Genomic DNA, 72,089 nt, shown 5'->3' with positions numbered 1-72,089 from the left:
TTTCAGAAAAAAATGCTTTTTTGCCTGTCGCATTACTAAGTTTAAGTACAAATTTAGTCATTTATAAAGATATATAGATATATACTTTGTTTCTAAGGGGGAGGGTGACAACACGAATTGCCGCACAAGGTGACTCCCGACCTAGCGACGCCACTGACGTAGAGCATACGATTACTACTACAACGACTTCTATTTCAGTTGACACTGCCGATAGATTTGTGCATGTAAGAGTTCCATCACGGGCAGATACTTCCAACCTTACAGATTACGACGACACAACATGTGTTGAAAATGTTATAGCCATTTTTTTCGATATGACACAACAATTTAGCTGGCTTAGACTTAAAATGTTGACTCCAGGTAATTCATAATTTTTTTTACAAATTGATACTTAAGTGTTTAAATGTTAATAGCGGCAAGCATTTGAATTCATGAAACGTGTTTTCAATCTTTACATTAACTGCAAAAACAATGTATGCAAAAGTTCATAATAAAGGTACGATATGGTCGCGTCACAGAACGTATAAAAGCTAATTCACAAGGTTTCAAGTTCGATCCCCAGACATAATTGACTCTATAGCTAGCTACAGAGGGTTCTATTTAAATACAATAAAAATTAATTAATTAATCCCGTAAATTTCTCTCATAATACTAACACTGATTTGAGGTAGGCCTGTATGGTTGTTTTGAAATTTGCACTTATTTTTTGTTGATAATTAGGTATTTTGTTTATTCGCGACATCAGGCACTAATGTACCAAACAGTAATAAAAAAAATCTGTAGTTCGGGTCATTTTACTTTATTTAGTGACACGCGTTTCTCTTAATATCCACGCTCAAACAATAGAATATCACAAACTAAACTTATGGACATGCAAAAAGATGTAGACTCACTTGTTAAATTCACAAAAATGTGCATAACAACTTTTCCCTTTTATATTATTATAGTGATTATACTACACCTACATTGTCATGTAGACAGGCACCATATCGTCTACACCACATTTTAGAAAGTGTCTTAGAAACTCAACTGTTTTGAGAATTTAAAAAAATTAATAGCGTTTCGATTATTTTTTTTGTCAACAGTTATGTCAACTATGACATCATATTTAATGTTATATACATCGGAAACAACGACCGCTTGTTCGAATCTACAGACTTTTGTGATTGACAGCAGAACACGTGACCTTTTTTGCCCAATGAAAACATTTCCCGAGCGTGTTGGCATCATCTTCACCTCAGCCACAACAGTTTGCAGTCTGCAAGTGAGTGCAGGTGGGTTGACATTTCTTTTTACACGAGTACAAGTAATGATAATCTTTTTTTATGACGTAGAAAATTGAATTTTAGACCTCCCCAAAAATAAATATCCACTTTGAACATACCCCAATTACGGCTGGTTTCTTAACGCACTATTAAACAACAGACTTCATACATGTTAAAAGACTATGCAGTATTTAAATATTATATTTTTTTTGCTATTGATTTAAACAAAGTGCAAATTACAGGACGAAATCTGGCACTAAAGCAAAAAGTTTCGATGTCGAGCTACTTCTACGACGACCACCGGTTTAAGAGTACTAATGTGGTAGATGGAGATACGAATTCTGACTGTGATAAACACGGCTGTGCTTTCACAAGTCTCGACGACCAGGCTCCTACATTAAACATTACTTTCTCAACTACGGCTTTTATTTACTTATATGAATTCTACTCGGGATATTATCATAATGGAAGTCGTATGTATCTAATTTTCTTCAATTACGTCATACATTTTAAAAATTCATAAATATATATATATATATATATATATATATATATATATATATATATATATATATATATATATATATATATATATATATATATATATATATTACAGTGTCGGCTCTATCCCCTCTCCGGAGAATTTAATCCGCCCCCCCCCCCACCCGGTTAAGCGATTGAGCTTAGGTGTGCTTAGTAAGTCTTGCACTCTTATTTCCGACTCGAGTCTGGAGAACGTCTCTTTGTCCAGCCAACTCTGATGTGTACAGGACTAAAGAGAGGGGAACAAATGCGGTTGGGCATATTGCTGACCACACTATCATATTGTTTGCCGATGTCGTTGAAATAGATGAACTCTACTGTACCTGCCAAACGTTTCCTGTGAGAGGAGATGATGATGAATTTACTGATTTAATAATAATGTTATACTTTTCTTAATGTATCTTTTTTTTTTTTTCAAATGTCCTGTTTCTTATAATTTGAATCTACTTAATCCTAATTCATGAACGGAAATGTTTAAATATTTTATTTCAGTTAAGTATGAGCAGAATTGTTTGAACTACGAGGAATTTAGCGCCACTGGAACTTATGTAACTGGATTTAATGGAAGTTTAATTAGAAGCACTGTTTCTTTGCCGACCAACACGCCAACAGTTGTCCTGAGTGTGACTGTCGGATCTAAAAATTGTGGAATGTATTTAATACTTGGAGAAGTTGAATTGTACGGAGGTCAGTGTTTTAGGTTTTTGCAATATTAAAATATGCATTCGGTGTTCTTTCGTTACAACATGGTAAGCTGAATGGAAAGTTGTTTTATTGGGTTTAAAAACAAATAAATTTAGGCTAAGGTTTAGATTAATATTTAACTTAAGGTTTGGTTCTAAGTTAAAGTTAAAGTTAAAGTTAAAGTTAAAGTTAAAGTTAAAGTTAAAGTTAAAGTTAAAGTTAAAGTTAAAGTTAAAGTTAAAGTTAAAGTTAAAGTTAAAGTTAAAGTTAAAGTTAAAGTTAAAGTTAAAGTTAAAGTTAAAGTTAAAGTTAAAGTTAAAGTTAAAGTTAAAGTTAAAGTTAAAGTTAAAGTTAAAGTTAAAGTTAAAGTTAAAGTTAAAGTTAAAGTTAAAGTTAAAGTTAAAGTTAAAGTTAAAGTTAAAGTTAAAGTTAAAGTTAAAGTTAAAGTTAAAGTTAAAGTTAAAGTTAAAGTTAAAGTTAAAGTTAAAGTTAAAGTTAAAGTTAAAGTTAAAGTTAAAGTTAAAGTTAAAGTTAAAGTTAAAGTTAAAGTTAAAGTTAAAGTTAAAGTTAAAGTTAAAGTTAAAGTTAAAGTTAAAGTTAAAGTTAAAGTTAAAGTTAAAGTTAAAGTTAAAGTTAAAGTTAAAGTTAAAGTTAAAGTTAAAGTTAAAGTTAAAGTTAAAGTTAAAGTTAAAGTTAAAGTTAAAGTTAAAGTTAAAGTTAAAGTTAAAGTTAAAGTTAAAGTTAAAGTTAAAGTTAAAGTTAAAGTTAAAGTTAAAGTTAAAGTTAAAGTTAAAGTTAAAGTTAAAGTTAAAGTTAAAGTTAAAGTTAAAGTTAAAGTTAAAGTTAAAGTTAAAGTTAAAGTTAAAGTTAAAGTTAAAGTTAAAGTTAAAGTTAAAGTTAAAGTTAAAGTTAAAGTTAAAGTTAAAGTTAAAGTTAAAGTTAAAGTTAAAGTTAAAGTTAAAGTTAAAGTTAAAGTTAAAGTTAAGGTTAAGGTTAAGGTTAAGGTTAAGGTTAAGGTTAAGGTTAAGGTTAAGGTTAAGGTTAAGGTTAAGGTTAAGGTTAAGGTTAAGGTTAAGGTTAAGGTTAAGGTTAAGGTTAAGGTTAAGGTTAAGGTTAAGGTTAAGGTTAAGGTTAAGGTTAAGGTTCAGGTTCAGGTTCAGGTTCAGGTTCAGGTTCAGGTTCAGGTTCAGGTTCAGGTTCAGGTTCAGGTTCAGGTTCAGGTTCAGGTTCAGGTTCAGGTTCAGGTTCAGGTTCAGGTTCAGGTTCAGGTTCAGGTTCAGGTTCAGGTTCAGGTTCAGGTTTAGGTTCAGGTTTAGGTTTAGGTTTAGGTTTAGGTTTAGGTTTAGGTTTAGGTTTAGGTTTAGGTTTAGGTTTAGGATTAGGTTTAGGTTTAGGTTTAGGTTTAGGTTTAGGTTTAGGTTTAGGTTTAGGTTTAGGTTTAATTTTAGGTTTAGGTTTAGGTTTAGGTTTAGGTTTAGGTTTAGGTTTAGGTTTAGGTTTAGGTTTAGGTTTAGGTTTAGGTTTAGGTTTAGGTTTAGGTTTAGGTTTAGGTTTAGGTTTAGGTTTAGGTTTCGGTTAAGGTTTAGGTTTAGGTTATGGTTTAGGTTTATCCAATACAATATTATTAATTCAGGTTCAGGTTCAGGTTCAGGTTCAGGTTCAGGTTCAGGTTCAGGTTCAGGTTCAGGTTCAGGTTCAGGTTCAGGTTCAGGTTCAGGTTCAGGTTCAGGTTCAGGTTCAGGTTCAGGTTCAGGTTCAGGTTCAGGTTCAGGTTCAGGTTCAGGTTCAGGTTCAGGTTCAGGTTCAGGTTCAGGTTCAGGTTCAGGTTCAGGTTCAGGTTCAGGTTTAGGTTCAGGTTCAGGTTCAGGTTCAGGTTCAGGTTCAGGTTCAGGATCAGGTTCAGGTTCATGTTCAGGTTAAGGTTAAGGTTTAGGTTTAGGTTTAGGTTTAGGTTTAGGTTTAGGTTTAGGTTTAGGTTTAGGTTTAGGTTTAGGTTTAGGTTTAGGTTTAGGTTTAGGTTTAGGTTTAGGTTTAGGTTTAGGTTTAGGTTTAGGTTTAGGTTTAGGTTTAGGTTTAGGTTTAGGTTTAGGTTTAGGTTTAGGTTTAGGTTTAGGTTTAGGTTTAGGTTTAGGTTTAGGTTTAGGTTATGGTTTAGGTTTATCCAATACAATATTATTAATTACCTAAGCCTACCGGTACCAAATTTGATTGTATTCTTTATAAACGTTTTATAATTTATTACCACTTGGATACTCTTTGTATTTTAAAATCTTGAAGCAACGCCTAGAAAAAAAGCCGAAATGTTTTTGGTATGGGTAGTAATTATTTTTCGAATTACTTGTTATATTCAAAAATGTATATGTATCCCTGATTAACTTTATTTCAAATTTAGGTGGGAAAGACCGACAGTTCGACAGACTACGTATAAGACTGGGCGTAATAGTTGCTCACTAAATTGAATCTAGCGGCCTGCCGACAGGTTGCAATTAGGCACCCTGGGCTATCCAGTTAGCGCCATGGTGCCTACGTTAGTTTTAACAAGCACCCTACAATATTGCCAATGCGACATTCGCTGATTAAACCGAGCCAAGGGCACGTACGCGGCGCCCCTGCGGTAATGTAATCGGGGGCTCGCGAGAGCGCCCCTCTAACTCCCTGACAATTGGGCCAAGAAATATGACCCAAGAAATATAGCGCAGGTTTTTTTTTTACATTTAAGTTATTGAGTTTTAGAAAACAAGATCACACGTCTTAAAATATAGAATTGGTAACGCTGTGATTAAACATTCCAAAAATATATCGTTAGACTTTTTTCTAGCCACGGGCAACGTGCGGTGACGGGCACGCCAGTTTAATTATAAAGTGTTACAATTTTGTATTTTGCGTACATGTATGAAGTGAGTACGCCTATTTCTGAAACATTGCCAAAGCAAGGAATCGAGTGGTCATCCTTTGCTTTTCCTAAAATAAGTTACACATCAGTTTAGTGCGACGGACTCGAAACCTAATAACCGATATAGAGACTTTCTGGTTAGCAATCGTGCTGTCTACTATCCGAGAATGCAATCTCTTTCGACATTGATAAAGTTTTATTTTATTTTTAGAATCAGACTGTCCAGCTGGAACCTACGGCCTCGGCTGCCAGAAGACCTGTAACTGTGCCGTCAAGGAAGAAACGTGTTTTGTTAGCACAGGGGGTTGTCCGTCTGGTTGTCCGGATGGCTTTCAAGGTGAAGGTTGCAACTCCGGTAAGTTATTGACACTCTCACAAACACACACACACACACACATATATATATATATATATATATATATATATATATATATATAATATGCGGTTGAGGTTTTATTTTTATATTAATTGCGCATTACAAAACAATAAGTATGGACAACTTTGTTTTTTTAGAAAATTTAGTTGATCCACAGAGGACGTATCAGACTAGTTGATTGTATCCAGGATTTTATAGCAGACAGTTAAAATGTTGCTAATAAATAGAATAAAGTAGTTCAACTTACATGTGTCAAGGTTCAAATTTCACATACTTCTAAGAGTTAATGATGCCCTATATAATTTCAAAATTTATGGCGAAAAATTGAAATTTTCAAAGGACAAAAAGAAAGTTAAAACGCATTTATTGTCCATTAAAATTTACAAATTTTCATTCAGTTTCTTTAGAAAAAATAACTTGATTCAGTTTCTTTAGAAAAAATAACTTGAATTCAATGTTTATACTGCACATAGTAAAGACACCGCCAGATGTGACGGTATCAAAACTTGGATCCCCATTGTTCCCGTACACAAGACAAACTTCCGTTTAAGTTTATCATCACGAAGCAACTCTGTGTTAATATTGAAACGAGAAATTTACACACATATGTCAACCGTATTCATGTTCTTTCGTGCTTGAATAAGCTAATTTAAGACCTACTTGATTTCAGCATGCGACCATGGTTTCTATGGGAAACATTGTCTACTGAGATGTAGCAGCCACTGTGTGGATCAGATGTGTGATCACGTGACAGGAAACTGTTTCAAGTGTATCCCAGGTTACTATAGAGATGTTTGTAATCTGAAGTGTAGCCCCAACCAGTGGCGTAACGAGGGGGGGTAGTGGGGCAGGGGCGGACCGCCCCAAATGACGCCATTTAGGGGGGTGACACTAATGCAAGAAATAGCAAAACTTACAGAGAAAAATGATAATTCCACTTAATTAAGTGATTAATTCGAGTTCTAAAAAGTCTTTTAAGAGCAAATTTGACAAATCCCAACAAGGGTGGACGAGGGTGAGGGGTGATGCAAATCGAAAGTTTGAGGGAGGGGGTGCAAATAGAAAATTGAAAGTTTGTCAATAGAACATGTGACCGCAATGGTATTTGCTTGGATAGTTGTTTGACTGGTGAGTGATAGTTTTAATTGGATATTCCCTCTGAGTGAAATCCAAGAAACCGAAGTAATAACAATACAATAATCTATAATGTTTCAAAAGAAAGATATGCCATACATATCTGCGTATTAACTTATAGTTATAGTTTTATGTGGATATTCTCTTTGAATGGAATGCAAGAAACCGATGTAATAACAATACAATAATCTATAATGTTTCAAGGGAAAGATATGCCATACATATCTGCTTATTAAGTTATTACGTCACCAACGTTTAATAAATGTTTGTTACAATCCATTTCATCCCAGTTCTTATTTTAGTAGAAATTATTAAAATGTTTTTTATTTTACAGCAAAAACGGATTTTGTGAAGTTAGTTGGATGTGGAGTCGGCGCGGCCATCTTTAGCTGCGTGACCAGTGTCATCTTGACCTGCATGGTGAAATGTCAATATTTTAGAAATTGACGTCAAAACACACCAACCAATCATGTATACGAAATGTATACTTTTAGTGTTTCTTTTAAAAATCAATTATACAACTAGCCATTGGTACCCATTACATGGACCATGCAAAGGATCTTTATCTCTTGAAAAGTATTTACACAAAGTCAGTAATTCATTTAACTGTAAAGCCAGCTAAGAAAAAGTTATTATTGGCAAATTAGGAAATGCAAAAAACATTTTATTTATCAGGAAAAAACACTGAATAACTACAGTAAATTTGTAATCTATTTAAAAGTTTGCGTCTACTACGGTCCACAAAATGTGTTTAGACGCTCCTAAAATTGTATTCTTACGTCATTATTTCTCATTTAATTAACTTCTTCATTACAATTTCTAAAATGTGTTATTACGCCATCAGTACTTGCGTCGTATTTGTTGTTTTTATTGCGTCATCGGCACGCGTGCAACGTTTAGCTTTAACTAACTTTCAATGGAAGTATTATATAGATGCATCTTTTCTAATAACTGAACCGCAGCTAAGCTTTCTCACAATTCTATGTGGAAAATAAAGCAACTTTATGATAAATTAACAAACTATCAAATGTAAAGTCGAAACCGATTTAGGGTTTGATAAAAAGTTTAGTTAAAAAAAAACAGAATCTACTTCATTTGTTTTCTTTTTTTAAACGTCAAACATTATGAAAATTGTGAAAATACTGCGTGACATGAAACACCCGATTCTCCCCTGTTACCACTATGGCGCTACGAGCGAAAGCGCTCTCATATCCGTGGATTGCTTCTTCTAATTATTTCACATTGGTATTTTTTATTCAACCTCTACTTTCTCGTATACAAAGTATAGAGGAAGTATTGCAATCGCGCGAAAAATCGATTCGGAAAAAACATAGTTTTGCAATGTTCTCCGTATGTCTGTGTCAGTGGCATAGCGAGGTCGGGTGTCACCCGGTGCGGCACTTAATGGTGTGACCCCCCCCCCAGAGGCGTAGCGACCCTTCGCGGGGACAAACTTTTAAATTTTTGATTTGCACCCCCCGCCCCTCAATCAAACTTTCGATTTGCACCACCACTCAAACTTTCGTTTTGCACCCCCTCAAACTTTTGATTTGCACCCTCCCACTCAAACTTTCTATTTGTACCCTCCCTTCAAGTTTTTCTCTATATACTTTGCTATTTTTTGCCTTGGTGTCACCCCTCTAAATGGTGTCACCCGGTGCGGTCCGCACCCCCGCCCCCCCTCGCTACGCCTCTGGTCTGTGTGTGCGTCTGTCTATGGACACCATAACTTGAGTACCACCGTAACAGCTAGTTTGATGAAATTTGATTTTATAATTATTAAATCGAATGTGTAGTTCTGTATCAACTTTTTAGCTATTTCCGGTAACCGCCAATGGACTTTTGGTTTTTCAAAAGCCTATAATGTTTCTGATACATAGACACAATTTTAGATTTACATTAGTAAATGTATAATTCTGTTTTCTGTCAAATTTTTAGTAATTTCTGGTTTCCGAAACTAAAAGAAACGCATTTGAATTTATAAAGTTCTAATATTCAGCACTTGTATACAATAATCGTTTGCTGTTCATTTGTCGCGCTATTTTTTTCTACGAGATTCTATTTTAAAAAGCTAAAGTATGTAAAAATTGGTTATAATGCATGCCTATATTCTTAGTTGCCATCGCCTGAAATGTTATGTAAGAATATTCGAGAGAGTTTCGGGGAAATCACTCCCGCTTTTTTACAGTATATTTTTTTGTGAATTACATTGTCCGGACGATAGCACTTACGACTGCTTATTCTATACTTGCTTAACAAATACTTTTTTGGTCAAACGCAATTGTGACACAACAAAGTAAAAGCTAAATGACTAGAAATGAATATTTTCTGACAAAATATCAAGTTATTTTTTTTTCTTTTGACTAAAACCAATATCTACACATCAACCTAATTCTTAACCTAAACCTAGAACCGGAAATGGATTTTTTTTTCTGGAACTAAAATTTAACCGGAAACGAAATTAAACCGAGAATTGAACTCTATCCGAAACCATCGTTTGAAATTGAAATTAAAATTAAAAATATAACAGAATTTTTACCAAAATAGGAAGCTGCATTTTTACATCATCCGAAACTTTAACTGGAAATAAAACCCTAACAATAACAATCACCTTATACCTAGCCCAAACTAGATATTTTACATTAACGGTATTTATCAATCTATAGTTCTAATATTAGACACATAATGAAGGCGTTTAATTTTGTGACTCTATTATTAATGGCTTTATTAGTATTGTGTATTATTTTCGACATTCGATTTTGAATTCTATTCTTTTTATCATACAATCCATGGCGACCTTTGTTTCGTGTATTTTGTGTAGTTTAAACTGTATATTATTAACTTTGTTTCATTATAATCTTTTTCCTATTCGTGTCATGTGACGTCATTCTCTTTTGACGTCATTCTCTTTTCCTGTGATAGTTATTTTTGTGACCTATATTTTCTCTAGTGTGTTCTTGTTAAAAAATACATACATTTTTCGGTTGCTTAATTAAAGACGTGCTTCTGAATTCGAAAATGCCTTTCGTTTTTTTAAATTTTCGTCTTTATTTAGCATTTAGTCTATACTAGACTACCCGTTATCTAGTTAGATAACTGTGGGTTTCGGGGGTCATCCATAAATGACATCACATCTGTCACTAATCATTACAAAATAACCAGACCCCACATTTAAAAGGCGTCACACCTCAGACGTTTTTGTCTTTTAAAAACACTGACTTCGTCTGAGCATGGTTCTGACAACATAATCTTTTCATATGCTGTGGTCACAAAAACACGTTATCTCTACTTCACCTGCCCAGTGTCCTCCCAACTCAGACATGTTTTTATCTGTGAAAACACATATTTTGGCTGAGCGTGGGTCTGACCACACTATCTCCTCATATGCTGTCGTCACCGTTGAACTTTACACATACCCAACACTTCTTCACCTGTACAGTGTTCCGCCAAGTCTCAGACAACATTTTCTATCTTTAAAAAAATAATTTCGACCGAGCATGGCTCTGACGACCCTATCCACGTTATATACTGAGGACGAATAAGCATGTGAACTCTACTTCACCTGCCCTGTATCCCGCTAAGTTCCAATAGGCAAAGCAACATTATCATTCACAACTAAAAAAAAAAATTAAAAAAAAAAACACTGACATGTCTAGACCTCATGCCAGCCGCATGGTAACCTAATGTGCTAACCTCTTAGCTATCTAGGCTCGTACTCATGAGAATTAATAACTTATATATTTTACTTCTAAGTGGCGTAAGAATCTACGCGAATTAGCCCTATAATTAGATCTAGAATTATTTCAAATTAAATTTTATCTTAAATTACCCAATTGCATAGATAAACAAAGATTTATATAAAATAACTAAGGCCTGAAATAGTGTAGTATATTATTATTCTAGTTCTAGATTCTAGATGTAGAATTTACGTTAAATATGGATCTAGATTAGATGTAGATTTTAGATCTAGAATTTAAGTCTAGTGACCTAGATTTAGATCTAGAATCTAGATTTAGATTATAGATCTAGATTAAAAAAATTTTCTTCTTCGACAGCTGATCTGTAGATCTAGAGAAATGTTTTGTAAAACTAATTGAAAAAGACAGTTGAAAATTGACATAGGCGTTGGAACGTAATAAATACTGCAAACGGACGTATTGTTAAATTTATAGCCGACAGAAAGTTAGCTTTAGAACGCTTTAAACGTCGGAATGGGAACACAATCTTCTTCGATAGAAGCCGCCATTGTTGATGTAAAAAGTAAACAAATCATGTGACGTCACTATTCAGTCAAAGTACAGCCACTGTTTGAAACTTTTAAAGTTAATGTGGTTAATCTACCAATGAATAAATCAATAAATTAATTAATGTCTTTAAATATATTTGTGGTTAACAGTCTGTATGGAAACAAAAATTGTTCTCTACCTACATACTATTTTACAGCTCTACACATATGGCAGATTCTCTCCAGTAGCAAATCAGACAAACAAATAAATATTCAAACATGTAAACAAAGTTGAGTTTTAGTACTATAAAGATGTTTAGTACAATCAGCTATTTTTTTTCAACAAAAGAACGCATCTTTTTAAGTTTTACACATATTACTAAAGCTACTGATTTACTAGAGAGAGTTACAGAGACAAGCAGAGTTATTTCGAGAAGTGCGTGCACAGACTTTTTTATATTAGGTTGAGCGAAGGTATACCTTATAATAACTGTAAACTGCAAACATACAAACTCCCTAAAGTGTCGAGACTAGGATTCACGTTAGAGCTCAACATATAGGCCTTACGCCAGGGATAAAAACACTCTATCAAAGTACTGACCAACCAGCCATTTTGTTTTACTTCACGATTAAACAGATATGAAACCTATTTATTTTAGCAAGATTTCTCTTAGATTCTAAGAAGGGTTTATGCTTTTATGTACTCATATACACAGTAGAGTTAAAGTACTGCAATCTGGCACAAAATTAAATGTAATTGTGACAGTTTTTACAGTTTTCCACCTCTCTACTTTGTACGGAATTAATTGTTGAGTTTTCACAACCTCTCGGAGCAACGGAAAAACTTAGTTTTTGCAAATCTTCCCTGTGTGTGTGTAAACATGATAACTTGTGTAAAGTTTCAGTTAGGTTAACATTTCATAAAACTTGAATAATATCAAAGTTGTATTTTTCTGGCAACTTTTCAGCGATTTACGATAACTAGAAGTTCTACTTACTCTATTTACGTTTTCTCAAAGCCAGTAACTTAAGTCCTATTTAATTAAGGTGAAAACAATTCTAAATACTGAATTACATGTAAAGATTTGCCTCAACTCTTGAACGATTTCCCATTCCCGAGAGTGGCACTATACTCTTGAGTACATTTTCAGCTGACTAAATCTCATTTATAGGTAAAAGATTTTATACTTGGTCGACTCTTAAATCTCAAGTGACCTCCAATATCCGGACTTTGTTTTTTACTATATTTCCAGTTTTTTTAAATACCTTTTATCCAAAAAATTACATTAAATATGTAAAATAGAACGGTCAGATTTTATAGCACTTTAATATTTCATTGCTGAGAGTCTGGTTTTACTCCTGTTGTTTACATCATCAGAGCTATCAGCTTTCCAAATCCAAGTTTATTTCGCATCAGCAAGCGATCGATCTAATTCAAGTACTTAAAACACGCGATTAGTAAGGTGTTTATAGTTTTCCTTTGAATTAAATTTAAATCACGCTGTAAAAATAAAAAAAAAACATTGCTATTATCACATTCTGGTTGATGTAGACATTAACCTTAATCAGTGGTAGATTGTAATTTAGCAAACGTTATAACTCACAATTATTCTTAACTTCCGTACTGCAAAATAATAATAAACGGAATATAGACAAATAAATATCGCGTATATGTACTAGTACTACATTTTACAAAGAGCAGTGACTTCATTGCTATGTTAAGGGAAGCGTCAGACACGCTTTCCATCAGTAAATATTAACATTCTAACTCACGTGTTAAAAACACTATTCATCCTATCTTCTATAATACATACAAAACCTAAGACAAATACAACGAGAAAATAACCATGTTAATTTTAACACTTAAACGTCAGGAGTAAAGTTTTATTTGTCTATATAACAAGCAGTATGGAATAACGTTGGATTAAGTATAACACTAAAATGTAGATCTAATCGCAACAAAATTAAAATCTGTATTAAACCATATTCTAAAGCTTTAATATAAAACTTAATTTTGATTTTGAAATCGTATGACATTTAAAAATATACCTGATCTTCTCTTACCAAATCCTTAGACTAGGATTGAATAAATTCACGATGAAAATTAGCTATAGGACTTTTAGTTTTTGGTGGGTTTGAGACTATACAGATGAAAATTAACATTTTAAAGGATACTTTTTCTGGAGGCAGTAGTCCGAAGATAGACATTAAAACCCGCAAATAAAGAGGGAATGCCCTGATAAAAACAACATGAAAACATCGTGAAGCTAGCGTTGGACTGGAACCCACATAGGCAAAGAAAAGTGAGTTGGTCTAGAAAATTATAAAGAATGAATGATGACAGCTACACAAGTGCTGTGGGGATTACATGGGTCCAATGAGAGCGAGAGAGAGAGAGAGTGAGCGAGAGAGAGAGAGAGAGAGAGAGAGAGAGAGCGAGAGAGAGAGATAAACAGAGAGACTGGCGAAGAAGCTTAGATTCAGTCCTTATAAGCTCTGTGACTCAACTTGATTTGGTCAAAGTAAGTTCACGTGTGTCCAATAAAACATCCACATCGACCTACAAATTCATATTTTTTAAAAATTCATAATTATCCAAGACAACGAATATTATCACTGTTTTAATTATGTATTACATTTTAATCAATAACAAAAATTATCGAGGAAAAAGAAATCATAAATAACAAGTTAATTCCCTTTGCACATGCACGAACAGCAGTATCACAAGTATTTTCTTTTAATAATATCACAATAATTTTTAAAACAATGTAACTTATAAACAATATATTACATACAATAGGAAAGGCAAGATTCCTTTTTCCCAAAAGGGCAAAGTTGTTTACCTTAAAGAGATATACTCAGTGTTTATTATCAACATAACAAAATAACTAAGTCATTTTCGAAAACAATATAACATATAGTTGTTGACATTTTCTTTAATGTTTATGAATTTAAACAATTATTTTTTGAATATTAAAAAAATAGCAGAGGATACATTAGCAACACAATTTTATAATTAATATAACTGTAAAATTGTTCTTATCATTGAGAGCATTGAGAGCATTATCTTGAGTCTGTTGTCAGACTGAAACTGAACACATATTTTTTTTATCTAGGCGAGTCATTTTACTGTTTTCGTCCTTTTACTGTTTTCGTCATTTTACTGCTTTCGTCATTTTACTGCTTTCGTCATTTTACTGTTTTCGTCATTTTACTGTTTTCGTCATTTTACTGTTTTCGTCATTTTACTGTTTTCGTCATTTTACTGTTTTCATCTTTTTACTGTTTTCGTCAATTTATTGTTTTCGTCATTTTACTGTTTTCATATCCTTTAAGGCACTTAAACAAAAATCAAAACGATTTGTGGACAAACAAATTTGAGGGCATGTTTTCCAACTTTGTGAGAAGATTCAACACATTTTCAAATCAATTTAAGGACATGTTTTCCTACTTTGTTTGAAGATTTAAGGATTTTCAAAACGATTTGAGGGTACGTTTTCCGACTTTGTGAGAAGATTTAACCATGTATCAAAGCGACATGAGGGCATGTTTTCCAACTGTGTTTGAAGATTTAACGGATTTTCAAAACGATTTGAGGACATGAGAGAAGGAGCTCACAGGCGCTGTTCTGCGAGAATGTCGGTGCTCTATCAACGCTTCCCACTCACGCTCGTTGTGATTGACAAGTTCGTCCTCCTTGACCTTTGTGGCAGGGTCACCTGGTTCCGAGTCGCCTTGAACTTCAGCTGGCACGCGCTGTTCAGTATCGTTGATTGGTCGGTAGACGAGATCTACGGGCGGCGCGCCCCAGTTCTGAGGCTCCCCCTGGGCGAAGAAGAGAAACACGATGCCCCCGAAGAAGAAGATACCGGAAGTGATGTAGAAAAAAATGATCCACTGGTGTTTGTTGTTCTGAAAGATAAAATTACTAGTTAAGTTTATTATGAATACAGAGAGAATACTAAAAGTAAAGTAGTAAACTTCCCTTTCGTACATGGGGGCTAGTGAATCTATCTGTGACCTCGGCATATGAAGGGATAGTGTGGTAAGCACTATGCCCAGACGCCTTTATTTTCCCTAACAGGAATTAGGTAGCCATTACACCTGAACTCGGATTCGAACTCGGAACTTTCCATTTAGCAGTCGTATGCTCTACTGTTCGACTACTCCGTTCCATTTAATACATATAACGCAAAAAATAATAACATCGTATTTTAAAATAATCGAGTGTTATATTTATGCATTACATTTGCCGTAGATCGTAGTACAAATAGTAAGGTGTCTACATTTTGCCATCTTCACATTGGTTTAAAAGTATCATTACAAAGAAAAGATAAAAAAATTTACTGTATCACTCTATTCAATAAAATTTTAACCATTTAGACATAAAATAGTTCGAAAATTGATTTTTGACTATTTGACAGTTGGCAATATTTCGTGAATTATTTTTTTTCAGAAGAAATAAATAAATACAAAACAGGACTATATTTATTATGAACAGGAACCTAAACTGTTTTAAAAACTATTTTACGTATAAAATATAACTCAATAAAGTTTGTATTTGAAACTAAGTGTATGAACATCATTGCTGACGTTCTAGATGAATTAATAGCAACAATAATGAATTTTATAACTTTTTCATGGGTTGGATATTTCAAGTAAAATAACTCCTATTTTCTTACCTGCCCATCGGTTAACGCCCCTAGTATAGCTGGCCCTATGAAACCAGTGGTTGTGCCAATCGTATTCGTCACACCAAAAAGTATACCTGATTTAAGGATTTAACGTTTTCGGATTAATTATTTCCAAATAGTTAATATAATAACTCAATACTTAATGGTATAAGGAATGCATTACAGTATAAATAAACTATGTAAAACAATATCAAAGTGTGGAATGGAAAAACATTTGATCAAAATGTATTTAGATAATAAAAAGAAGCTTTCCTTTTATTGATGTTGTATATTATAATGGTCTTTTGTAACTTAATTTAATTATGATTGATATATTCTAAGAACATGTAAGAGAGAAAGAGAGAATGTTGAAAAAATTGTCATTAACAAAAAACTGTAAATTTCTTTTTAATGGAATACATTTTAAAAATGTATACGATCTCTTCTTCGTTCTTGATTTTAGTGTTGAAAGGGATCCTCTCGAAGACAATTAAGTATACGTGTCAACTGGTTAAGCGCCATTGATTTATACTATGTATTTAGTAATTTTTGTAAATTAGATTACCTCGCTTCTTTCATAAACTCATTGCTTTTGTAAAAATATGTTTAAGATATATTTGCTGTAAAAAAGCAAAAATTAATTGTATGAGACCTCTTTAAAAAAAGGCACACTATTTTATAAAAAATGTAAATCATCCCTTTAATCCTTGTTTGGGTATTTGAGACAACAGTGGTGTGTCTAGTTCTAATTGTCAAATGGCGGCACCCACCCCTCTCCATGCACTATTTTATCAGACTTAGAAATAAAACTACTTTTCAGTGTCACTGTAGTTCAAGTATAATCAACAACTACAGTCATCGACCGAACCTGCGAAGGATGGGGCGATATCCAGCGAAAAAAAAAAACAATTGTATGAGAACTTTTTAATAAATACACACATTTTTATCAGACTTAGAAATAAATCAGTTTTTAGTACCACTACAGTTCAAGTATAATCAACTACTACAGTCATTGACCAAACCTGCGAAGGATGGTGCTATGTCCAGATGGTTGACGCTGTAGCCCGCCATCGTGAAGCCACTGAAACCAACAGCCAATGTGAGCAGGGCCACGATAACGTTACGGTCTGTGTCCACAAAACACACGCACAACATCAGGATAGCAGGGATAAACAGGCCTGGAATAGAGGCATAATAATATTGGGATAGTCTGGATAAACAGGCATAGGATAGACATATAACAATATTAGGATAGCAAAGATAAACAGGCCTAGAATAGACACACAACAATGTTAGGATAGCAAAGATAAACATGCCAAGGATAGACACACAACAATATTAGGATAGCAAGATAAACAGGCTTAGAATAGATACAGGTAAATGTTATATAGAGGGATAAACAGGCCTAGAGTAGACGCACGAGGATAGAAGGATAGCAAAGATAAAAAGATCCTGGACGAGACGCACAATAATATTTGGATAGCTGGGATAAACAGAAAAAGATCATACACACAGGAACATTATAGTCCCTTAAATTCTGAACAATCCATGTATCAACACTAACCAGCATTAAGCATTTCGTTTTAGTTTATTAATTTGGTGCTTTCGCTAGCTGATGATTAGATTTTTTAAATGTATTAGCACTACTTAATGTTTAACTTTTGGCTCTGGTTGAGGACCTATAACAATTCTTTATGATTACAGTGCATGACCACTTAACCTAAAATAGTTGCTTTTTAATAGCGCTGACACGGTTTTAAGTTTATTTTCAGTGCCGGTGTCCATATTTCTGCCCATGACCAGTTCCTTATCTATAGAATCGACCATTTTCTCACTTATAGAATGAAACAGTTGCTTACCTATAGTATTGATCAGTTTCTAGCTTATAGAATTGACCAGTTTCTTACTTATAGAATTGACCGTTTTCTTACCTATAGCATTGACCAGTTACTTATCTATAAAATTGACCATTTTCTTACCTATAGAGTTGACCAGTTACTTATCTATATAAGTGATCAATTACTTCTTTATAAAATTGACCAGTTACTTATCTATAAAATTGACCAGTTACTTATCTATAAAATTGACCAGTGACTTACCAATAAAATTGACCAGTTACTTATCTATAAAATTGACCAGTTACTTATCTATAAAATTGACCAGTTACTTATCTATAAAATTGACCAGTTACTTATCTATAAAATTGACCAGTGACGTACCTATAGAATTGACCAGTTACCTATAAAATTGACCAATGACTTACCTATAGAATTGACCAGTGACTTACCTATAGAACTGACCAGTGACTCACCTATAAAATTGACCAATGACTTACCTATAGAATTGACCAGTTACTTACCTATGATATTGACCAATGACTTACCTATAGAATTTACCAGCTTCCTTGTGTTTTTTGTGCTCAACATTCCACTTCCCCTCAGCCCGTCAGCCAGACAACCAGACAGAGGGTTGGTGAAGACAAGAATTAGGTAGGGCAGGGACGACAGGAACCCGTTCTGTACACAACAAAAAATGTGAACACGTGTACGTATGTGTGTACACATGCTTCAATAATAAATCTAAAGCTAATGAGATGTCACGAACCTTTTCTGTACATAACAGAAAAATGTTCACAAATGTTAAATTTTTTGTTGATGTTAATGCTTAAATCATGAATAAGGTAGGCTCATAAATTCACTACTAATTTCTCTAATATCTATATAAATAACTGCATACCTTATTGATTCTAATTTTAGAAGAAAACCCCTAACATATTATATAGAGAAATGTGAGATCAATATGTGCGTGGGCTTTATACGCTGTGTATCTGATGACAATGACACTGGACAATAATAATCACGACACGCAAACATACCATAAAGAACGTTGTGTACACGCTAAAACTCGTAAAGTTCATATTAAAACCCCAGTGTGTGCAGTATTGTAAACTTTGACATTTAGATTAGTAGACATACATAATAAATATAAGAAGAATTAGTACAATAAATTGTGCGTACATGTCTGAGATTAAATTATAAAAAAGGATTAGTATAATCCATTACACGTACCTGTAAGAAACTAAACTAAGAAATATTAATACATAGTTGCGCGTACCTGTCTGAGATTTAATTAGTAAAATAAATTGCACGTAAATGTTTGAAATTTATCGAGTAAAATAAATTGTACGTACCTGTCAGATATTTAATTAGTAAAATAAATTGTACGTACCTGTCTGATATTTAATTAGTAAAATAAATTGTACGTACCTGTCTGATATTTAATTAGTAAAATAAATTGTACGTACTTGTCTGATATTTAATTAGTAAAATAAATTGCACTTACCTGTCTGAGATTAAATTTGAGAATGTGGTGCAGATAGCTGGGGAGGCAGGTGGTCAAGGCGAAACAACCCCAGTCGTTGGCGAAGTGAGCCGCCACAATGGCCAGCAGGGCAGGTGACCGGAGGACTTTCAACCAGGGAGGGCGGACGTTTACCTGGGCGAGGGGAGTGTTACAAAGTATACATCAGACATTTGGTGAGGGCGGACGTTTACCCTGGCGAGTGAAGTTTTACAAAATATACATTAGACATTAGGTGAGGGCGGACGTTCACCTTGGCGTAGGTAGTATTCAAAAGCAGGGCGACGGCAGAGGCGTAGTGACCCATTCTGGCGCCCGAGGCGAACTATTAATTTTGACCCCTTTCTTCCAGTTCTATAAATACTTATTCATGTGTGTGAGAAAGCAAGAGGTGATGGAAAGGTGTGGCGCTTCTTACGGCTTACTTTCGCGTAACATTTTCTATTTCGGTGCCACTAAAATCGGTATAGAAAACAGTTAAATCATTGTGAAAAGCCTTCTAGTAGTTTATTTTCGTAACTTTATGGTCGGTGCCCGGTGCGGCCGCTCCACCCACCTTCCCCTAGCTACGCCACTGGGAGAGGGCGTACGTTTACCTGGACGAGGGAAGTAATAAAAAGTATGGATACGTCATTTGGTGAGGTCGTATGTCTACTTAGGTTTAATAAACAAATATAAGTGTCATTTTGTGATAGTGTACGTCAGTGAGGGATTTGGTCTAACAATATATACATAAGTCATTGGAGGGAGGGAGGGTGTACGTCGTATCTGCGGGTAATTACAAGTTATAGATCAGTCCTTTAGTAAAGGCAAACTTTGCACGCTCTGACTATTAACCATAGATAACGTGGGTATATTAAGACGCTAGACTTAAATATCACATGTTTCATGATTTATATTTGTGAACGTTTCAGAAAACACTAGTTCTTTTTTAGAGTATTTTGAATGTGTAACTTTAAACACACATGGTCATAGTTACGGTTTGTGATGAAAACACATGGTCATAGTAAAATAGTTACCAATTGCGCTGAAGAGAGGCGACTTTTCTCTATATATTCTTTCTCCTCCTTTGATATCCTGGGGTGTGTCTCAGGTCTGTCGTGTATCAGACATATCCAGTTCAAGGACCAGAGCACACCAGCGCCACCTAGAGAGTTAAAACACATAAGAATATTGCTCAGTTGAAACACGTGAGAATATTATTAGAACATGGAACTATCATTAGAGTTAAAACACATGAGAATATTGCTCAGTTGAAACACTTGAGAATATTATTAGAACATGGAACTATCATTAGAGTTAAAACACATGAGAATATTGCTGCAGTTTAAACACACTTGAAAATATCGCCACAGTTGAAACACATGAGAATATTATTGTTACAGGTAAAACATGGAACTATACCTAGAGTTAAAAAACATGAGAATATTGCTACAGTTCAAACACACATAGAACTATCGCTAAAATTAAAAGACACATGAACATATCTGTAAAGTTGTCTGATATAAAAATGTTAGTAGATAAAAATTACAGGGGTTTCCAAACGTTATCTACAAGTATAAATAGCCCCCAAAAAATTGAATAAAATTGAATTGCATAATGTTAATCAGTATCTTCAAATATGTAGCGTTTGTTTTAAATATATGTTTGTAAATATACTCAGTAACAAATATTACAATCTAATTTTCTTCTCTGTTTTATTTTTTGTTTTGTATACACTTTTTAAAGTAGCTTATCTTAATAAAAAATGCTAAATGTATTGTTTAACTAAGACACGGAGTACTGTTATTTAAAAGCAATTTAAATAACTATAAAGAAAAGCGTGGGTCACTTCCTAAATATTAGTAAAGGTATCCATTACATATTATAGAGACCCACGCTTTTCTTTACAGTTATTTAAATAGTGTATTGGTATAAATTAAAGAAAGTAAATTATTTTTCCTTTATTAGTAAAACGGTTTTTATGCAATTTTTTGCTTCGTTTATACTTTTTAAAGAAGCTTATCTTAATAAAAGACTCTAAATGTATTTTTTTTAAATCTAAGACACGGAGCAATTATGTAATTACGAATTGAAATTTAGAAAGTTCCTACCGAAGACGTAGAAGACAAGCGGCCAGCCGCCAAGTATGTCGCCGTCTGCCATGTAACCTGTGGCCCATGTCGCTATCACAGTACCCACCTGACAACCTGGAAAGTTGTTGGTCACATTTTAACTCCAGAGAAATTACAACAGGTAGCAGAATGTAGGAATTTAGAGGAATAAACGCATTAACTAAATTGGAAAGGACCATGATAACACACGTAAGTACTAAAGATGTGCTTTAAATGGATAACTAGACCTCAATTTTTGTTGGAAATAAAATAATATGATTTGTACAGTGGAAACAAATAACAGAAATACGAATTCACGAAATATTTTTTGGAAGATAAGATAAATGTTCAATTTTTAAACTCATCACAATATGAGAAATAAACAGAAAATATTCTATTTAATTTAAAGGTATGCCTTTTAATAATACAATTCAACATATCACTTCTAGGCTGATGAACTGACATATCGGACGCATTGAAAGACAACGGTTCAGCGAAAATATGACCTTTAACGGCCAAGTGTTTGTGAACAGTGTGAGGGAGGCGCAGGGTCTATTGGAAGAATGTTCAAATAACATTATCAAATAATTTCATATAAAAACACTTTACACTGTCCTTTAGGGTTTACTTAATACATGATGTTTCATTAAAACATATAAAATCACAGTGACATGACTACATAGTTTTCAATGTTCTCATACATAGGAAGTACGTCGCTGTCAACAATTGCTTATTTTATAGACAAGTTATGCTGATTATTTACACACATTTGAATCATTTACCTGCATATGTAAAGGTCATCAGCAAACTTTTTTCTCTCTCTGGAGCCCACCTTGACCACATCGTGTGCATGCATGGTTGAGCCAATCCCTGGGACGTTTAAAAATAGCCACTAAAACATTGTACCTGTCTTCCTCATACAGTAAGTAACAATCTTTGTCTTAGCTAAAGATGTCTCAATACCATGTATCGCAAGATGTTTCTTTTTCCTAATACTACTGGTGGAACAGTGTGGTCGGATGACAGCGTATGACTACTACACCCCCCTACCAAACTAAATCAAATGTATATAGATAAAATGTCCTTCTGCCAGTCTCCACACACACCCCTTCCCCTTATAATTAGTCCGAATTGAAAGTTTTAAGTGCATTCCTCATGAGTTTACCTAGTACTGACCGATACCTAAATCACGTTACATAACGTAAAGCTGGGTGGGCACAGTGCTGCCCACACCATCCTTTCAGGTGAATTCGGCATCATCTGCCCATGGACCGACAAGTTCAAAAAGATCCCTATTACAATACTACTAACATGAAAAGCATTGCGGGAAGAAGAACAAAAGAACCGCTAAAGCGTTGTCAAATAACTCATGATTAAAGCATCATAACAATAGAAGAAGAAAAAGCTCACTAAAGCGTTGTCAAATTACTCATGATTAAAGCATCATAAAAAAAACCACTAAAGCGTTGTCAAATAACTCATGATTAAAGCATCATAATTATTTTTAAAAAAACCCAACTAAAGCGTTGTCAAATTACTCACGATTAAAGCATCTTAATGATAAAAAAAACCCCACTAAAGCTTTGTCAAATAACTCACGATTAAAGCATCACAATGATAGAAACAAAAACCCACTAAAGCGTTGTCAAATAACTCATGATTAAAGCATCATAATTATAAAAAAAAACTACTAAAGCGTTGTCAAATAACTCATGATTAAAGCATCATAATTATTTTAAAAAAAACCCAACTAAAGCGTTGTCAAATTACTCACGATTAAAGCATCTTAATGATAAAAAAAAACCCACTAAAGCTTTGTCAAATAACTCACGATTAAAGCATCACAATGATAGAAACAAAAACCCACTAAAGCGTTGTCAAATAACTCATGATTAAAGCATCATAATTATAAAAAAAACTACTAAAGCGTTGTCAAATAACTCATGATTAAAGCATCATAATAATAGGAAAAAAATCCCACTAAAGCGTTGTCAAATAACTCATGATTAAAGCATCATAATAATAGGGGAAAAAAAACCACTAAAGCGTTGTCAAATTACTCATGATTAAAGCATCATAATAATAGGGAAAAAAGCCCACTAAAGCGTTGTCAAATTACTCATGATTAAAGCATCATAATAATAGGGAGAAAAACCCACTAAAGGGTTGTCAAATAACTCATGATTAAAGCATCATAATAATAGGGAAAAAAACCCACTAAAGCGTTGTCAAATTACTCATGATTAAAGCATCATAATAATAGGAAAAAACCCACTAAAGCGTTGTCAAATAACTCATGATTAAAGCATCATAATAATAGGAAAAAAACCACTAAAGCGTTGTCAAATTACTCATGATTAACGCATCATAATGATAAAAAAAAAACACTAAAGCGTTGTCAAATTACTCATGATTAAAGCATCATAATAAAAAAAAACACACCTGTGCAAATCCCTGCAAGACCCGACAGAGCAGCAGCAGGTAGAAGCTCCTGAAGGCGGCCACAGGTGTGACGAGAGCGAGCAGGGAGGTGACGAGGATCCCCACCCCCAGGATGTTCTTGGCCCCGAACTTTCCGGACAGGTACCCGCCCAGAATTTGGGTGCTGCAGTAGCCGTAGAAGAAGGCGCTCAGGACAATGTCCTGGTTCCTCTCTGACCAGTGGAACTTTCCAGACTGGAGGGAAGGACAAACGTTGACCAATACAAACGTGGTTTATGATTAGGGTTTGGTAACGCCAATTAGATAAATCAAATTAAACTTTTAAATCTCAAACTTTTTTGAAAGTAAAAAAAAAACAAAAAACAACTGAATACTAAAACAGAACTATTTGATAACCAGTTTTATGCTTTATATATTATATGGATACTGATACAATCTATAATATTGCAATCATGGTTGAACATCGTGAAACAAAATCAAACTGATTTTTAATGAAATTGTGTCACAATCCTGAATAGCACTATCCTAAGGGTATACAATCACATGGACACTACAGACTCACAAACCATTCATATCGTTTACTATTTCATATGGACACAATCGTTTTTTATTGACAAATCTAGATTTCACATTAGCACACAACATTACATGAAAACTGTCACAATCTTGAATAGGCACAACCCCATCAAAACACAACAATCTATGGAGCTATCTCTATCTTAAGACAATGTTAGATTGACACAGTCCCATCAAAACACTATAACCTCTCTCTCTATCTTAATATATACTCACAAAATCACAGCCCCCCCCCCCCCACACACACCGAACCAAGCACTCACGTAATTTGTCGACCCCCCCCCCCCACACTGAACCAAACACTCACGTCATTTGTCCTCCCCCCCCCCACACACTGAATCAAACACTCACGTCATTTGTCGACACTCCTACCCCCCCCTGAACCAAACACTCACGTCATTTGTCAATAAGTACTCCCCCCAATCAAACACTCACGTCATTTGTCAACACTCCTCCCCCCCTTGAACCAAACACCCACGTCATTTGTCGACACTCCCCCCCCCACTGAACCAAAAACTCACGTCATTTATCCTCCCCCCCCCCACTGAACCAAACACTCACGTCATTTGTCCTCCCCCCCCCCCACTGAACCAAACACTCACGTCATTTGTCCTCCCCCCACACTGAATCAAACACTCACGTCATTTGTCGACACTCCTACCCCCCCCCTGAACCAAACACGTCATTTGTCAATAAGTACTCCCCCCAATCAAACACTCACGTCATTTGTCAACACTCCTCCCCCCCATTGAACCAAACACTCACGTCATTTGTCCTCCCCCCTCCCACACTGAATCAAACACTCACGTCATTTGTCGACACTACTACCCCCCCCCCCCCTGAACCAAACACGTCATTTGTCGATAAGTACTCCCCCCAATCAAACACTCACGTCATTTGTCAACACTCCCCCCCCCCCCCTTGAACGAAACACTCACGTCATTTGTCGACACTCCCCCCTGAACCAAACACTCACGTCATTTGTCGACACTACCCCCCCACTGAACCAAACACTCACGTTATTTGTCGACTCCTCCCCCCCCCCCCACTGAACCAAACACTCACGTCATTTGTCGACACTCCCCCCCCCCCACTGAACTAAACACTCACGTCATTTGTCGACTTCCCCCTCCACCTTAAACCAAACACTCACGTCATTTGATGACATTCCCCCCCCCCCCCACTGATTTAAACACTCACGTCATTTGTCGACTTCCCCCTCCACCTTAAACCAAACACTCACGTCACTTGTCGACACTCTCCCCCCCCCCCTGAACTAAACACTCACGTCATTTGTCGACACTCCCCCCCTGAACCAAACACTCACGTCACTTGTCGACACTCCCCCCCCCCTTCCCCCCCCCCTTGAACCAAAGACTCACGTCATTTGTCGACACTCCTCCCCCCCCCCACTGAACCAAACACTCACGTCATTTGATGACACTCCCCCCCCCCCCCCCACTGATTTTAACACTCACGTCATTTGTCGACTTCCCCCTCCACCTTAAACCAAACACTCACGTCATTTGTCGACACGTTGACCAACGTTGCCGCTGTACTCGCCAGCCCATTCGACGACTTGGTCGAGCCGTTAGTGTTGTCCACCATAGCCAGCAGGGCTATGTTCAAATCCATCCGGAGTGTGAACATGTTGATAAACCCCAGGAAGGACCAAGCAGCCAGCACATAACGGGCAGGTATGTAGCATCTTGACAGGCTCTCTGAAACCATACGGTACGCAGCAGAAAGTGAATACACTACCATTTTTGTTCCTCAATTTTGCACGTTTTAAAAGCTATACGAGAACAAATAGTATGAACTGTATGCTGCAACTGAAATCACTTGATTGAAAAAACGATGTCTGTAAATGAGTTTAGAGATTACATTTTTAAAATTGCATTAATTTTGAAGAACCGGTGTGTAATGTAAATACTGTTTAATTGAATATACTGTCGGTGTATTGATTTTAATCAAAAATAGACAACATAAGATATGTTTTAAAATATCGATTTTTGTCAGCTGTACAGTTTAGTGCAATTTAACATTCAATTACACACCACTGAACCTGTAGACATTTTATACTTAAAGACACACACACACACGCGCACACGCGCACACGCGCACACACACACATATATATATATATATATATATATATATATATATATATATATATATATATATATATATATATATATATATATATATATATATATATATATATATTTATATGCATTTTCATAATTATATATGCCTACGTGTATGGATAGAGTAAAAGGGTTTTGGAATCCGACCTTGATAACATTTTGGATTTGCAGTCGAGGTCTCTACTGCTCTGTCACGCCATCCCATTTCTATTTTAAAGTTTCAATCATAAAAATCTGTTTTTCTTTTCTGATAGTAGTGCTTATGGTCTATTACAATGGTTTTTAATATATTTGGAGGTATCAAACCCCACCAGTTTCATGTGCGCATTTACGAAACATTCCTAATAATTCTATCCGATCTTGAATCATATGAGTCGGGTGTGTCTCTTGACCTCCGCCGAACCCTTGAGAGTTACTCACTAAACCCCTGGGGTTCAATCAAACCCAGGTTGAAAACAGCACTTTATTATCAGATTTACATTATTGAAAAATCGTCAGTTGTAAGAAAAGTACTGGTAGAATATGTGGTGTTTACCTTAAAATATGAGCAGATTATATTTTATTTCTTAAGAAAACATGTATAAACATACGTGGCTTGTGTATGAGAAGTTTCCTCTCCGTATGCGAGAGCCGTGTATGTGTGCACGATTCGACATATTCACAGCTATGTCCGGCACTGTCCAGAGACTCATCAAGGATGTTATGTAATCGATGCTTGGGAACCATGAGTCACACTTGCTGGTTCTGATGTAGAAAAGTATTTAAAATATCACTTTTTGTTTTCTTCCCGGTAAAGGTAACGTAAAGATAAAGGCATATTATAATAAACAGTATGTAAAGAGTGAAGTAGTAAGATATCAATGTCAATTTTGGGAATTTAAGCTGGTGAAAATAAGATTTTAAGCTGATTAAAAACTCAGGCGATTTTAATATATAAAAAATCTGGAAATATCTGTTATATTTCTACGCTTAAAAGTAATAAATACTGTAAATTTAAATATAAAAATAAAATATCTCGGTTTTTGCTAAAACTGACACGAAACCCTTTTTTTTAAATCACTCCAATTTAAGGTGCTTAAGTAAAGACACAGATACACGCTGTATTTCAAATTTCCACAAGAAAGGTACAATGATTAGCAATAGAGATTGTTCAAAAGTTGATATGCTTGAATTATTTTGATTACACGGCGCAACATAAAAATCGGGCATACAACTTTAAAATCACATTTCAAATAACGTATACCTGTAGTTGTGTAAGGCAAAAAAATCACTGAACACAATATTTAACAGCACACTATGATCATAGCACGATCAACAAATGACTAAACACAATCTTTAATGGCACATTGCGATCAAAGCATGACGAACAAATGACTAAACACAATCTTTAACGACACACTGCGATCAACAAATGACTAAACACAATCTTTAACGACACACTGCGATCAACAAATGACTAAACACAATCTTTAACGACACACTGCGATCAACAAATGACTAAACACACTCTTTAACGACACACTACGATCAAAGCACGATCACAGTGAAATATCCCAGTGATCCAAAGTGGACTTAGTTCTCGCCGCACCTGATAGACGAGGCATCCATTATGTCATGTATGTCACATGTCACATCACTGGGTCTAATCACATGACGTGAAGATTACAATCATTTTTCTTATACACATACACTGACACACAATTTGGAAACAATCGATTAATTAGTGCTAACTAATTAACTATTTAAATGTTTCAATTTACTTTTAAATTTGTGTTTTAAAATAATTAGGAGTAGCAAATCGACCACATCAATAGTTAGACTTTTACATTAACCAAAATGTAATGCTAAGGTTAAAATTAGGTTTAGGTTAAGAGTAAATTGAAAATTTGAATTAGGAGAAGAATTTGGGTAAAAGTTTGTAGTTATTGTTTAGAGATCGAGTTAGGTTCAGTAAAATATTTTAGACACTTAGATGCATCAAAATAGGCTACATTATTTTGCTACATGCCTCCACCCCCTTTCTCTGTTCGACATTTAATAGAAGGCCAAAACTTATGCGAAACACTATTTTCTTTTGAGTTCTTTTCATATTCAGACATCAATTCAATGGCTTACAATCATTTAGATAATACTGGTTTATGTAAATGACCTGTACCAATTATATATATAGACCTACGTTTTATACCATTTTTTTACATTTATACATGTTATGCATGTATATTTTCGTCGTCCTTTTCTTTAACTATTTAAAAACATGTATGTGCAGGTATTAGACGTGGATAGAGGAGGTACAACGTTTATCAGTCATTATAAAGTCTAGTAAAAGCACCTGTTAAATTTGATAGTGTATTACGTTCGTTGACCTCGGTTTTATCACACACTTTTATGAAACTGATATACGTTGTCAAAGCATAAAGATCCACTATTTTTTTGTTATGGGGGTATATATAAATCGACGAAGACTGACAAAATTAAAAATTGTATTGTATGTATTTATGCTTAGTTTTTCAACTATGACAAACGGATATTCTTTATTATTTTGTTTTGTTTTGTGAGGTCTTGATGTGGATATGAACAGCAATCAAGTCGTGGTGTGGATACCAGACTTCAGTCAAGTTGTGGTTAGGGAATTCTTCCGAGGTCATCAATAGTGTTTCATTGTAATGAAACAGATGATAATATGTACGTCTATGCTCAGGGAGATTTACATATAATACTCTCCCCCGCCCCACCCCACCCCCGCTCCACGACTTCTATGCCAACCAACATAGGATAAGTATATGAGCTTCGGTTAACCTTTGTCTTTAGGGTCATCCATAAATGATGTGACGCTTTTTTGACGATTTTTACCTCCCCTTTCCCCTCCGTCACACATCGTCAAAAAAGTCAGACCCCCCGCCCCCCTAAAATGACTTCACACCTCAGTTTACAACCCCCCACCCCTCAAAATTGCAGTTGACTTTTTCGTAAAATCCGATATTTTTCTAAAATCTTGTCTGAACTTTGTCAACATAGAGTATTTTAATCAATTCCTATTACAATTAATTAAAACAGTTTCTAAAACGCGAAAGAACGGCAAAAATTCGTTTTCTAACATTTTTTTTTTTGCCAATGTGTGACGTCCAACCATCGGACCCCCCCCCCCCCCTCACCCTCATCACACACCGTCACAAAATTACGGACCCCCAATCCCCCCTACGAGTGTGACGACATTTATGGACGACCCCTTTGATAAACGATGATCATCTCACTTAGTATTTTACTTACAATGACGTCATGAACTAATTATAACCAAGACCATTGATAACCACCCAAAGATAATTTAGGTGAAGTGATTTTATCTTCATAATTTTTTAAACTAGTTTACATACGTCCATAAAAACTAGGTTAGACAATATTTCAAAGATTAAAGATAATTAGGTTGATTAAAAATAAATTCAGCATTTTTAAATGTTTAGTATCAGTTTGCATGGTCTAACACTATTCTATACTGAGTTCTATAAATCAAATACTTGAATAGTGTATTATAGTAGTATATACACACTTAGAAAGAAAACTAATTATATGTAAAACAGTAAAAACAAAGTAAAGGGAAATAACTATGAAATATCATCGAGCAACCTAAAACACTAGTCGTCACCACTTGACCTATTATCAAGCAACTATTATCGCGGGCAGTAGTGCAGCTATGACTGGCCAAGATTACATTGTGTTATAACTACATACGTGATGGTCTAAAACACCATACAATCAACGGACGGGGGTGTGTTCATACGGGTTTCTGCTACCGAAATTATGGAAATATCCAGGGACGGCGTGACACTTCAGGCAAAATATTCAGTCACCTAGGGCGTTCTCCAAATGTGTAGTCGCCATTATTAATCAAAAAAATTATTTAAAAAAATAAATAATTAATACTTTCATTAAAATTTTGTTATTTAATTAATTTATGTGAAAAGATCTGTTTTAATAGGTTGTGCCAACGGGGGCTTAATAATCTGTCGCCCGACTTGGAAATCTTTCTAATGAGTCGTTGAGAATTTAATTATTTGATTATGTCTTGCTTTTTTTTTTTTGACGTGTTGTACATCTCATCTCTAGCCATCACCACAAGAAGTCAGACCTTAAAAGTAATATTTCTTTTTAATGTACTAACATATACACACATGTATAGCATGCACTCAGCTACAAGGGTAAAAGAGATAACTGCTAAATGTTGTTCTTTAATGTGTGTGTGTATCTTTATAAACATAATGTATTTGTATAGCAATATATATAATATATATATATATATATATATATATATATATATATATATATAATTTATATGATTATATATATATATATATATATATATATACATATACAAATTAATGTATATATATTTATATATATGGTAAAACAGATATAATATATATATATATATATAATATATATATATATATATATATATAATATATATATATATAATATATATATGTATATGTTAATGTGTATATAAATATAATGTATTTTGTATAGCATATATATATATATATAGAGAGAGAGAGAGAGAGAGAAAGAGAGAGACATATTATATTTGTATACATATATATATATATATATATACATACATATATATATATATATATATATATATATATATATATATATATATATATATATATATATATAAATATAAATATATATATTTTTTTTTTTTAATTCATTTATTTATTTTTTTATATATTGATACATATTTGACTATGAGCGTGTTCTGCAAACGTCCCGTTTTGATATAAGAAATGAAATGGTCCCTTATGCTAGAAGAATTCACTTAATACACCGTAAACAAATCATCCATCTTAGTTTTGTTAATCATATAAACTATAGGCGCTTGTTATTGAGTGAATCAATTAAAAAATCGATTTCCCTAACCCAAAACGTGTGGGAGGGTATTCACTGTTATCCAATTGACATTTACATTTTATGAGCGTTTAATCTGTTTGTAACTGACATTTTAATATATTGTGATTCAATACAATTATTGATTTAAAAAACATTTCTCCTAAATTTTTATATTACTTTTTTAAATGGATTGACAATTTGTTTAGATGTTAAAGAAAACATGAAATCAAAATAACAAGATGTGAAAATAAAACTCTGCAGAAATCAACTCTCAATGGTTTAAAAAATAATATAGAGATGCGTTGGTTATTTTCTCTCATTTAGACATGTAGATATATCAAATCATCCAACGTAGCAATGATAAGCCGTAACCATTGTTTCTTCCAGACATTTTTATCCGGGAAGGGGGGGGGGGGGGGCACTTGAAATTTTCGGGGGGGGGGGGCGTTAGACTTTCTTCGGGGGGGGGGCGGACACTGTTAAAAGTATATATTTTCTATATAAATTATATAAATTTCATTTCGTTCGGGGGGGGGGGGGGGGGTAAAATTTTTCCCGGGGGGGGGGGGGGGGGCCTTGAAAGAAACTCTGGCCGTAACGTTTAGTCAAACACCGCAAGGCTGGGCAGGGGGACAGCACCGTGTAACACCCGCCTATGTTTGACACTTAAGCTCAAGATTACTGGGGTGGCGAAAATATGTACTGGTCCGTTGATTTTGTATGTTGGTACATTTTAATTTTTAAATTTTAAAACTGCCAGACAATAAGCAATTAAATTACATGAATAATTGTTGAATTTTTTATGATAACACCCACAATTTTAGTTCTCGAACAACTATTGTTAATTTAGACAAGCAGTTGTACCTTTTGTTCTACATTTGTATTTTTTCACCGTAATTTGTAGATATGTGTATATTTACACACGGGATTGTAATTAATTTTTTAAATTAAATTAATTAAATTAATATAATATTTTTTTCTACTTCGCCCGAGAGGTTCCAGATAGAAACATTGCATTTAAACAGCAGCTGTACATTGAAGTCTATCATTAGAAACTTATTTTTCAAATGCTATTTACACATTAAACACTATTTCATCATTTAAATTACAATGTTTAGAACTGAAGAGTTAGGCTACATCTAGAGAATTCTGTTATGTTCACGTATTTCATATTTAGTCAAACAATCAGAGCAGTTGTACCTGCTTTATTACACTCTATCATAGACTGTATTCTATAGATTGTAGTCTATAAACTTTAATATAGTTAGATCACAGATGATTCTATGTATTATATTTTATATTTAGTCAAATAATCAGAGTAGTTGTACTTGCTTTATTACACTATATCGTAGACTGTAGACTATATAACTGTAGTCTATAGACTGTAGTCTATGGACCTATAGTCTATAGACATGTAGTCTATAATCTGTAGCCTATAGGCTGTAGTCTCTAAACTTCACTACAGTTAGTTCACAGACGAATGCAGTGGCGTAGCCAGAATTGTCTCAAGGGGGGGGGGGGGGGGGGGCTCCAATGTTTACCAGGGTACAAACTTTCGATTTGCACCCCCCCTCATACTTTTTATATATATACCCCCATAACCCACCCCCCCCCCCCCTGCCTACGCCACTGGACGAATCTATGCATTATAGTTATTACATCTAGAGAAATTTGTTTTGTTCACGTATTCCGTATTCAGTCAAACAGTTGTACCTGCTTTATTACACTCTATCATACACTCTAGTCTATAAACTAGTCTATAACCTGTAGTCTATAAACTAGTCTATAACCTGTAGTCTATAGACTAGTCTATAACCTGTAGTCTATAAACTAGTCTATAACCTGTAGTCTATAAACTAGTCTATAACCTGTAGTCTATAAACTAGTCTATAACCTGTAGTCTATAGACTAGTCTATAACCTGTAGTCTATAAACTAGTCTATAACCTGTAGTCTATAAACTAGTCTATAACCTGTAGTCTATAAACTAGTCTATAACCTGTAGTCTATAAACTAGTCTATAACCTGTAGTCTATAAACTAGTCTATAACCTGTAGTCTATAAACTAGTCTATAACCTGTAGTCTATAAACTAGTCTATAACCTGTAGTCTATAAACTAGTCTATAACCTGTAGTCTATAAACTAGTCTATAAACTGTAGTCTATAAACTAGTCTATAACCTTCACTACAGTAGATAACAAAGAGTTCTCTGCATTACACATTATTGCCCAACAAAGCCACATTAACAATAAGCTGGTTTTATCGATCTGTCATCCTAACACATGGTTTTAGAGGCCAATGTCAAGGGTGACATTTTAAACCATATGGTTTTGGTTTAGTTTTCAGCTTAAGGTTAGGGTAGTAAAGTTTCTCTATAGACCTAACGATCAAGATGCAATAGAGTTCATTTATTTCTTGACCTCGGCATTTGAACGGATATAGTGGTCAGCACAATTCCCAAATGTATCGTTAGGGTTAGTGATAAAGTAAAATTTGTAAGTGCATTGTTTAGGACTTGGGGTATGTGTGTAGCATCACGTAGAAACACATACAAATAAATGGGTAGCTATGTTTGAGGTAACGGTTATTGTAAATGTATGGGTAGTTGTATTTTTGATAATGATGTTTTTTTTTAAATTTAAGATTTTTTTGTTATAAGTGTTATAAGGGATAAGGTAAATATTAGTCATAATAAAACGATGTGTTAGGTCAAATAGCAAAAGATTCTAGGCAAGAAGATACCATTTCGATAGACATACAAAACGAAAGAAAATTTGCAAAAATTTCAGTTCCAAAAAGAAATCCCAGACTTACACGTGTTGGTTAAATCCATAGTGTTAAATGACATGGCCTAGGATGACCGGCACATGAAGAGAGTTACACACAAGATTTCCCCATTCATTGAATACTACACGCTCAACCCATCATTGAGTATGACAAAATTATGCGGAGACAACACATACCAATCAAAACACGGCCTATGACCACTGAGTTATCTCAAGTAGTGGTTCTTAATCTGTACGAATTGTCGCATTTTAAATGGCGCTATGCTGTGATAAGTAAAATTGTGTACTAAAGTATAACTTCGTATGCCAGTCTATTATTTTATAATTATAAGGAATCATGCATATATATATATATATATATATATATATATATATATATATATATATATATATATATATATATATATATATATATATATATATATATATATATATATATATATATATATATATTATATAGCACGAACGGGTGTCAGTTTTTAAATTGATCTCTACCACTATTATAAGTGATGGTATAGGTCATTAGTGTTTCTTCCAGACTTCTTTACTCCGATGGGGGTGAGGGGGAGGGGGGGGGGCACATGATATTTTCGATGGGCGGACTACATTTTCCGGGGGGCGAACACTTGTAAAAGTGTATGTTTTCTATATGAATTCCTTTTCTTTTGGGGAGGGGGCGGGCGTAGAATTTCTTCGTCCCCTCCCCCAATAGATGCATGAAAGAAACTATGTAGGTCACGGTTGTATACTGCTATGTTCGATATTCCTTATTCTTTATTTAGCAAGCTGATTGATATTTCATGGATGGATTAATAACACGCTCACATTTTCTATGCTTATACACACAAAAAAATACTGAAGTAATTGTGAATGCAGCTGCTATAAAATATTTGTATATATAATTAAGTGATACCCATAATTAACTTCTCTAATACCTTACTCTTGTAATACTAGACTCTGACATAATTGGTCATGGGGGAGAGCGAAGGTGGGTAGTTGGGAGGCGTAGCGAAGGGGCTCGGGGGGCGGTACATATGTCCCCGGGCGCCGACCTTAGGGGGCGCCAAAATGGGTTGTGGGTGGGGGGGGGGGTCCAAATTGAAAGTTTGATGGGGGGTGCAAATTAAAGTTTGTCCCCGGACGCCGGGAAGGATCGCTACGCCTCTGGGGGGGGGGGGTAGTTGGGAGGCTAGTTTAGCAGTATAGAAATCGTATAATTACTTATCGTGAGGGCTGGTTTGTGTGTGTGTGTGTGTGTGAGAGAGAGAGAGAGTCTAAATAATTTTAATATAGCATGGGATATAATGCGAAAACCCAAAACATAAGTTAGAGTTAGTGTTCATTTGTAAGGGTAACGACCACTACATCTAGGATTTTCTATCGTTTCTTTAAAACCATATGTGAACATGTATCTCACAGTAAGCTTCATGCTAAGCCTAACCTCTCCAATCTGAAACTGAAAGCGTTTTTCTAAAGCTTAATCAGTAACATTCAATCAGTAACTTACCATCTGTAAATCACAACAAGATGTTAAACCCGCTGTTTGACTATATCTACTATCAGCAGACAAAACAATATACCCCCCACCTCCCACCCCACCCCCCACTCACACTGTCACACACACCCCAACCCGAATACAAGTAGGTTAACTTTTCGAACTTACCATAAAAAAGTTTTTTTTTAAATGAAAACCGAACAGTTAAAATATTAAATTAGGATATACGAGCCGACCCTCGGCGTATCATACGCCGCTATTGAGTTGTTTTATTTTCTACTTTTCAGTAATTCATAATTTGTGAATTCGACATTACCAATGCTGCCACTGAAAATATTTGCTATAAAACACTAACCCCCCCCCCCCTTTCCCCTAACCTCGACCCTACACCCCCCCCCCCCCCTCCGTGAAAGCAGCCTCCTCTTAGTTACCTCCTGTAAGTTTAACATCGTTTCAAACTAAATTATCTGCCCCTAATAGCCGTCACTAAACCCGGCTCTACGATTTGTAAACATTTAACGTGACCACAACTCACCAGACCATGTGGGGGTGGGGTGGGGGTGGTAGTGATAGTGATAGAGAGAAAGAGAGGGGACTGTAAGGAGGCGCTTGCAGCTTGTTTTCTAACGTCTCCCAGAAGAGAATTATATATATAGATAATACAGAATGCAATATATGCTATGTTTAATAACGTTACTTTGCTTAGGTTTAATCTAATTACCTCCACCACGTAGCCAATCCTCACGAAATATACATCCCCCCCCCCCCCCCCAACCACTTCTGAATAAAATTAATCACCTAATACATAAACAAAACTCAATTACTAAAAAAAATATGGGAACTACCTGCAACATATTTAGAACCCCTGATATCAACAAGTATTTTGCAACAGATGAAGTTTGCTAGTAACTTGTAATCCAAACCCGCGTTGTTTTTTATATAATCGTTAGATCTATTGTGTTTTTCTCTTCAATGAACATTTCCGCCATATGTTCGTTTATTTCTTTATCAGGTGTAATCGATTTTTCATGACATTAACTATCAAACAATGCCATAACTCTGATTGATCTATGATTATAGTTGATGACGGAGTGTGTACATTCAAGACAAAGTTGCTATGTAGTGTGTAGTTTACCGGGACAGTTGCTATACACACTGGATAGCGTGTGAACACAACAACTGTTGAGAAGCGGCGCTGTGATAAACGACACACCGCCCACTACTGTGAACGTCACGTGATCCGCTACTGACGTCACGTACACAGCTGCGCCGAGAGTCTATTATTTAAAAAAAAATTCCATTTGACGATGTGCAAAGGGAGATAACAATGAAATTAATACAGATGTTTATTATTTACAAGCTTTTATTTAGTTCGCAACGTCTATTTGCTTGTTGGTTTGTGTTGTTTGTTTCTGGGTTTGTGGCTAATCTTTTAACTCAATTTTGACCCACTTCAAATTAGCGATTTCGTTCAAACTTTCCAGATACGTTCCACTTCGTTGACAATACAAGTATGTCTATTTTTAATTTAATTAGATTTTAATTAGTCATTAACAATTAATTAATTAGTTTCGAAACTAATGGGGGATAGCAAAATTAAATCACTCGATAGATTACTAGATTCAATAAAAGAAGAGGAGACAACTAGCTAGACGCTATCAACGGATCGATTTGGTGAGTTGTGGTTCAATAGAATATTTACAAACTTAGCGCCAGTCTATCTAGTAGAGGCTATTATGGATAAGTAATAAATTTTTAAACGATTTGAAACAAAGGGGATGTAAAAAGATTTAGAACTGTCGATTGTAAAATATGGTCACGGACGGCTGCTTTCACGTGGCAGATAATCGTCTTTCAAATACAGCGAGCTACTGATGGTGTTTTAAAGCAAATATTTTTAGTCTCGTCGACTTCATAAATTAGGTTTCACTAAAAACTAAAAATAAAACAAATATAAAAACTTTCTAGTAGCAATTTCGTTCCGTTGACCATTGGCCAGCTTTAACATAATCTTGATGTTGTTGTCGTGTATGCCAATAGAAAATAACACCAACGAGACTTAACATAAAAAGCGAGACAACATTTTTAATGTTCACTTGAATGCTTTAAACAAATCTTTTTTAAAAGCATAGCCATGCATGTAGCCAAGTGTTAACATACAATTATTGATGAACAAACAAACAAACTTTAATTAATAATTGATAACTGTGGAAAGCGTGGACGCGTATATATTATATATATCTAGATAATAAAATGTTTAGGATGAACAAAACATGTATAATATCCTTGATGACAGCAACGGTTTAGTTTAACTGAAAATGACAATGTAAAAAGAAAATATTTGCTTTAGTTATAAAGAAAAATGAAGTGCAGAGGTTGAAAAATGTATTGGAAAGATTTCCAAAACAATCAAAACAGATTTTTTTTCACAATGAAATTGTCGCTTACTTCATGGTCGTTACCTAAGCTTTTAAATTTATTTTTTACTTGGTATATTTGTTTTGTTTTTTGCAGTCTATATCAGTTTCGCCGTATGAATGCAGTCCATGCAAATGAGTTAATAATTTTCTATTAAATTGTTCAAAAAAAAAATTCTTATCCACGATTGAAACTCTGTGACTTTGTTAACACCAAGATAGGCATTCATTTTTTCATAATTATTTAATACAATTAAGGACATGACATAGCAGTTTAACCATAAGACACATATCACAAAGCCTAACACGCATACCATACACACGCACACACTCAATCCTTTATTACGGTCAAATCCAACTATTTTGTTCATGAAAATGTTATATTATTTATATCTTCTTGTTGTACAGTAGATGTTTTAATAGTTCCAAAATTAATAATAAACATAACAAAATAATTCAAGGAGGGTAGAAACTGACCTCTACCATAGATACATTTATATGTATATTACATAATATATATAATATTATATATATATATATATATATATATATATATATATATATATATATATATATATATATATATATATATATATATAGCCATTGTACATAGGGTACGCATACAACTCCTATGTGAAATAATCCTTGAGTATGGATACTAGACTTCAGCTCAAATTTTCATAGACATCTTCAGGCATCTCATATATTTCGCCATCTCCTTCTCGTAACGCGTCTGGCACTGTAAGAAATATATTCTAAATATAGTTTACGTTAATCGGATTATTCTAGCTTTTACAAGTTACATGTTCAAGTTAAATAACAAACACAATTTAAACAAGGTCAAGATCGAGGAACACGGTTATAACGTACAGAAATAAAAATAATATTCTATTGAACTATTGAGGGAGAGCAAACCAACTAGGAGAGAAAACTCCAAATTCAAACAACTGCTGCCTTGTAGATTTTTCTTAGGTGATCAAAGGCTATAGTAGCATATCTAGAAAGAAAAGCAGGCTGGGGTCGGAGTCAAATGGCCATATATTACTTTTTATAATGGAGGAAACGAATAGCCTACAATACAGCAAAAAAAGTTTAAGTTAGTCCGGGTTGCCAAGGTATGTGGAACATTATCATGAGCATTTGAAAATACATAGAATAGCTTGAAAACATTTTATTTTGACATTTTTCCGCCTACTGCACATGGTTATTCAATGCAAACTGATACATAACATGACTGTCCAACTGCGTTTAACCTTACTAACAAGTTAGCACCCACTCCTATCATCTTGATGCAACAATTTTAATTATTTAAACAGATTAAGCAGATTAGACAAAACAAAGTTCTAAAGCCCGATCAAACAGAAAAGTACAATTTCTCCTTACATTTAAGGGGTCATCCATAAATGACGTTCCGCTTTTTTTGGACGATTTTCACCCCCCCCCCTCCGTCACACATAGTCACAAATAGCCAGACCCCCCCCCCCTAAAATGACGTCACACCTCGACCTACAACCCCCCCCCCTAAAAATTGCAGTTGAATTGTTTTTTTAAACATCGAAATTTTTCCAAAAATCTTGCCAGGACTCTGTCAAAATAGAGTATTTTAATCAAATCCTATTACAATTTATTAAAACAGTTTTCTAAAACGCGAAATAACGTCTAAAATTCGTTTTCTAAGATTGTTTTTTTATAATGCATTGGTGTGACGTCGCACCATTTGAACCCCCCCCCCCCATCCGTCATCACACACCGTCACAAAATTACGGCCCCCCTCCCACCTATGAGTATGTTGTCATTTATGGACGACCCATAACAGCCAATAAATAAAACAGAACAATATTAATTACTTTAAACGCACATTACTTACTACAACTTCAAATATATCCACACGCTTAATCCGCTTCACTATTTATTTATAATAAAATGTCTTTACGAAAAAGTTGCGCGTTTTTCACTTATCATGATTTCTAATTCTCTCATTTAAGTTCCAATCTAAACATATCAAAATCATATACAACATATTACCATGGTTATCAAAACAATGGAACTGTATTCTTATTGTAGGTACAATCTTACCCATGTTATACCTGCAGGCTTGTATTAACTTTTATCATGATTAAACGAATCAGTAGAAAGCTGTAGGTTTGCTGGAAATCTTTTTTTTTTTTTTAAATTTTTAATTTCTTGATAAAGCTACCTTTTTCATTCCTCACTACTCAAATAAACTTAAATTTTCGTAGATCCGTATTCAAATTGCTATCTTAAACCATCAATTGTAGCCAGTGATTGAGTTAATTTTAAATAAACAAGAAGTCAACTTTCATGTGTTAGCTCACCAACGACCTACCATTGTAAACAGGAACTGCTGGCTTTCCAAACTCTGGAGCATGAGAACAACGACATAGCCCCTTCCGCTTGCAGAAAACACAGACAGCGATGACTCCTGCCAGAGCAACACAACCCGACACACCTACCCCGATACCGATACCGATACCGATCATCATAGCATTATTACACGAGTCTGTAAAAATAGAGCATGATATCTGGGAAAACACGAGTAAACATAATTGTATGGGTTGTAAAACTTAAGGGGGCTGATTTATGAGAGGTCCGAGGAACAATTACCGATTATGTTAATCTATCTTTAGTGATGATTATATTTATATAGATAATTGAGTAAGTTGGTTTCATGGATTCAAACCTGTTTATAGCAGAAACATATTTGAGTCAAGAGAATCAAAATAAATAAAACGATGAAAATTATGCAAGAAAAATAAACGGAGAAAAAAATAGCTAGGAGTGAAGAAACATTTGACTTAAATTGATTAAATTAGAAAAGATGCCCTAAAATACGACACGCAATAAAACCACTACACACCAGAGAAACAGGCGCTACAGTTGTAGCAGACGCCAGTCACGTGATGGCATTGCTGACATCCATCGCCACATTTTTGTAAACAATCTTTCCCGTAAAAACCCGTGTCACAAACTGAAACAATTTGATTTAGAATTGCGATAATTAAATAACTAGATATTGGTTTACAATGTTTAAAACAAAAATACACATTAAAACAGTTACAAATTGTTGCCCTTTTTTAACCAAGGTTAATTTTTAGGAAAAATTCTATTTTTGTTTTCGATAAAAATTTAATTTGCTCAAAACATTAACAATTATATTGTTAGTAACACATTTTAGCTATCTTTTTCGAACTGTTAGACTCCCAAAGTAAGCAACTATCCCATCATTTCAATGCAAAACAAGGTAACTTTTATAAAATGTCCACACATTTCCTAGAAAGGATGGTACGTATATTACTGCTTCGAGGCTCCATAAAATGCCGACCAAACACGTGTGTACACGTTTATGTTTTGACATCTTTTTTTCTTTTAAAATAAGTAAGATAAAGATGTTTTTCAGTAATACAAATTAACGCTGAGCACCTTATACACGGGAATAAAAGTAAACAAAATGACCCAGAGAGATTCATTGATACAATTGACTAGTCGTATTATTGTTTAGTAAACCAAAACAATCCACGATAGGTTATTAACTAACAACATGAACTCAGTCTCCATCTTGTTAATTGATAAAAATACAACAAAATATAACAGCCTTTCTGGGCATACATATTTCTGTGCTTTGATATGTAGTGAAAATATTATAATATAATTGCATTTCGATTGGTTTTTTTAAAATTGGGTAAACATCGACTGTTTATTGTAAATAGAATGTTTGTAAATAATATATTAGTCAATTTGTAACTAAGCTATAACAATACTATATTGACGTATCTGTCTGTTTAAAAAAAAATCATGCCCATCACCCCTCTTCCCCCAGCTCGCTAGTAAAGAAACTGCCATTTTATTATATTATTATATGTTTTTGTGAAAGATGTGAACGAGTACATTCGACTTTACATCATTTTTATACTAGAAGTGTTCATTGCAATAACAGCTGCTCCATGTAGGACTTACAGTAACTGAGATAAAATACGTCATGGGTTGGTTATAAGAATTCACCTACATAAATAAACAATTTAAAAATGAAGCTAAATCAGCCAACGTATACACAAAGTTATTAAAGAAAACTAACAACGTTAGATAAGACTGACGAGATATATGAGAAGCACTGCAACGTTACACACCAGAGAAACAGGCGTCACCAGAGTCGCTGAGTCTGTAGCCAAGGCTACAGTTGTAGCAGACGCCAGTCACGTGATGGCATTGCTGACATCCATCGCCACATTTTTGTAAACAATCTTTCCCGTAAAAACCCGTGTCACAAACTGAAACAATTTGATTTAGAATTACGATAATTAATTAACTAGATTCTTGGTTTACAATATTTAAAACAAAAATACACATTAAAATAGTTACAAATTGTTGCACTTCTTTTAACCAAGGTTAATTTTTAAGAAATATTCTATTTTTGTTTTCGATAAAAAATTAATTTGCTCAAAACATTAACAGTTATTTTGTTAGTAACACATTTTAGCTATCTTTTTCGAACTGTTAAGACTCCCAAAGTAAGCAACTATCCCATCATTTCAATGTAAAACAGGGTAACTTTTGTAAAATGTCCACAGATTTTCTAGAGCGGATGGTACGTATATTACTGCTTCGAGGCGCCATAAAATGCCGACCAAACACGTGTGTACACGTTTATGTTTTGACATCTTTTTTTCTTTTAAAATAAGTAAGATAAAGATGTTTTTCAGTAATACAAATTAACGCTGAGCACCTTATACACGGGGAAAAAAGTAAACAAAATGACCCAGAGAGATTCATTGATACAATTGACTAGTCGTATTATTGTTTAGTAAACCAAAACAATCCACGATAGGTTATTAACTAACAACATGAACTCAGTCTCCATCTTGTTAATAGATAAAAATACAACAAAATATAACAGCCTTTCTGGGCGTACATATTTCTGTGCTTTGATATGTAGTGAAAATATTATAATATAACAGCATTTCGAATGGGTTTTTTTTAAATTGGGTAAACATCGACTGTTTATTGTAAATAGAATGTTTGTAAATAATATATTAGTCAATTTGTAACTAAGCTATAGCAATACTATATTGACGTATCTGTCTGTTTAAAAAAAATCATGCCCATCACCCCTCTTCCCTCAGCTCGCTAGTAAAGAAACTGCCATTTTATTATATTATTATATCTTTTTATGAAAGATGTGAACGTGTACATTCGACTTTACATCATTTTTATACTAGAAGTGTTCATTGGTATAACAGCTGCTCCATGTAGGACTTACAGTAACTGAGATAAAATACGTCAAGGGGTTGGTTATAAGAATTCACTTACATAAAGAAACAATTTAAAAATGAAGCTAAATCAGCCAATGTATACACAAAGTTATTAAAGAAAGCCAACAACGTTAGATAAGACTGACGAGATATAAGAGAAGCACTGCCACGTTACACACCAGAGAAACAGGCATCACCAGAGTCGCTGAGTCTGTACCTCAGGCTACAGTTGTAGCAGACGCCAGTCACGTGATGGCATTGTTGACATTTATTGCCACATTTTTGTAAACAATCTTTCCCGTAAAAACCAGTGTCACACACTGAAACAATTTGATTTAGAAATGCGATAATTAATTAACTAGATACTTGGTTTACAATGTAGTAAAAAAATACACATTAAAATAGTTATAAATTGTTGCCCTTTTTTTAACCAAGGTTAATTTTTAAGAAAGATTCTATTTTTGCTTTCGATAAAACTCTAATTTGCTCAAAAACATTAACAGTTATTTTGTTAGTAAAACATTTTAGCTATCTTTTTTCGAACTTTTAAGACTCCCAAAGTAAGCAGTTTCAATGTAAAACAAGGTAACGTTTGTAAAATGTCCAAACAATTTGATTTAGAATTGCGATAATTGTCTTAAATAGAAAATTAAATGTTACAAAAATGGAACAAAATCTGATATCATTATAGTGGCAAACAATAGCAACTTGAAAACTTGTTTAATGTCTTTAGCTAAATCTGCACAGTCAGAAAAATATCTGATGCAGATTTAATTTCTTCATTCTATTTTTAAATAAGTTTTACTTATACTTTAGAACTTTTATCCAGGTATTATATTTTGAGTCTGTAACAACTTGAAACTACTTGATTATTAACTAAATTGAAATAACAAAAATAATACTCAAACTCAAACTTTGACGAATACAACTTACTATTTTTTAATCTTAATTCCGATTGTATATAACAATTATATATCAAGCACTAGTTTCAAGTAACAAAATGGTTGGTAACAAAAGTAAAATTATAACACGTTGTTATTAATACCTTTATACCAGTGGAAAATATCAGAAGTGAAAACAGTTATAAAGTTTTCAGACGCCATCTTACATAATAGTTCGTGTGCAAAATACTGAAAGTAAATACACATTTATCTGCTTTAGAGACCTCGGCATATAAAAAGATAGTGTGGTCAGCATTATGCCCAGCCTCCATAATTTCCCTCACCTGAGTTAGGTACCCATTAGAACTGGGTGGACTGAGGGACGTTCCGTTGATTGGAACCCGGATTGAAATTGAGATTCAAGGGTTAGCAGTCTAGATCTATAAATTAACAATAGTGGTGTAGAAATAGTACCCAATGAACTTACAAGTCTATTATTATATTTTACATCACATACATTATTGTTTTGATAATGAATTCATTAATATACTGGATGCACACGACGCTGTTGTGTTTACAATATGCGTTACTAATAAGGTTACTGCGATTATGAGAGGAATTCGTTTTAATAGGGCTTTGTAAGTTTCGGTCTTGCTCGCGTTAATTTCGAAATCTCGAAGTCAGGGAGATAATATTAACTTTCAAACTATATTATCTGCGGTAAACATGATCCACATTAATAACAAAAACCTGGCAAATATTTGTTTCTTGGTCTTGCTTTTAGGTTTTAAAATACCAAGTGTACCCAAAATGCAAACAATTTGTATTTTAAATTGTTTATATTTTTAATTCTAATAATAAAATCAAATTAAGTACAGTAATGCCTAGTCTATTAACTTTATATTAATATTCTATTAATTTTGTCACGGATTCTAATATAAAATAACGAAATATACGATTCTTTAAAAAAAATAAAAATTTAATGTAAACTATATTCAACTTTAGGCTAGCATTGTAGTCTAGCATTAGCATTGCTATCTTTTTTATATAAATTAATAATAGCGGAAATAGCTTTTCTATTTTTTTTAAAAACATACTTAAAACTGCAACAGATGGTAAAATTAAATAAACGTTCTTCTCTTAGTCACAATTTACAATGGCCTATAGGCTTACAGTCTTTTCTCTTTAAACATATTTTAAAGATTAAGAAACTAAATTAAACTTAAATATTTTACTTAGCCATAGCTAAGTCGTAGGTGAGTAAAGATTTAGGCCAGTTTTGTAATAAGGTACATGATTTTGAGATTTTTAGAAAAACAAAAATAACTATTCTGTACCCACATTCGATTAAAATGACACGATGTTAATTTAATGTTATTATGTCGAGTCTAACGAAATGCTTTCAAAAATGTACTCAAGATACTGGCAGGCAGGACCGAACCATCCCCTCTCACATTTATCTTTACAAGATCCATCCACGTCACAAGATGAGATTTTGTCACAGTGACATTTGTATTCACAATTAGGGCCAAACCAGCCGGCGTCACATTCTGAAAAACAATCCATACGCAAATAATATTAAAACAATCTATTCTATACATTCTATTCTATTCTATACATTTTAACGTTGTGTACTATAGCATATTATTATAAACAAGCTTCCAAGTTTAAAAGATTGTGTCAGCGAATAAAATATTCTAGATATCGGTGAAAAAATTTACAGGGACCTTTGACGGCGATGCATTAGCTATTTAAGACATAAAATATTATATCTATATACTACTCTCACGGGCTTGTCTGTCTAAAAACTGTTATATATTTGCTGATTATATGTCAAAGTAATTTACAACTATGCTTAAATTTTTCACCGCAATAATAAATTACAATGATTAAAAATTTTAATACGAAATTAATTAATCCTTAACTAAAACATGACGTTTCGTTTTTGCATTCTTATGCAAAGCATTTTTCAATTACGCACATGCTGTGCAAAATATAATTTTGTACTTGTAATTAAGTAGGTCTATAGGAGATGCGTTCATAAAATACTCGAATAAAAACAGTAAATAAATAATTATTTTATATTAGTTTGCTTGTATAAATTATTTATAATATTACTGTGTTTCTGTGTTTTGATTTTTGTTATCAAAGACAAATAAAATAATGTATCTAAAAAGTAATGTATTAATGCAAATAGGCCTACACTAGTTTTGATAGAGAATTTTTTCTGCTTTTTTTCAATGTTTACGTTTTTAGATGGTTTAAAACGCTGCTTATAAAAAACGATATTTGTAAATTACTACTCCTCAGTTTTAGAAAGATAGTAACTTATAATCGGCATAAGAAAATATCTTTGTTAAACCTACTTGTATTGCAACCTTCACCTTGAAAGCCATCCGGACAACCAGACGGACAACCCCCTGTGCTAACAAAACACGTTTCTCCCTTGACGGCACAGTTGCAAGTCTTCTGGCAGCCGAGGCCGTAGGTTCTAGTGGGACAATCGGACTCTAGTGGAAAATATTTTCAAGTGACTCCACTTTTTTATATCGATAGTGCTCGATATCGAATTTCTTTTTTTTTAATTGTTGTATTATTAATAAACTATATTTATATAAACAATATGGCAAAAACTAATTATTAGTGTCTTTGTACATCCTTAGCTTATTATTTTTAAAAAGTTACTTTTAAATTAAAGCCAACGATTTCATAAATAGATCATGAGCGCAATTTTTACGTTATGTGCTTTATTGCATTGTATATTTAAAACAATTATATGTATGACGTGATAAAGCATCAACATTTTGTCGTTTAAGTATATTATTAAATGTTAACTTGTATGAAAGTGTTGTGAATATCAATTTAAAAATTACAACACAAGTATAGATAGTTTAGACCTTTCATGTGTACGTTACAATAAATTATGTCAAACAGTATACATAATCGATTGGGCATTCATTTGTATGGTAATCGCTATCTATACATAAATTATTTAGTTATAAGAAAATATGCTATTAACTTACCATAAATGTAAAGACAACGATGAACATTAAAGCAACGCATAGACATTGAAAAACTATTGGCACAGTAAGATAAATTTGTTTCAAGAAGTATAAAACACTAACCTCCGTATATTTCTATTTCCGTAATAACTAAATAAGCTTGAACTGTTGCTCTTCCATATATTACTCTTAATAATGAAACAGGGTCGTTAAAATGTATAGTATACAATTCTTCTTTTAAACGTTTTTTATTGTAATCTGTATAATAGTTTTTAGCAACGCCTTTTGGGTTATAATGCATGACGTTTAACCAGGTTTGAAAATATATAACTGTTATTAAAAAACACAAAAATGTTAATCAGCATTCCAGTTGATACAATGTTTATGAAAGGGTGCAAGTTACTACAGCTGCAAGCATTCAAGCTATAGGCCTAGGCCAGGGGTCGACAACCTGCGGCTCGCGAGCCGCATGCGGCTCTTTTGATGTCGAGATGCGGCTCTTCAGCTCCATGCACACATATTAATAATTATTTTATTTTCAAAACTGATAAAACATATTGTTCTGCAACACTCGGTAATTAACGAGATATTAATAAACATAAACAATACGCATTCGCTATTCTGTTAGAATATTTAGCTACTTCCTATTTCAATGTACTTCCTATTAACTTGTCTATCTCAAATTGAAATATTGAACTTCAAGGTGGATATCACATAGAAAATAAACGAGCTAAATGTAAAACTGCAAAGAAAGGAAAACTCAGCATATGCCTTGCTTGAAGAAGTGGTTTGTTTCGTAAAAAATTACTTCATTTTGTTGAAGACACTGAGAGCGGTAAATTACTTTAATTCGAAAAATCTGGAAAAAAAATATCGTGATAAAACCAACGCTACTATTAACATGAATTACATCAGCATTACTATAAACAAAATAAAAGATGAGTTCACAGAGAGATTTGAGCAATTCAAAAGAAATGCAAGTACACTGATGTTCATAGTAGATCCTCTCAACACAAAAACAATGATATTAACTTTGAGCTATTTGGAATTGATGCTGGTTGTCTTCAAAAGAAATTGCTAGATTTGAAAACCAAACATTTGTTGAGTGGTAAGTTCACAGATATCAAGAGCAAGTTATAAGAGCTGGAGGTCCAGTAAAACATGCACGTTTCGCTGCACAAGTGAACTGCTCTAAAAGAAACGCCACAAGTTGGGACACTATTATGTGACGCATGGAAGTCTTCCAGGATGCTTCAGTAAGGTGAAGAAGTTGGCATTTGGAGTGCTGGCGATCTTCGGGTCAACATATTCAAGCAAGCGTTTTCTTGCATACAAAGTATAGGAAGCCAATTAACTAATAAAAATCTAGAGGCGTGCTTGAAACTGGAAACAAGTTATGAGCCAGGTTTAAACCAAACTTTCAAAAGGCATGCAAGGCCAAACTATTGTAAATAGTATTCAATAATTAAAGTTACATACTTTTATTACTAATTTTATTATATATATATATATATATATATATATATATATATATATATATATATATATATATATATATTTAAATATATATATACATATATAATCCTAATCAAATATCATAATTTTTGATATAAAAATGTTAGTGGCTCTTTAAAAACTGGAAAATTCGGTAAATTTAACTTTTGGCTCTTTCGTCTCAAAAGGTTGCCGACCCCTGGCCTAGGCTATTGTCTTCGATAAAATTAAGCAACTTAGACAAGATTCATGGTACAACAGCATCAACATCGATACCACTTCTTGCTCAAGGCACATGCGGCAAATGAAGTAGAGTCCAAATGTTTCAAGGGCCTTGGCATACGAAGGGTTAGCGTGACAAGCACTATGCCCAGTCGCCTTGTTCACCAAACGTAACGGACTCAAGACTTTCGTTTTAGAAGTTTAGCGCTCTATCGCTCGGCCACGCTGTCCCTGTATTATAACATAATTAAGTGAAATTGTTCGATGTATTTCTACCACTAAACTCACACAAGCGCAAATTAGACGTTATATAAACATAAAGAAGCAATTCAAAATTTCCTTTTACATTATCTGTCATAGTATAACTTGCAAATTATATTTAAACAGTGTATTATTTCAATATGTCAGTACAAAGCAACCGAAAGCAAGCTCATTTCACTTCTAGAGATTCATCAGAGGTTATCGATTTATGTTCGATCGTGTTACGCGCCACCGAAAACAATAAGCAAAGTAAATTATGTCTACAGCATACACCATTGTATTGTTTTTTTTTATCTCTCGCGAATTATATTCCTAGGCGTTACGTTAGTTTATTCTGTTTTTAAAATCATATTTTTAAAATGCTAAAACTTTAAAATAATTATGTTAGTGAACTGTTTTAATGTGGCAAACGTTTAAAAAAAAACTAATAATTCAAAATGCTGAATAGCATTAGCTACTTACGGTTTCCTTTTGTAAAGTTCCCTAAATTAAACACGTAATAGTAAATGAACGCTGGGGTTGAAAACGAAACATTCAAGGCGGGGTTTTTATCGTTGATGTTTGCAATGGAACAGCCGTAGTTAGAGCAGTCAGCATTAATCTTTCCATCAACAGCATTACTGTCGTTATATCTCGTGTCGTCATCGAAGTAACTCGACATTGAGGTTTTCTGCTTAAGCGCCAAGTTGCGTCCTGGATAAAATTTGAAATATATTTCTAATTATAAATAAATTATTATCATATAATAAAACAGGAAACTGTTATTCTTTTTTTAAACACAATGAATTCTAGATGAAGATGTGGATTTTAGAACGTACGACGTGTGTTAATAGAAGATTGTAAGTGCGCTAGTTAACGTCTATTTAAGATAGGAGAATACAGCACAACTAACCTCCACTAATTTGTAATGTACAAACAGTGATTTCCGAAGTAAAATTAATGTAAAATGTCGTTGAATATTTTTTTCTGTTACAGAAAATGTCACTAGTTCTGCTGTCTTTAACACATTTCTGAAAGTCCTCGCAATCAACATTTAAACCAGTTTCTTTGGAAGTGAACGATAGTGACAGTGACCTTGCCGCCATTTCTGACGTAAGAATAAAAAAACATCATTTTCATTTAACTTGATGATTAGTTTACTCTATAAAATTTAAAAACAAAGCGATTCTTAAACAGATAGTTTACGAGAGGCGATTCCCTTTAATAATTATATTTCAGATACATTTTTAAATTTTATAACTGTACGGCAATGTATGAAATAAAAGGCCTTATGCAAAAAAAGTATCACGTTTTCAAGTAATTACATGAAGTAGTTGCCTACACATACAAGCCATTCTTTTGAATAACCGTACTTTTCTAGTCAAGTATAGAAATGACTTAACATATTGTTTAACAAAGCACCGAAACAGAAAAACGAACGCCTTTTGAACTACCACATGGCTACTTGTAGAACAAAATAATACAAAATCTACTTACTTATTAATCAAAAATATATAATTATTGTTGTTTCTGTTCTATAGTATTATACGATGTTGGTTTTGGTGATGTATTAGTTAGTTCTTTTTTTATTTATAAGTCTGTTACTTTGTTAAACTAATGAACCTGGCTTTAAAGTATAATTTTCCCGATGACTCATTTGTAGAAGATTTTGGAGGATATATCAAGTTGTCGGGCACAGCTAAAGTATAAAATGTGATGCTAAATATTTTGTTTCGAATTTACAATTTACAACTACCGTTAAAGCCATGGTTAGTCACATTCCTAATAATTACTAAACAAGATAGATGGTCATTACGCCCTCCCCAACATCAGAGATACGTAACGGCTTTATTAAAGCATTTAACACATGAAACCTCTGCCTCGTTAAATTTTGTTTTAAATTAACATTAATCAGATGTTTTTGACGAAATATTATTACTGTTCTTCATTTTTGTTCTTTACTGTAATGCTATAATGAAGATATTACGTGGGTTTAAAGGGGAGCTTAAGGTGGACAAGGTGTGCTGTATAGAAGAATGTAAGCCGTCAGCATGTCACTTAGTTTTTGGATTGTACTTGTATTATTGTTATCCTACTATAGATTTATCATTACTATTCATTGTGGATCTATTCTATTAATGTAAATAAAGTTGAAAAATGAAAGAACTGTTCATCGTAAATATTGAAGAAAGAACTCACAATAACAACGTATTGACTCATCAGTAAACACACGTTGTTACACATTTTTTTCATTCAATAACAAACAACAAGGTAACAGTTATTTTGGAGATTAATGTAATGCACCGTTTGCTGTCCCCTGCTTTCATTGTTTGTCGTCCAGGTAGATTGACCCAGATAAATTTAGTTTTAGTAATCTTGAGCTATACTAACCTAATCTGTCGTTTTTCCTTTTAGATATTGTTTAGGACTGCAAGGTAATGTTTAAAAATAAGGTTCAATTTATTTATAGAACGACAATTTCAACAATTGGTAAGCAACTGATGAGGCAAGACGCATTCTACTCTGAATGTAAAGTGCAATAGTAGTCAAAACGTAAACCCAGTTTTAAACTAAATTATACAACCGCTTACAGTTTTACATTTGCATATATTATTAACAGTAATAATACCTGCGTTAAACATTTTTATCCTTAGCCAAGAAAATATAATGTTTTTTTGATTAAACGTAAGTGAGATCATCTTTATTTTTTCAACGCATGTGGTATCATCATCATCCGTAAAGGAAGCGGTTGGTTTGTCTGGAACTGTTGTAATTTCAATGACATTAGCAAGATCCCCTGTAAAATGTAGTTTTAAATTGTTATACACTTCTTTTAAATCAAAATGTTTGGAAATGATAATCAATATCAAATGAAATTGACATCAGCTTCTGTAAGGCACTGTACTCACGATACTGGCAGGCAGGACCGAACCATCCCCTTTCACATTTATCTTTACAAGATCCATCCACGTCACAAGAGGAGATTTTATCACAGTGACATTTGTATTCACAATTAGGGCCAAACCAGCCGGCGTCACACGCTGATCATCAAATGAATTTAGGAATTACAGAGAATGTATGGAAAAAAATTATTTCCGTTGACCGAAAGTAGTAGTTTTCACTATTTCCGATTTCTCAAAAAAAAAAAACGCATGTGAATTTATAAAGTACTAATAATATTTTGCACTATTATACACGTTTTGTTTTGCGTTCACTTGGTGTGCAATTCTATTCTATTTTTTAAAAGTTTAAAGAATTAAAAATCACGTCTATACCGAGTTTCCATTTCATGTTGTTTTTTAATATAAGAATATTCGAGAAAGTTTAGCGGAGATAACTCCCGGTTTATTTTTTAAAAGAAGAATCATTTTAATCAATACACTGTATTATTCAGAAAGTAAAATTTGTTGTTCTTTGCATTTATTATTATTTTAAGATGACATAATATTGAATAGGTTTGAATAGGTGTTAGTTTTCACACCTTTTCGTGGTTTCCATGGCAACCAGTACTTCTATTGGCTGCTATATAATATATTTGTCCATAGGTTAACAACTATTAACATGTGAATTTATTAAACACCAAGAAATGTGTTAAATATATTTTTTTTCTAATCTGTACCGTCTATCCTTTAATTAAGATTTTTTGGGAATGATAAAGCTTCACTACCTTTGTCTAGGTCAGGGGTCTCCAAACTTTTCAGCCCGAGGGCCGCATTAACTATCAAATATCAGTTCGGGGGCCAGAGTTTCTTCCATGCTTCTCTTTGGGGTAACGATATCCCCGTACCCCTCCCCCCCCTAACGGAATATAATTTATATAGAAATATGTACACATTTTAAATGCACACTCTACCCTGGAGAAAAAGTCTGAAAGAAACATTGTCGGGGGCCAACAACACACTCGAGTTCCAAGTATGTTCTCCTTGGGCAAACACAAAAACCCACCCGCCATTTTTTGAACTTGTCTCTAAGGAGGTCATTTGCTTGCTATTCAATGACCTCCATCTGCAGTTCATCTTGGCAACTGGTTACATTTGCTTCAAATGGGGTTTGAAACAGTCTCACTTCTGCCTTTGAATCCTAGTCAGAAAACAGCTACTGAAACTGCAGCTGGAGGTCTTGTTAGCAGTTTTCACTATTTGAGTCACAATGTTTTCATCCGTGTCAGAAACACGGAGGGCAATGGTATTAGCACCCAAAGTTACATTTTCAAATTGTTTTGAATTTTCTGGGCAAAGCTCCTCAGCCATTTCTAACAAACATTTTTTTCCTTGAACAAAAAGATCTCCACGGGCCGGATAAGGGGACCTCGCGGGCCGCATCCGGCCCGCGGGCCGTAGTTTGGAGACCCCTGGTCTAGGTATACAGAGAGGCACCATAAAAAATAACACAGACGGATCTAAAAAGGAGGAAGAGAAATGTCATGCTTAGGTAAAGCTGTAAACTTACGGTACTGACAGAGTGGACCAAACCAGCCCCGCTCACAACTTGACCCAGCTAAACACAGACCTTGGTCATCACATCTGTTGTTGACACAGTGACATTTGTATTGACAGCTGGGGCCAAACCATCCAGTGTTGCATCCTTATAATAATATACAATTATATACTTATTCTAATTAGCCAAAAAAACAGTTGTAATTAACCTATTAATTTGTCATGATACAGTAAATGTGAATATATTACAACACAAACATTTTTTCATCAGATGTAGTTTTTTTTATTAAGTTCAATACAAATAGTGTAACTTTTTGATATTACATATTACCTGAAACAGCCCAGACTAAATGACACCACCAAAAAACTTTTGTCAATGCCATGAGTAAATTTCGTCCTGCTTCTCCTGTAAAGTATAGTATAGCTTTGAATGTAATAATTAGAAATTGCATTACCTGTTTACACGTCTTTAATGTGTTATGCTATAGAAAAATAATTATAATTAAACACTGTAGAAATAAAGAATATTTTGCATAATAATATACATTCTAAATACATACTTTTAAATATGAAACCCAAAGCACACATGAAAATGTATTTCCAAATGGTGAATTCATTTCTAAAACATATTCTATGAGTATGTAAGCTATTCCCATGCTCTTCTAAATGTCATCCTGTTCTGTATTGATAATAAAAGTATAGTAATCCACTTCCTTTTCTGATAGTCTAAAATTCATATAAAAAAATATATTGTGTTTGTTAAATATGTGTGATCAACGAAGCACGTCGGTAAACCACAGCATATTATAACGGTTAAATGATATGAATTTCTAGACGGGAGTTTTCTATGATGAAATTTTGTATTGGTCATACATGGCTGCACATGCTAGACTAACAATTTTTTTTTACAATTTCGTAATATTTCTTTTTTAGTAAAAATAAGCATATAAATAAAAACAAAGACTTAAAAACAAAAATCTAACACTTTTTAAAAAAAAACAATAAGTATTAAGATTAATATAATATGTAAATAAGTAATACCAAGCTAACAAAACTTACATGAGTTGTTAAAATCTGCTGGCTGAGCTAGTGACACTCAAGTAAAAAAAAGCATTTAATGAACACAATACCTAAACCACAATACCAAACGATACAAAGATACTTAAAGATTATTGTCGCTCTCCTTGGTGCACAGGCGCCTATTCAATCCTTCATGTTAACCTTAAACCCAACTCATTGAAACACGGGTAAACAGAAGTATCAGCGATCAATACAGTTAGTGATTATATTGTGCTTTATTACGAGGCTCTAGACAAAGCGCCTATACAATCATTCATGTCAACTTAAAACCCAACTCATTGTAACGCAAGAAAATAGAAATATCAGTGATCAATCAGGACAGTACTTGATATTACTAGCCCGTCGCTTGAAACGTCGAGGCCGCACCCTAAACGCTATCACGCTGCTCAACACTTCCGTCGTGTGTATCACATTTGAAATCAGTTATCACACAAATCCAGACATGCGACTCACATTTGAAATCAGTTATCGCACAAATCCAGAAGGAAGTGTGGCTGGGTCTGTGGAGTTGGAGAGTGGTGGTGGAGCAGCATCGTTTTATACACCATACAGCCAGGCACTCTATAATCTACTATCTCTATATTTCTACCATTTTTTCCCTTTCTATCAATGTTTCCATCTTTCCCCGCATATTTCAGTCGTCTCTGTTTATCTTTTCTATTTCTCCATTTTCTCCCTGCTTATAGTTTTCTCTCTTTTACTGATCTCTATTTTAATCCTTCTATCTGCGTATCCCCCCACACATACCTCCTCATTTTCCCTCATAATTCTTTTCCAACTGCACTTATTTCTAACCCCTTTCTCTTTGCTTTCTCTTTTTCCTTCTCCTCAACCTCACCCTCTCACATCAGTCTTCTCCCGGCTGTCATATTATTCATTAGCTTGTGTCATACTATCTTCCTATATCCTCTTTTTCATCCATTTAGTTCAATTTCCTGAATTTACATTTCGTCCTCCCTATCTTTTTTCCCTATACTCTGTATTCGCTCCTAGATACTCACCCCATCCTTAGTTCTCTATCCCAAGGTATCTCTTTTTACTCTAGCTATCATTTCTTTATACTCAAACTTCGCTATTCGATTACAGCCAGGATTGACTTCTTGCAATACATGAAACCTGTAGATAAAACTCAGTTGACTACTCATCTCTTAAAGTGGAAACAACAATGCTCTGTTTGTTTAAAACTTCAAGCTACTTCCCTTTACGGCTGAACAAGGAAGTAAACATTATTGTCATGCTAAGAACTGAGCAATTCTATTTTAAGATCTGAAGATACAAAAAGCTATAAGGTTTTTTTTTCTTATCAACGGCGACAAAAAAAAACGTGCTTATTTCCGCCCATGGCGATCTATACATTTAAAGCAGGGGTCACCAAACTACGGCCCGCGGGCCGTATGCGGCCCGCGAGGCCCTCTCATCCGGCCCGCGGCGATCTTTTTGTCCACTGAATAAATGTTTTTTAGAGGTGGCAGAAATTTCAAAACAATTTGAAAGTGTAGTTTTGGGGTGCAAATAAAATTGCCCACCGTGTTGCAGACATTGGTGAAAACATCGTGACTGAAATAGCGTAAATGCTAGTTTCGATATTTTTCAATTGCAATGTATGAGTCGCTGGACAGCTGTTCCACCTCTCAACTTCTTGTGTTCATGAGAGGTGTGGATGAAGACATAAACATAACACAATAGCTGGATTTCCTACATAGAATTATGACACTGTTACCGGAGAGGATATCCAACCATCGATAGTTCAGAGACACGTTGAAAGATGCAAACACAGAATGGCAAGATTTGCCATATTTCACAGCAGTAAGTTGGCTAATTTGCGAGAAAGTTCTGAGCAGAGTATTTAAGTTAAGAAAGGAAATAGGTGACTTCTTGGAAAGTAAAGGCAAGCCACAGCAATTAATGTCTGATGAAGATTAGGTATAGAAATTGGTCTCTGCTGCAGACATAAATACTCATTTAAATTCTTTGAATCTAAAACTACAAGAGAGTGAAATCTAGTTTCTGATCTATACACCTTCAGATCCAGACTTGTCTTGTTTTTGGAACAAGTACAAGCCAAAAACTTGACGCACTCTCAGCAGTGCAAGGTCTCTACGGCTGAACCAACCACTGATTTCCCCACGTCATTTGTATGCGAGATCATCAAAGACCTCCAGCTGCATTTTCAGTAGCGGTTTTCTGACTTGGATTCAAATGCAGAAGAAGTGAGACTATTTCAAAATCAATATGATGCAAATGTGGCCAGTTGCAAAGATGAACAGCAGCTGGATGTCATTGAATTGCAAGCAAATTCCTTAGAGACAAGTTCAATGAAGGGCTGGTGGGTTTTTATAAGTTTTTGAACAAGGAAGACTTTCCTGATCTTTAATTTTTTTCATCAAAGTACGTTTCAAATTTTGGAACAACATACCTGTATAAACAAAAAATATCAAGAATCAAATACGTGAAGAATAATTTGAGAGCAAACTTGGACATCGAGTGTTGTTGTCCCACAACAGTGTTTCTTTCAGACCTTTTTTTCAGAGAAGGGGACACTTGAAATGTGTATATATTTCTATATAAATTATATTTCGTTTTGGGGGGGGGGGAGGGCACCACCACCTCAAAGAAACTCTGGCCCCCAAACTGATATTTGATAGTAAATGCGGCCCTCGGGCTGAAAAGTTTGGAGACCCCTGATTTAAAGGGTATGTGATTAGGGGATAGAGTGTTGGTTATCAATCAGAATGAAAGTAAATTGTGACTTTTATTTCTTCTGACTAAACTTAAAATACATTCTTCAAATTACTAACATTACTTAACCCCAATTCCTCCCAAACAGTGAACATATTTGCTTTTAGTATACTCAACAACACGAAGACAATTTAAACAAATATTAGGAACTTTATAAGCGTACAATGACTATGATGTTGCGATAAAGAAAAAACAGGACAAACGTTGTTAATATTTTTTTTCTAAATTACATTTTTAGTAATAATATATTAAATGATTTTGTATTATATGCTAATCTATCTATATATATGTTACGGTCAAAGCCCGAAGTACGGCCAAAGCCCGCATTGGCCGGCCAATGTGCTCTCTTGGCCAAAGCCCAAAGAACTTAGCACTAAGCGCGTATTTCGTACGTTGGCCGGCCAATGCGCACACTCACCGGGACGTACTGGCCAAAGTCCGAAGCGCTCAAACTTGACAGCGTATTTTTACATTGGCCGGCCAATGCGCGCACTGGCCGGGATGTCCTGGCCAATGTTCTATTTAGACTAAGTTGTGATCGCGTTTTCATTATTCTGGGTGCGGTTTCATTGTGAGTAACCAAAAGGACCGTCAGATCAAGAGACAGACATACCAGATGGCTGCCAAAATAAATAATCCAAATCCTAATGGAAAAGAATTTGTGTATCAAGTTATTTCTGAACTAAAGAACATGTGGCCTGAACTTAAACTAGTTCACAGAAAACCAAGGCATAGCCAAAGCCAATGTTCAGTAGAACGTGACTACTAAGATGTTTAAAAAATGATGATCACATGGAGGCAGACAGATGAATCAGCGCATTGGGCTGAGAGTCATAAATTAATTCAATTTATGAAAAACCGTAATTTTCATCAAGGAATCCAACAATCGCCATACGAAGTCTTGTTAGGATACACAGCAAGAGTGGGACTCAGCACTTCAAATCTACCAAGAGAGGCTCTCGACAAGTTAGCTACTGAGGAAGATCTTGAGAACAAGAAATTGAGGTTGCCATAAATGCAACGACATCCTAAGCTAAAACATCTGCTGCCGTGGCGGAACGTCCAGACCAGCTGCGTGACAATGATAAGGCCAACAGATTCTGTGTAGTTGGTGACAAATATTGTAGTGCAGCTCATTCTTGTGGATCCTGTGGTAACGATGTCCATGCAATATGCAGAATAGCCAATGAAGCAGAAGAAGGGTACAGAGGGAACAGTACTTGCATAGTATGTCACAATAAACAAGAAACCATGGCCAACAGGTCAGCAGCTCATACTACCTTGCAAACTCATGGTCCTAAGATGCTAACAAAATTTAAAGAAGCTGAAGTGAAAGATACTGGTCGCATCCGTATTAGAGATGTTGTGAGAGGTCGCTGTGATCCCCGAAGTGTAATTGCAGTTGGCATGAGCGTCGAGGGCGCTTTCTACAAGTTAGGAACGTAACATGTTGTATTTAAATAACTATAAGCTACACATGAGTTTTCAATTCTTCACGAAAAACTGCTCTCATTGTCACCCGTTGGCACTGAGGAAAATCATTTCGAACCATCGCATCTTCACAATCACTGACCGGCAGCCAAAGACTACATTTACTGCAATTGCACAACCTAGTGCACAATAAATCGCTGCAAGTGTATAAATAACAATGTAATTCCAAATAATAATCAACAAAGACTTAATTTTTATGATCCTTACGGTATAAATAGACCAAAATCTGCTCATGATCTTCTTCTTCTTCTTCGTTCTTAATTTTTAGTGTTGGGAGGAATCGAGCCTTATCTGCCAGAGGATTTGAACTCGAGACTTTTTTTTTCGAATTTATCAACCATGAGCTTTGCCGACTCGACCATGCTTCCATCACAATTAAGGATTACGTGTCAACTGGTTATGCGCCATTGAGGCCATTGACTTCGATTTCAGCCTGCTTTTCTTTTGTATTTGCTTCCATAGCCTTTGTCCAACCAAGAACAAACTACAAGGCAGCTGTTGTTTGATTTTGAAGAGTGGCTGTCCCCAGCTAACGAGCCTCATCTGCCCGAGGGTTCGAACTCGAGACATTTCGGTTATGCAACCATGAGCTTTATCGACTCCACCACGCCGACCCCTCATGATCTTCTAATTCGGACCTTGTCCCTAGCCAGATGATCTTCTAACTCGGACTGACCGGTCCACCGTCGCTAGTTCGACTGGCCGGCCAAAGGCTGAAATCGAGAGCCATTTCAGACTTTGGCCGGTCCACCATGGCCAGTCCGCGGATTGGCCGGCCAAAGGCCGGAATGAAGAAAAATTTCGGAATTTGGCCGGTCAATGATAGGCAATATTGGCCAATGCACATTGGCCGGCCAAGGCGCGCTTTGGCCGACTTCGGGCTTTGACCGTAACATATCTGTCTGTCTGTCTGTCTGTTTGTCTTTTATGCATTACTACACCTCTCATCACATCGCCGTGAAACTTTGGGAAGATGTTGAGAATATACCTGGGGAGGTTTCTGAGAAAAAAAATTTCAAATCGCAGGGGTGGCGTCCCAATAGGGCGCGATTTGTTTTTTCTCTATATACGGTATATAAAAATAAAAGTCGATTTTGGTTTCACACCATTCATCCGATCGCCATCAAACTTTGGTGAGTTCATTAGAACACTTCAGGAAAGGGTTCTGTAAAAAAATCATTTATAATATCGCAAGGGCGGTGCCACGGGAGGGTCCGACTTTTCTCTCTGTATGGTATATAAAAATAAGAGTCGATTTTGGTTTGACACCGATCATCCGATAGCCATTAGACTTAGAGGGAGTTGATTAGGACACTCTGGGGAAGGGTTCTGTAAAACAAATCATTTATAATTTCGCTAGGGCGGCGCCAAGGGAGGATGCGATTTTTCACTATATATAGTATATAAAAATAAAAGTTGATTTTGGTTTGACACCATTTATCCCATCGCCATCAAACTTTGGTGAGTTCATTAGAACACTACCTAAAAGGGTTCTGCAAAAAATTATTTTTTTTAATTTCGCAAGGGCGGCGCCACGGGAGGGTTAGATTTTTCACTATATACGGTATGTAAAAAATAAAAGTCGATTGCAGTTTTAACCCTTCATCCGATAGCCATAAAACTTTATGAGTTCACTAGAACACTCTGGGGAAGGGTTTTTGTAAAAAAATCATTTTTAATTTCGCAAGGGTTGCGCCACGTGAGGGTGCAATTTTTTTCTATATACGATATAAAAAAAAACAAAAGTCAGATTTGGTTCGACAGCTATCATTCGAGTATCATGAAACTTTGGGGAGTTGATGAGAATACTCCCGAGAAGGTTTCTGTGAAAAAAATAATGAAAATATGATATGGGTGGCGCCTGCGAGGGCGCAATTTTCGTTAAAACACAATTTGGCGTCAATAGTTCCAGAGCGGCTATGTTAGCACGTGGCAGCTGTTAATCGTGCGCGCTTCATTGCGGATAAGGGGTACTATTGAAGTCAGCGTTAAAACTTCAACAGGCGCAACCGTCGACGCCCCATATATTGCACAACCCGAAGCGCCCAGGGTTCCCCTGCGAACACTATGGCGCCTACGTTAACTTAAAAACGACACGATGGACAAGAATAATCATTGACTATATCGAACCAGGCGCTTCCCCTGGCGCCCCTGCAGGGATCTATTGGCGCCCTGGGCTTTCCTGTAAGCGCAATTGCACCTATGTTTGTTCTAAGCAGTGCGGTAGACAATGGATAAGATGGGTCGTTACAGTCGCTCACTAAATTAAATCAGACGTGTCAGCCGGCGGCCTGGTAGGGTGCGATCTGGCTGCAAACAAAAATTTTAGTTTCGGACCCCAAAGGATCATGCGGGCTGCTGAGGGTCCTGTAATAGTTTTTTTTTAAATAATCAGGAAAAATTAACCAAGGTTACATTATTAACACTTGGTTGTTTCCTTTTGTCGGTAAAAAATCCAAACAATTCTAAAACCTCCAGTTCTCAAAATAATAAAACTATTTCCGTAAAAAAATAAGTTTAAAAGGGAAAATCAAATAAAAAATAAAAGTCATACTTCAAAAAATAACTTTGTTACGCGAGGAAATCCTTCTATACAGTTTCGTAACTTTGCGAATGATGCAATTAGCATCTATTTTTAAACGATCCAATTATAAATTATAATACACTTTTAGTAACGCTAACAAATTGCATCGGCCACGCTAATGTTTATAACACGTCAAATTTTCTTTTTTTCTACGTGTTAAAATCCTGTTCATTTGTGTCACTTAAGCGATCGAAGCAATCTGCATCATTGTTTCCGGGTGCTATTTGGTGCGCTGGGTTATTCTGTGAGCACTATGGCGCCTATGTTAATTGTAGCCAGGGCCGTACGCGATGCCTCTGCGTTAGTGTAATCACCGGCTCCCGAGACCGCCCCCCTACACATGGGCGGTCACCGAAGTGGATTCTACCTTATTATTTTGGTGAGTGATTAAAGTAAGGTTTTCATGTGGTAGTGTTGTTTAAAATTCGCAGGGGTGGCGATTTATTTTTTCTCTACATAAGCCGATTTTGGTTTGACACCATTCATCCGATCACCATCAAACTTTGGTGAGTTCATTAGAAAGGGCAGCGCCACGGGAGGGTGCGATTTTTCTGTATGTAGGGCCTACGGTATATAGAAATAAAAGTCGATAGATAAACTCTATTTTAACATATTGGAGCTCTGCTTTGTCATGTTGAGGCTCTGGTTTGTTATATGGGGGCTCTGGTTTGTTATATGGGGGCTCTGGTTTGTTATATGGGGGCTCTAGATGGTCATGTTGAGGCTCTGGTTTGTTATATGGGGGTTCTAGGTTGTCATGTTGAGGCTCTGGTTTGTTATATGGGGGTTCTAGGTTGTCATGTTGAGGCTCTGGTTTGTTATATGGGGGTTCTAGGTTGTCATGTTGAGGCTCTGGTTTGTTATATGGGGGCTCTGGTTTGTTATATGGGGGCTCTGGTTTGTTATATGGGGGCTCTAGATGGTCATGTTTAGTTGATTGTGTCATATATGGGCCATTGTTCGTCACCTTGAGGCTCTGGTTGGTCATGTTGAATCTTTGGGTTGTCCTATTGAGGATCTATTATGTCATAATGTTGCTCTGGTTGGTCATCTTGATGCTCTCTTTCAGCTGGTATAAATATTGGTGTTGTAATATTCGTAATGAGATAATTAGTATTAAGGGTTGATTTTTATTGCATTTACGAATGAATACGCTGAAACAGATTTGGTTAAAGAACATAGCCCCAGCTTAATTGTAAGCAAGGCTAACGAAGTACATCCATATCGAACAGGACCTAGACAATACTCATCAAATAGGTGTTAAAAGTTCTGAATACATATTCTTGGAAGCTAACGAACCATAAAAGTATAATAATATACACAACAGCTCTTTCATGTTACAGAATCTATTTAATGACTAAAATCGTCATATAATCCACAACGGAAAATAACAAATCATTGCAAAGTAAAGTCAGGAGCAACATAGAGATGCATTTCATTCTTGATAGTCGTTGATTAGATATTGCCGATTATCATCAACAACCACAAAGAAATCAGAAGAACGTCTCCAAAAAGCAAGAATATCTTGATTGTAATGACGATGCCTGTTTCCTTTCTAACAAACATGCTGAGACGAAACTGAACCTTTAAAATAAAGCAGCCTCTGAAGAGTACCCCATTATCACTATTTTGAAGAAAAATATACGTCGTCAGAATCAATAACAACTAGAACTAACCCATAACGTTAAATGAAGAAAACATACGTGAGACAATGAAGTTCACTTACCTGATGTCTTTTCGACGGGCAGAAGAAAAAGCCGTATTAAACAGGCCTAAACTGCTGGTTACTCGCCACGCCCTATATGATTTAAGTACAACTTCATGTTATCGGAAATCATTTAAAAGACGGCAGATACGTGCGCATAAAATTTACTACTAATATGCGAAATTTAGTCCACCTAACTTAAACAGTAATCAAGTTATAGGCTCAAGAGTTGCTAGAAAAGTATAAATTTGATATAATAGTTATACCAGACATTTTTTTCAAGCTAAATGAAAAGGCACTCAAGTTATGATTTTGTAAACACATAGACAGACGAACAAGATTTCAAAACTAAGTTTTTCCGACTAAGAGAGGTGTTAAGATTTGTGAAAATCTCGATTTCAATTTCTTTCACAATTACAAACCTTCTATTCAACATATACCAGAAAGTAAAAAAAAAAAAAAAAACTGAAGACTATAGACAATGTTATCAAAACGTACACAGCCGCGCCGAGAGTCTATTCTTTCTATTTGACGAGGTACAAAGGGAGATAACAATGAAATTAATACAGGTGTTTATTATTTACAAGCTTTTATTTAGTTCGCAACGTCTGTTTGTTTGTTTGTTTGTTTGTTAGTTTGTTTGTTGTTGTTTGAGGCAAATCTTTTTACTCAATTTTGACCCACTTCTAATACAACGATTTCAATCAAACTTTCCAGATACTCTCCACTTCGATGACAATACAAGTATGTCTATTTTTAATTTAATTCGATTTTAATTAGTCATCAAAAATTAATTAAACGGTTTCGGAACTAAAGGGGGATAGCAAAATTAAATCACTCGATAGTTTACAAGGTTCAATAAAAGAGATGAAAGACAAGTAGCTAGCCGCTATCTACGAATCAGTATTGTGAACTGTGATTTTGATTCACGAGAAAGTTTACAAACGTAGAGCCGGTCTATCTAATAAAGGCTATTATGGACAGGTATTAAAGTTTTTAAACGATTTGAAACTAAGGCACGAGGCAGATAATCGTCTTTCAAATATTGCGAGCTACTGATGGTGTTTAAAGCAAATATTTTTAGTCTCGTCGACTTCATAAATTAGGAATCACTAAAAGGTAGAAAATAAAACAAATGTAAAAAAAAAAACACTTCTAATAGCAAGCTTTTTAATGCACTGAAAATAATACAATAAAATTAGTTTGCTTTCTTTCATTAAAGTTTTGTCGCTAAAATATGTAAAATATCCAAAGCTTTTATGAAAAAAAAGCAAACTAGTTTTATTTTCTTATTTTCAGTGCAATTCAAAGCTTGCTCTTAGAAATGTTTTTTACGTTTGTATTTTTTTAAATAAATGCACTGCATTACGTGGAATAAAAATTTTTTCAAGCAGCATTTTTGGATGTTACCAAGGACTGTGCCCCCCCCCCCCTCTCAGCTCCCTTAAGTAAATCGAAACGTTCTTATCTTGGAACAATTTCAATCTAATTTGTAAGTAATTCGGAAGTAAGAAGTTTAAACTTTAAACTTCGATACTTCGCATAAAAGTTATAAGAGCACGTGCGATCCGACACCAAAAATGGGTTGGAAAAACAAATTAAAATCTTATTTTAGCTGCAGTTTTGCATTATAAATATAAAAATATACGGGGGGGGGGTGCAAATTGAAATTTTGAGAGGGGGGTGTAAATTAAACGTTTTATGAAGGGGGGATGCAAATTGAAAATTGAAAGGTTGTTCACGATGGGGGCGCCAAATTGAAAGTTTGTCCCCGGGCGCCGGGAAGGGTCGCTACGCCTCTGGGTCACTTCTTTGAACTCATTCAGAAATTGAAAAAAAAATAGAACTATAATAATATCTAACTATGCAACACAACGCGCATGTGTATTAAAAAAACATTTTTTGACAGAGATAATTTCAAATTTAACAAAACGTTTGCAATGTAAAGAAAATATTGATCATCTACTTTTATGTATAAATTTTCAGGGGGGGGGGGGGGCAGGGGCGACACTTGTAAAGTATATATTTTCTATATAAAATTCCATTTTGTTCCGGGGGGGGGAGCGATAGTTTCTCCCGCAAGAGATGCCTGAAGGAAGCTCTGGTTGTGTCCTATTTCATTAGACACGCCTTTTTTTAACAAAATCTAGCATTATGTATCTGTCTCGTGTCTTCTTTACAGACAAATGTTTTTTTTTCTAAATATCATCCTGGTCAATGTACATATTCCACGTACAGCAAACCAATTTAAGGGTTGCAAAGGTATCCTGATGTATACAGAGATTAAATATCATTCTTGCAGCAGTACAGGATGTCAGATATATCCAACCTGCTTCGGGAAACCCCACGCATGCGTAAACGTTGCGGGAATTTTGTACCGTTGACCATTGGCCAGCTTTAGCATAATCTTGATGTTGTTCTCATGTATGCTAATAGAAAATAACTCCAACGAGACGTAACATAAAAAGCAAGAAAACATTTTTAATTTTCACTTGAATGATTTAAACAAATCTTTTTCAAAAGCATAGCCATGCATGTAGCCTAGTGTTAACATACAGTTATTGATGAACAAACAAACAAACGTTAATTAATAATTGATAACTGTGGAAAGCGTGGACGCTTATATATTATAAATATCTAGATAATAAAATGTTTAGGATTAACAAAACATGTATAATATCCTTGATGACAGCAACGGTTTTATTTAACTGAAAATGACAATGTAAAAAGAACATATTTTCTTTAGCTATAAAGAAAAACGAAGTGCAGAGGTTGAAAAATGTATTGAAAAGATTTCCAAAACAATCAAAACAGTTTTTTTTTCACAATGAAATTGTCGCTTACTTCATGGTCGTTACCTAAACTTTTAAATTTATTTTTTACTTGGTATATTTTTTTTTTGCAGTCTATATCAGTTTCGCAGTATGAATGCAGTCCATGCAAATGAATTAATAATTTTCTATTAAATTGTTCCAAAAAAAATTTCTTATCCACGATTGAAACTCTGTGACGTTGCTAACACCAAGATCAGGCATCCATATTTTTCACATTTATTTTATACAATTAAGGACATGACATAGCAGTTTAACCATAAGACACATACCACAAAGCCTAACACGCCTACCATACACACGCACACACTCAATCCTTTATTACGGTCAAATCCAACTATTTTGTTCATGAAAATGTTATATTATTTACATCTTCTTGTTGTGCAGTAGATGTTTTAATAGTTCCAAAATTAATAATAAACATAACAAAATAATTCAAGGAGGGTAGAAACTGACTTCTACCATAGTACCATAGATACATAAATATGTATATTACATATATATATATATATATATATATATATATATATATACAGAGAGAGAGAGAGACATTGTTCATAGGGTACGCATACAACTCCTATGTGACATAATCCTTGAGTATGGATACTAAACTTCAGCTCAAATTTTCATAGACATCTTCAGGCGTCTCATATATTTCGTCATCTCCTTCTCGTAACGCGTCTGGCACTGTAAGAAATATATTCTAAATATAGTTTACGTTAATCGGATTATTCTAGCTTTTACAAGTTACATGTTCAAGTTAAATAACAAACACAATTTAAACAAGGTCAAGATCAAGGAACACGGTTATAACGTACAGGAAACAACCATTGAATAAAAATAATATTCTATTGAAATATTGGGGGACAGCAACCTATCTAGGAGAGAAAACTCCAAATTCAAACAACTGCTGCCTTGTAGTTTCTTCTTGGGTTATCAAAGGCTATAGAAGCAAATCTAGAAAGAAAAGCAGGCTGGAGTCGGAGTCAAATGGCCATATATTACTTTTTATAATGGAAGAAACGAATAGCCTACCATACAGCAAAAAAGTTTAAGTTAGTCCGGGTTGCTAAGGTATGTGGGACATACTCATGAGCATTTGAAAATACATAGAATAGCTTGAAAACAGTTTATTTTGACATTTTTCCGCCTACTGCACATGGTTATTCAATGCAAACTGATACTTAACATGACTGTCCAACTGCGTTTAACCTTACTAACAAGTTAGCACCCACTCCTATCATCTTGATGCAACAATTTTAATTATTTAAACAGATTAAGCAGATTAGACAAAACAAAGTTCTAAAGCCCGATCAAACAGAAAACTACAATTTCTCCTTACATTTAAAGGGTCATCCATAAATGACGTTCCGCTTTTTTTTTGACGATTTTCACCTCCCCCCCCCCCCTCCGTCACACATCGTCACAAATAGCCAGACGCCCCCCCCCCCTAAAATGACGTTACACCTCGACCTACACCCCCCCCCCAAAATTGCAGTTGAATTGTTTTTTTAAACATCGAAATTTTTCCAAAAATCTTGTCAGGACTCTGTCAAAATAGAGTATTTTAATCAATTCCTATTACAATTTATTAAAACAGTTTTCTAAAAGGAGAAATAACGTCTAAAATTCGTTTTCTAAGATTGTTTTTTTATAATGCATTAATGTGACGTCGCACCATTTGAACCCCCCCCCCCCAACCCTCATCACACACCGTCACAAAATTACGGCCCCCCCTCCCACCTACGAGTGTGACGTCATTTATGGACGACCCATAACAGCCAATAAAACAAACAGAACAATATTAATTACTTTAAACGCACATTACTTACTACAACTTCAAATATACCCACACGCTTAATCCGCTTCACTATTTATTGATATTAAAATGTCTTTACGAAAAAGCTTATCGCTTATATATCACTTATCATGCTTTCTAATTCTCTCATTTAAGTTCCAATCTAAACACATCAAAATCATATACAACATATTACCATGGTTATCAAAACAATGGAACTGTATTCTAATTTTAGGTACAATCTTACCCATGTTATACCTGCAGGCTTGTATTAACTTTTATTATGATTAAACGAATTCAGTAGAAAGCTGTAGGTTTGCTGGAAACCTTTTTTTTTTCAAATCTCCAATTTCTTGATAAAGCTACCTTTTTCATCCCCCACTACTCAAATAAACTTAAATTTTCGTATATTCAAATTGCTATCTTAAACCATCAAGTGTACCCAGGGATTGAGTTAATTCTAAATAAACAAGAAGTCAACTTTCATGTGTTAGCTCACCAACGACCTACCATTGTAAACAGGAACTGCTGGCTTTCCAAACTCTGGACCATGAGAACCACGACATAGCCCCTTCCGCTTGCAGAAAACACAGACAGCGATGACTCCAGCCAGACCAACAAAACCCGACACACCTACCCCGATACCGATACCGATACCGATCATCATAGCATTACTACCCGAGGCTGTAAAAATAGAGCATAATATCTGGGAAAACACGAGTAAACATAATTGTATGGGTTGTAAAACTTAAGGGGGCTGATTTATGAGAGGTCCGAGGAACAATTACCGATTATGTTAATCTATCTTTAGTGACGATTATATTTATATAGATAATTGAGTAAGTTGGTTTCATGGATTCAAAACTGTTTATAGCAGACACATATTTGAGTCAAGAGAATCAAAATAAATAAAACGATGAAAATTATGCGAGAAAAATAAACGGAGAAAAAAATAGCTAGGAGTGAAGAAACATTTAACTTAAGAAAATCGATTAAATTAGAAAATATGCCTAAAAATACTACATGAAATAAAACCACTACACACCAGAGAAACATGCGCTACAGTTGTAGCAGACGCCAGTCACGTGATGGCATTGCTGACATCCATCGCAACATTTTTGTGAACAATCTTTTCCGTAAAAACCCGTGTCACAAACTGAAACAATTTGATTTAGAATTAAGATAATTAATTAACTAGATACTTGGTTTACAATGTAATAACAAAAATACACATTAAAATAGTTACAAATTGTTGTCCTTTTTTTAACCAAGGTTAATTTTTAGGAAAGATTCTATTTTTGTTTTCGATAAGAATTTAATTTTGCTCAAAACATTAACAGTTATTTTGTTAGTAACACATTTTAGCTATCTTTTTCGAACTGTTAAGACTCCCAAAGTAAGCAACTATCCCATCATTTCAATGTAAAACAAGGTAACTTTTGTAAAATGTCCACAGATTTTCTAGAGAGGATGGTACGTATATTACTGCTTCCAGGCACCATAAAATGCCGACCAAACACGTGTGTACACGTTTATATCATGACATTTTTTTTCTTTTAAAATAAGTAAGATAAAGATGTTTTTTCAGTAATAAAAATTAACGCTGAACACCTTATACACGGGAATAAATGTAAACAAAATGACCCAGAGAGATTCATTGATACAATTGACTAGTCGTATTATTGTTTAGTAAACCAAAACAATCCACGATAGGTTATTAACTAACAACATGAACTCAGTCTCCATCTTGTTAATTGATAAAAATACAACAAAATATAACAGCCTTTCTGGGCATACATATTTCTGTGCTTTGATATGTAGTGAAAATATTATAATATAATTGCATTTCGATTGGGTTTTTTTAAATTGGGTAAAAATCGACTGTTTATTGTAAATAGAATGTTTGTAAATAATATGTTAGTCATTTTGTAACTAAGCTATAGCAATACTATATTGACGCATCTGTCCGTTTAAAAAAAAAATCATGCCCATCACCCCTCTTCCCCCAGCTCGCTAGTAAAGAAACTGCCATTTTATTATATTATTATATGTTTTTATGAAAGATGTGAACGGGTACATTCGACTTTATATCATTTTTATACTATACGTGTTCATGAGTATAACAGCTGCTCCATGTAGGACTTACAGTAACTGAGATAAAATACGTCATGGGTTGGTTATAAGAATTCACCTACATAAATAAACAATTTAAAAATGAAACTAAATCAGCCAACGTATACACAAAGTTATTAAAGAAAACCAACAACATTAGATAAGACTGATGAGATATAAGAGAAGCACTGCCACGTTACACACCAGAGAAACAGGCATCACCAGAGTCGTTGAGTCTGTACCCCAGGCTACAGTTGTAGCAGACGCCAGTCACGTGATGGCATTGCTGACATCCATCGCCACATTTTTGTAAACAATCTTTCCCGTAAAAACCAGTGTCACACACTGAAACAATTTGATTTAGAATTACGATAATTAATTAACTAGATACTTGGTTTACAATGTTTAAAACAAAAATACACATTAAAATAGTTACAAATTGTTGCCTTTTTTAGCCAAGGTTGATGTTTAGGAAAGATTCTATTTTTGTTTTCGATAAAAATTTAATTTGCTCAAAACATTAACAATTATTTTGTTAGTAACACATTTTAGCTATCTTTTTCGAACTGTTAAGACTCCCAAAGTAAGCAGATATCCCATCATTTCAATGCAAAACAAGGTAACTTTTATAAAATGTCCACAAATTTCCTAGAAAGGATGGTACGTATATTACGGCTTCGAGGCTCCATAAAATGCCGACCAAACACGTGTGTACACGTTTATGTTTTGACATTCTTTTTCTTTTATAATAAGTAAGATAAAGATGTTTTTCAGTAATAAAATTAACGCTGAGCACCTTATACACGGGAATAAAAGTAAACAAAATGACACAGAGAGATTCATTGATACAATTGGCTAGCCGTATTATTGTTTAGTAAACCAAAACAATCCACGATAGGTTATTAACTAATAACATGAACTCAGTCTCCATCTTGTTAATAGATAAAAATGCAACAAAATATAACAGCCTTTCTGGGCATACATATTTCTGTGCTTTTATGTGTAGTGAAATGTTATAAAATAACAGCATTTCGATTGGTTTTTTTTTAAATTTGGTAAACATCGACTGTTTATTGTAAATAGAATGTTTGTAAATAATATATTAGTCAATTTGAAACTAAGCTATAGCAATACTTAATTGACGTATCTGTCTGTTTAAAAAAAAACCATGCCCATCACCCCTCTTCCCCAAGCTCGCTAGTAAAGAAATTGCAATTTTATTATATTACTATATGTTTTTATGAAAGATTTAAACGGGTACATTCGACTTTAGATCATTTTTATACTAGACGTTTTTAATGGTATAAACGCTGCTCCGTGTAGGACTTACAGTAACTGAGATAAAATACGTCATGGGTTGGTTATAAGAATTCACCTACATAAATAAACAATTTAAAAATGATGCTAAATCAGCCAACGTATACACAAAGTTATTAAAGAAAACCAACAACGTTAGATAAGACTGACGAGGTATAAGAGAAGCACTGCCACGTTACACACCAGAGAAACAGGCATCACCAGAGTCGCTGAGTCTGTACCCCAGGCTACAGTTGTAGCAGACGCCAGTCACGTGATTGCATTGTTGACATCTTTCGCCACATTTTTGTAAACAATCTTTCCCGTAAAATCCCGTGTCACAAACTAAAAACAATTTGATTTAGAATTGCGATAATTAACTAGATACTTGGTTTACAATGTTATAACACAAATACACATTAAAATAGTTACACATTGGTGCCCTTTTTTAACCAAGGTTAATTTTTAAGAAAGATTCTATTTTTGCTTTCGATAAAACTCTAATTTTCTCAAAAACTTTACCAGTTATTTTGTTAGTAAAACATTTTCGAATTGTTAAGACTCCCAAAGTAAGCAGTTTCAATGTAAAACAAGGTAACTTTTGTAAAATGTCCCCACAATTTGATTTAGAATTGCGATTATTGTCTTAAATAGAAAATAAAATGTTACAAAAATGGAACAAAATCTGATGTCATTTTAGTGACAAATAACAGCAACTAACGCTTGAAAACGTGTTTAATGTCTTGTCGCTAAATCTGTACAGTCAGAAAAATATCTGATGCAGATGTTCTTTCTTCATTCTATTCTTAAACAAGTTTTACTTATACTTTAGAACTTTTTCCAGGTATTATATTTTGAGTCTGTAACAACTTGAAACAACTTGATTATTAACAAAATTGAAATAACAAAAATAAT

General features: G+C 34.4%; 2 protein-coding genes across 3 annotated transcripts; both read right to left on the bottom strand.

Moving 5' to 3' along the window:
* Positions 1-14,036: 14,036 nt before the first annotated feature.
* On the bottom strand, positions 14,037-34,264 carry LOC131952591 (sialin). Of its 2 annotated transcripts, none has more exons than XM_059315338.1 (12): positions 34,113-34,264; positions 27,002-27,155; positions 25,786-25,985; positions 23,689-23,922; positions 22,029-22,116; positions 21,247-21,342; positions 20,173-20,300; positions 19,136-19,288; positions 18,177-18,309; positions 16,816-16,971; positions 15,803-15,888; positions 14,037-15,032 (listed from the first exon to the last, which is right to left on the bottom strand). In XM_059315338.1, exons 2-12 carry the CDS (start codon positions 27,135-27,137, stop codon positions 14,703-14,705), a joined length of 1,740 nt encoding a protein of 579 aa, XP_059171321.1. In that variant the 5' UTR covers positions 27,138-27,155; positions 34,113-34,264; the 3' UTR covers positions 14,037-14,702. The 2 variants fall into 2 exon arrangements, with proteins under 2 accessions (XP_059171321.1, XP_059171322.1); XM_059315339.1 differs by lacking the exon at positions 34,113-34,264 and adding an exon at positions 27,655-27,954.
* A 6,602-nt stretch (positions 34,265-40,866) lies between these two features.
* LOC131952585 (multiple epidermal growth factor-like domains protein 10) lies at positions 40,867-49,784 on the bottom strand. The gene is made up of 5 exons (XM_059315331.1): positions 49,586-49,784; positions 46,511-46,654; positions 45,599-45,694; positions 42,142-42,282; positions 40,867-40,985 (listed from the first exon to the last, which is right to left on the bottom strand). The coding sequence occupies exons 1-5, from the start codon at positions 49,782-49,784 to the stop codon at positions 40,867-40,869; spliced, it is 699 nt and encodes a 232-aa protein (XP_059171314.1).
* Positions 49,785-72,089: the final 22,305 nt, after the last annotated feature.

The sequence above is a fragment of the Physella acuta genome, unplaced genomic scaffold (genome assembly GCF_028476545.2).
Source record: "Physella acuta isolate Inbredline_101_S28 unplaced genomic scaffold, ASM2847654v3 ptg000878l, whole genome shotgun sequence".
In the NCBI taxonomy this organism is placed as follows: Eukaryota; Metazoa; Mollusca; class Gastropoda; family Physidae; genus Physella; species Physella acuta.
Note: the sequence above shows the minus strand (reverse complement) of the source record. Positions and strands in the feature narration are given on the sequence as shown.

Bases quoted from the DNA above. Each gene is read 5' to 3' on its own strand.
- LOC131952591 (XM_059315338.1), bottom strand. From the start codon at position 27,137: ATGGTTCCCAAGCATCGATTACATAACATCCTTGATGAGTCTCTGGAC. The intron at 23,923-25,785 runs GTGAGTGTTTGG...CCTTCCCTCCAG, and splicing joins TCAACGTGTCGACAAATGAC to TCTGGAAAGTTCCACTGGTC. The intron at 22,117-23,688 runs GTGTGTTTTTTT...TAAACGTCCCAG, and splicing joins TCTTGCAGGGATTTGCACAG to GGATTGGCTCAACCATGCAT.
- LOC131952585 (XM_059315331.1), bottom strand. From the start codon at position 49,784: ATGTCGAGTTACTTCGATGACGACACGAGATATAACGACAGTAATGCT. The intron at 46,655-49,585 runs GTAAGTAGCTAA...ATTTTCCACTAG, and splicing joins GAACTTTACAAAAGGAAACC to AGTCCGATTGTCCCACTAGA. The intron at 40,986-42,141 runs GTGTGTAACGTT...AAATTGTTTCAG, and splicing joins TGGTGACGCCTGTTTCTCTG to TTTGTGACACGGGTTTTTAC.